This window comes from Dermacentor andersoni, chromosome 6, assembly GCF_023375885.2.
Source record: "Dermacentor andersoni chromosome 6, qqDerAnde1_hic_scaffold, whole genome shotgun sequence".
NCBI lineage: Eukaryota > Metazoa > Arthropoda > Arachnida > Ixodida > Ixodidae > Dermacentor > Dermacentor andersoni.
In genome coordinates, this window is record NC_092819.1 from 70,235,903 (window position 1) to 70,290,602 (window position 54,700).

General features: G+C 45.9%; 1 protein-coding gene across 1 annotated transcript; it reads left to right on the forward strand.

The window, feature by feature from the left end:
- The first annotated feature begins 3,083 nt into the window (after positions 1 to 3,083).
- On the forward strand, positions 3,084 to 40,368 carry LOC129382364 (uncharacterized). Its single transcript, XM_055066247.2, has 5 exons — positions 3,084 to 3,336; positions 21,793 to 21,932; positions 23,566 to 23,633; positions 28,290 to 28,370; positions 39,992 to 40,368. Exons 1-5 carry the CDS (start codon positions 3,220 to 3,222, stop codon positions 40,126 to 40,128), a joined length of 543 nt encoding a protein of 180 aa, XP_054922222.1. The 5' UTR covers positions 3,084 to 3,219; the 3' UTR covers positions 40,129 to 40,368.
- The last annotated feature ends 14,332 nt before the right edge of the window (positions 40,369 to 54,700 follow it).

The window sequence follows — 54,700 nt, forward strand, 5'->3', positions numbered from 1 at the left end:
CACAGCAATTTCAACCCCTTGACAGGTTGGACAAAGCCACTGTTTTCGAGCAGATTCCCCCTTTGATTTGTAGGTTCTGTCTGAGATACCTGAACAAGAACCCCAATGATACGAGCAAAAACACTCATTACACACAATGCAGTCATTATTAGGTTCAGCAGATTTGCCACACTCAAAGCATCTATTGTCCTGCTCACTACCCATCTTTGCAAGCTACAGGGCAGTGCTACAGCAGCACAAGGTAACGAATGTATGATAGGTTCAGAGTGTTCAGCGAAAAACCTGCAACTACATGAGCAGTCAGAGATGCACCTTTTCTGTGCCGCTACAGCTGCCCATGTGCCCAGGGAAGTCGATCGCAGCTTCGTTTATAGCGGCAGGGGCGGGGCGCAGAACTCTGGCCGTGGCCGATGCGCCCAGGTCCAGGTCGGCTGGGTGTGACGGAAGCAGCAGGAAAGCCCAGCTTATCTCAAACCGGCCAAGAAGTGCGATCTGCAAGTACACGAGCAGTCAGAGATGCGCCTTTTCTGTGCCGCTACAGCTGCCCATAACAGCTGTAGCGCTGTGCGTAACAAAAACAAGCGGCAACATTTGCTTAGACCACCGTTTTGGAAATATTTCTTTTTGTAAACGCGTCATCTGTATCTAGAATTAAAACAATGAAATTCATAAGCTTATGTTTGCTGGCACTTGATCGAACAATTAACTGGAGCGCTTAACACACACCACATTAACACATACTAAACACACAAACACACAATAAAATGTTCACGGGCTTATGGAAGTTTTCTTTGATTTCATAACACAATATTTTATAACGCCTATAGATTGATAATTTCGGAGTCGTTTCCGGTAGTCTGAAGATGCGTTCAACAGAAATAGTGTTAAGGTAACCCCCCCCCCCCCAAAAAAAAAAAAACAACATTTTTGCGTTTGAAAGTCCTAATGAGATTTATTTGCAAGAAAATAGTGTAAAGCACGCTTCACGATTCCGAAACGTGATAGAGCGCGCTGCAAGTAATGTTTGAGGTAAACTGCTTTTTCATAAAATTATATATTTCGACAGGAACTGTTTGGTATATGCTACACCATGTGAATAGAGTTATGAGCGAAATATAAAATATGTATTCAGCTGCATGCTTAGTCGACGCGAAATTTTACTAATGAGCCCTTCATTGTGCTTCATTCCCAAGTCGGTATAGGCTCTCATTTACTCTCTCGGCATGATGTTTTATGACTACGAAATTTTGTGACATTCCCTGCCCATATCATTATGAGCTTCGCGGTAGTGGAGGACAGCTCAATAATTTGGACCATTGGGGTTTTTCGTTACTGTGCATCTAAACCTAACTACTCACGAAGTTTTTTTGCATTTAGCGCCCATTGAAGTAGGAACAGAGTAGAATCAGTGACCTTGAATTTGGCAGCGCAACGTCAAAGCCAACTAGCTAACACACAGCGTGGTTACATGGACGATACATCACATACGTATTGTTTGTTGTCCTCCTAATGCTGGCATTTATGAATCTAACGCTAGCAAAAAATGCAGATAGCAATAGAACAGCGCCATGCTAAAGGAGCACGCACTGAGAGCGCGAGCAAATGCATGAAAATGAAGGTATTTTAGCCGGAGTGTAGCAGACGACAGATGAGGGTGCCCCGCCAGACGTCACTGGAGCGCCGTTCCTATAGCGCCGTCATCGGTCGCGCATGAGGCTAATACATAGCGGCGTCATAAATAAGGGCTCTCCCTTCACGGGTGATCAAAGTTTTTCTTTATTTATTTTATCGGAACCAATTGCAATTCTCGTTCTGTTTACTTTTGCCTGTTTCTTGCAGTATTATGACTTTATGATGCGCTATACAGGAAGCTGGAAAGTATTTCTTTCTCAGAGAAACAGCGCTCATCAGAATATGACATAAACGCGTCAAGTACCTTTTGGTGTGGACCGGGAAGCAATTACATCTGTGAGACAGATGGTATGGCATCTCACTCCGGTAAGTGTATACGACTGCGCCGTATTAGACGGAAAATAGGTTGATATGTTGTACGCTCAAAAACAAATGGTAAATGTCTTTCAGGAAAGACATCATTATACATAGGCTATTGTTGCTTCCCCAGTCTCCTAAATCACCACGTAACGTACGAAAGACCAAGAACTGTCAAAGAAGGTGAGCTTGGCTGCTCTGTTACCAAGCTGCCGTTCCTCGGTTTTTCATAGGTTCCCCTGATTGTTTATCAGTCAAAAAAGAAAGCTCTCACAATTTCGATGTTCCAACGCGACTAAGAAATTCAATGCCGCACCACTACTTGCTCATTCGACTGTGCTATCTCTGTTTGTCGACCATTTTGCTTACGCCATCCACATCAGTATGACCGGGTCATCGTCGCCTTGCATCGTCATTGTGGGGGACATCATACCTCATCGTAAATGCAGAAAACAAATACTATGCCTGAAGCTTGAAAAAAAGCCAGCCTCAATAAAATTGGAAGGTGATATTATTTATTTATTTAAATAAATCAATATAATTTATGATATTAATATTACTATATATTATATTATACTTTTGTGTAAATATAATGACTATAATAAATAAGTTTTAGGATAGTGCTGAAGCTTGTTCTGTCTCGCTTTTCTTATTTCTTTATGCATGTATATCTAAACTTCCTTCTATATGATGAGTCCCCTCAGTGAAATAGTGCCCACCTCTAAAGCCAAAACAGCAGTTGCTTGTAGCCACGGGGGGTCGTAATAAATGAATTTGTCACGATGAATTTATTAACTATGTTTGCTTATTCGTTTTTCAGAAGAGAACTAGGAGGTTCCTCTGCAATGAACTGCACGTCATGATGGAGAGATGAAGAGCTCAGTGAACCGCAGCTCTCCATTTCCTTATTCTAGCATATTACTCCAGCTGTGTCAGTAATTTAAAAAGCGCCACCTGCTAGGAACAAAATAGCTTCGTCATAGCGATGATATTGCCATACCGAGCGTACATATGTGTTTTTTTCGCCTTACTAAAGCAGCGCCGTTATTGAAGGTGCATTTTGCCTCAATCAGCGTTCGTAAATCAAATATTTGAAGCGCGAAATATGTAGTGAATTCACTTGGGAACAAAATTTGTTCACGTAATTTAGTGAAGGAAAATCTGACGCGATGAGTAATATATAAGGCCGAAAGAGTGTCACAAACTGTTAGACCTTTGCGCGCAGCAAAAATGAGCGTCCTCTGGGCGTGCATGATTGTCCTCCTAAGCTGCTCCACAGTCTCTGGGAAGCTTGGAAATCCGGGAGGTGTGCAAACGCTTCACTATGCTGTCGCCGACAGCTTCAAGGTAAGTTGCGACTGTGCAAGATTGCAGTGTAATGCTACATTGACCTACAGGGTGTTTTAGCGAACACTTTCAAAATTTTGTAAAGGTTTCCTGTGGCAGATAGCTCAATTCTACTTTAAGAGCTGGTCTACTCGAAGCGGCGGACACTACTTGCACAAAAAAATTGAAACTCAAAATTGACTAATAAAAATTCACTAATTAAGTGTTTAACTCATTATATTGTTACGTAGGAAGACACCGACGAAAAGCTATTTACAAGTATATTTACAAGGCAATACGCCGCAGTTGGCCAAGAGGCAACAGCCCGCATAAGCTCCCAATCGTCGTCGTCGTCTTCTTACTGTTCGGCTCTTCGTCATTGGAAATACTATCCCGTAGCACTACCCCCGGCGGCAAAAGTGCCGTCCCGGAGAGTCTAAAGGCCGGACTCTGAAGCAGTGTAGTAGGTCCTGAGCCTACTGACGTGCACGACATCACTAGATGCCAGAGTAGATGACGAGGTTGAGCTCACAGGAGCAATTTCGTACGTCACAGGCGTCACCTGGCGCAGCACGCGGTAGGGCCCTGTGTATCGCGAAAGGAGCTTTTCTGAAAGTCCGACGTGACGAGAGGGCGATCAAAGGAGAACGAGTGCACCTGGCGAAAGCTGTACGTCACGGTGGCGGGCGTTGTACTGACGCTGCTGCGTGGTTTGCGAGTCCGTCAGTCGAGCACGGGCAAGCTGGCGTGCATGGTCGGCGAGGGCGATGGCGTCGCGCGCATACTCGGTTGTTGAGATCGCAGCAGGAGGAAGTACCGTGTCAAGGGTCAAGGTCGGTTCGCGACCGTAGAGTAGATAAAATGGAGAAAATCCGGCGGTGTCGGGCCGGGAAGATTTATAAGCAAATGTGACGTAAGGAAGGGCAACCGTCCCAGTCGTGGTGATCCTTCGAAACGTACTTGGACAGCATGTCGGTAAGAGTATGGTTTAACTGCTCTGTCAGGCCATTGGTTTGAGGATGGTATGAGGTAGTCAGCTTGTGTTGAATAGAGCAGGAACGCGCAATGTCGGCGATAACTTTCGAGAGGAAGTTACGACCACGGTCAGTAAGCAGCTGTCGCGGGGCTCCATGCACTAAGATAATGTCACGCAAGAGAAAGTCCGCAACTGGTAGGGAGAGCCCACGTGATAGCGTATCGGGTGGCGTAATCAGTTGCGACGGCTACCCATTTGTTCCCAGAGGATGACGTGGGACAGGGAACGAGGAGGTCTAATCCAACACGAAAGACCGGTTCCACAGGGACGCTGATCGGCTGGAGGTGACCTGAAGGTAGCACCTGAGGTGCTTTCCGACGCTCGCAGGGATCACAGGCAGCAACATAGCGTCGGACGGAGCGAGCGAGACCAGACCAATAGAAGCGGCGGCGGACGCGGTCGTACGTGCGGGTTACCCCAAGATGTCCTGCAGTGGGTGCGTCATGCATCTCAAAGAGCACAGTCTGTCGTAGATGTTTTGGCACGACAAGAAGAAGATCAGGGCCATCAGGGACGAAGTTCGTTCGGTACAGAATGCCGCCCTGGAGGACATATCGGCGAACGGATGCGTGGGTAGGTGTAGAGCGCAGACGCTCGATGAGTACTCGCAGCGATAGGTCTCGGTACTGCTCATCGGCGATGTTAGCGAAGGCAGACACAGAGAAAATGCCGTCGGCGGTACTACTGTCGGCGTCGTCAGGCTCGTCTACCGGGTAGCTAGACAGGCAGTCAGCGTCCTTGTGTAGTCGGCCAGATTTGTAGGTGACAGAGAACGAATATTCTTGGAGGCGTAAGGCCCAGCGACCAAGTCTTCCTGTAGGGTCTTTCAATGAGCATAACCAGCAAAGCGCGTGATGGCCTGTGACAACGGAAAAGGGTCGGCCATATAGGTATGGGCGGAACTTCGCAACCGCCCAAACTAGGGCCAGACACTCATGCTCAGTGATGGAATAGTTGCGTTCCACGGGCGAGAGAAGCCTGCTGGCGTAAGCAATAACACGGTCGTGGCCACGCTGGCGTTGTGCCAGTACTGCGCCAATTCTGTGACCGCTGACATCAGTACGGACTTCGTTAGGCGCAGAAGGATCGAAATGGGCCCGAACGGGAGGCATTGTGAGAAGGTCAATTAGAAGCGAGAATGCAGAGGCCTCGTTATCGCCCCACTGGAAAGGGGCGTCTTTTTTCAAAAGCTCGGTTAGTGGTCGTGTTATGGCCGCGAAATTTTTCACGAAACGGCGGAAGTACGAGCAAAGGCCGATGAAGCTGCGCACATCCTTGACACACTTTGGAACAAGGAAGTGTGTAACAGCATGGATCTTACCTGGGTCCGGTTGCCCTCCGTTCGCGTCAACGAGATGTCCAAGGACGGTAATCTGGCGATGGCCGAATTGGCACTTCGATGCGTTGAGTTGCAGACCGGCTCGCCGAAAAACGTCCAGGACTGCTGAGAGGCGCTCGAGGTGCGTAGCGAATGTTGGGGAGAATACTATAACGTCGTCCAAGTAGCACAGGCACGTGGACCATTTGAAACCGTGAAAAAGGGAGTCCATCATGCGTTCAAAAGTGGCAGGAGCGTTACATAGACGGAACGGCATCACTTTGAATTGATAAAGACCGTCGGGTGTTACAAAGGCAGTCTTCTCGCGGTCGAGATCATCCACGGCAATCTGCCAATAGCCGGAGCGAAGGTCAATAGAGTAGAAATAGCGAGCACCGTGGAGGCAGTCAAGGGCGTCATCAATCCGAGGTAGGGGATACACGTCCTTTTTGGTAACCCTGTTAAGGTGCCGATAATCCACGCAAAAGCGCCATGAGCCATCCTTCTTTTTTACCAGCACAACATGTGACGCCCATGGACTACATGACGGTTCAATAATGTTCTTGGCAAGCATTTTGAGAACTTTAGTGTGAATAACTTGACGCTCAGCCAGTGATACTCGATACAGGCGGCGATGAATAGGAGGGGCATCGCCGGTATTAATGCGATGTTTAACAGCTGTTGTTTGGGCCAAAGGACGATCGTTAAAGTAAAAAATATCTTGGTACGAAATCAGAACGTGGTAGAGCGCACGAGCGGTGCTCGGACGGCCTGTCGGGTGCAATCATTTTCTGTAAGTTGCCGATGGTACAAGTTGCCGACTGCGATGGTAGAGGAGGATCGGCTGAATTGTCGTCTACTGAAATCGATGCTACAGAGTGATCCTCGAATGAGCAAAGTTGGGCCAGAGACATCCCACGTGGCAGCACTTGTGTCGTCAAGTCAAAATTGACCACTGGCAGGCAGACGCAATTCGCCGTAATAGATAAAACTGTATGAGGTACTGTGATCCCGTTTGTAAGGAGGACGTCTTGCATAGGAGCCGCGATGTAGTGACCGTCGGGGACTGGTGGGGATGACACGAAGTCAACGTAAGTCAGTGCCGAAGGTGGCAAGCGAACGAAGTCGACGGAACTGAGGCGAGTAGGGTGTTGTTCAGCGGGATCCAGAACAGGCAGGTCGAGGCGGAGAGTACTGGCGGAGCAATGGATGAGAGCAGAATGTGCGGAGAGGAAGTCTAAGCCGAGGATGATGTCGTGGGGACAGTGAGCGATTTCCGGCTGGGAGTAGCGCCCGAAGGGAGTCGGCGAATAGGAGCGACGGGGCTGGGGGGAGCGAGATTGTCGTCGTTGGGGCGAAGGCGAACGAGAATAGGGGCGGTTCGGCGGAAGAGAATCGGTGGTGGCATTATCTGAGCGGGCAGCATAGGGACGAGAAAGGCCACCTGGGGGGCGAGAGTTGGCAGTATATGTAGAGTGGTTCGGGGAACTCCAGCGACTGCGACAGTGCCGAGAAATGTGCCCAATTCGATGGCAGTGAAAACAAATTGGCTTGTCGTCTGCAGTGCGCCATTCAGAGGGGTTGCGGAAACGTGGTGGGTAAGAAGGTGCGGGACGGGGCGGAATCGAAGAAGCCGGGTGGGTATCATGGCAATGGGCCGAGCAGATGGTGTGAATACCCATGTTGGCGAACTCCTGGCGGACAACTGCCTGGATCAGGGAAACAGTGACTGCAGGTGCATTGGAGGGGCTGGAGTCGAAGGCAGCCGGATAGGCAGCCTCGATCTCACGCCGGACAATCCTGGTAACATCGCCAGTGTTGTTGGGACGAGGAGCGTCGGCACAGGACGATGTCGCTGGGTTGTTGGGCAGACGGGCAAACTGTTGGTCGATACGTCGGCTTTTAGCGAGTTCCAGGCGGTGGCACTCCTTTATAACTGCATCCACCGTCGCCACGTTGTTAAATACGAGCAAGTTGAAGGCGTCATCAGCAATGCCTTTGAGGATGTGGGAGACCTTGTCGGATTCAGTCATGTGTGTGTCAACTTTGCGGCACAGAGCCAAGACGTCCTGAATGTACGTGACGTAGGGCTCCGTTGACGTCTGCACACGACCGGAAAGCGCCTTCTGCGCGGCAAGTTGGTGACCGTAGGGGTTGCCGAACAAGTCTCGGAGCTTTTGCTTAAGCGAATCCCTACTGGTGAGCTCATCTTCGTGCGTCCGATACCAAACTCGCGTAGTGCCACCGAGGTAAAAGACTACGTTGGCGAGCATGATAGTACGGTGCCACCGGTTATTGCGGCTGACGTGACAATTACGTATGGCCAATACTGTAATTCACAAATTACAGCCGTGGAGTTCGCAAGGCAGATCCACTTGGAACGAATTTTCAAGATGACACCAGTTTCGAGATATAACTTCCCGAACGTTGCGGAGAAATGCATTGACGTTCCAGTTACTTGTGTGCTCAGTGCGAGCAACGATGTTTTGTTAACAAATTAACTGGAACGCCAATGCATTTCTCTGTAAAATTCGGTAATTTATATCTCGAAAGTGGTGTCACCTTGAAAATTCGTTCCAAGTGGATCCGCCTTGCCGACTCCACGGCTGTAATTTGTGAATTGCAGTATGGGCCATAATATATTGAGTTAAACACTTATTTAGTGAATTTTTATTAATTATTCAATTTTGCATCTGCATTTTTTGTGCAAGTATTGTCCACCGCTTCGAGTAGACCAGCTCATGAACTAGAATTGTAATATCTGCCACAGGCCACTCCTAAAGATTTTTGAAAGTGTTCGCTGAAACACCCTGCATATTTCAAAATTGGGCCTAATCCAGGGGTAAGACCTCCGGATGCATTCTCACGAACTTCTATTTGTGGAGAGTGCACAGTCCTTGATACTCCGTAGTGCTTTCAGAGTCATACTCCAATCGAATGTGGCTCGAAATTTTTTTGGCTCGACCGACGTGGGCATAAAATGACCCGGTGAGATTTACCGATCGCTTTACTATTAGTGGCAGAGCATAAACCACAAAAGAACAGCTTTTTCAGTGTTAAATCTATCCAAAGACGCAGGGTTCGACTAAGCGTCAATATGTTTGACATCAACGGGTCTTTTTATGCTTTTCTCTTTAGCCCTATAGATATACTTGGCTGTATGCCAAAAAATGGACTCGCATGCAACGCTCTCTTCCACATTGAATAATAACGTTCATGGAAGTTTCTTCAGCGCCTCAAATTCTTGAACTGATGTGAACGGAGAATGGACCGATAGATCTTCCGGTGGAAAAATTCTAGCAATTTTCACGTACTCTCTGTCAGAGTTATGCATACTCCATGCGGCGTTCTTCCAGAGCACATTTGAGGCAATCATTAAGCGCACCAGAAAGGGAAACACCGCGCCGGACCAAGTACTTTGTGTACCAGGTCTGAATTTTGCAGGCGGCTGCTTTCGCTCAGTTAATCGATTTATTAATTAAAGACAAAGTCTTTCTTGGCGAGTTACCACTTTTCCGTATCGGGTCTGTGTCTAGCCTCTTGCCGTGGGCCGATCGTGGATGTGGTGACACCTAAATATGCGTGCCAATATGTGCTACTGTGTATGTGGCCCTAGGGCCACAAGTAGCCGTGGAGTTAAGGACATAATTTACTTGATAAATCAACACCAGTAAAATTGTTCGACGGCAGTATTAGAACAGAAGACACCCAGCAGAGCAACCCGATGTTCTAACACGACGGGCGCATGACGCAGTGGGCGGAATAAAACACCCTTAAGCATTCCCCGCATGCGACCTAGCGCGTAGAAGCTCTGGTAGCGCTTTATTGCGTTGTCATTCAATATGATCACGACACGCGACATTTCTCGTCGTCGATGATTACATACGAAATATTGATTTCTTTAGTTTATATGGGTTTTCGCAAGAACATTGCTCACATTAACTGTACGTTGTTTTTTTTTTGCGTCAGAACGTGAAAGCTATGCGGCAAAATGTGTCGCTGCATGTGCCTACTCCAATCGCGCAGTCTGGTGCACAGAAGCAGCTGTATTATACGGCCTCACGTTACACAGTTTTGCTTGCTGAAACGAATTGTAGTACAGCTATGCATGCCCTACCAGCCTGTGTGTCATTGTTTCGCCACATGTTGTGTTTGGGGTAGTACCTGTCGGTGCACCGTCTCTGCAGCGAGGCACCGCTTCCCTCACACTCTGCAAATCATGAATCCGCGTGTTAATTGTCACAGCACCAGCTTAGAAGTTCCTTCGAAACTTTTATACCCCTACGCCAAGGAGGGCCTACATAAGCGTCAAGACCACTCAGTGACCCCGACGCAGCAAAAAAGTGCTGCTGTGTGTTCGACGCTCGCTGCAGCTCCACGCAGGGGGAGCCCAGACGTGACGTTACGCAAATAGGAGCCCGAGGCTAAGCGACAACACCGACATTACCCTGCACGTCAAAAGCACGAAGCGGATGCACATTGTGGCCGCGGTGATCATGCCGTGGTTCATCAACGAGAGGCCCACACAAGACAAGACTCTGTAGCTGTCGCCAATGCTCCTCGTGCTCATTGAGTTCTTTCGGCCCACGTTTTTCAGCGCACGTCACGCTACGGGTGTTTACACCATCATCATCATCATCATCATCATCATAATCATCATCAGCTTCATTTTTATCTCCACTGCAGTTCGAAGGCCTCTCTCTGCAGCCTCCAATTACTCCTGTCTAGCACTCCACCTAGTCTTCCGCCGTCCTCTACTGTGCTTCCATTCCCTTGGCGTCCATTCCGTAATGATAATGGCCCAGCGGTTATCTACACTACGCAATATATTGTCCACCCAACCTCATTTGTTTCTCTTAATGTCAACTAGAGTATCGGCTATCCCCATTTATTTGCTGATCCACACCACTCTCTTCCGGTTCCATAACTTTACGGCTAACATTTTTCGTTCCATCGCTCTTCGCGCGGCCCTTAAGTTGTTCTCGAGCTTCTTTGTTAACCTTCAAGTTTTTGCCCCATAGGCTAGCGTCGGTAGAATGTACTAATTTTGCAGTTTTCTTTTCAACGACACTTGTAAGCTACCATTCAGGACTTGCTAATGCCTGCCATACGGACTCGAACCCATTTTAATTCTTTTGTAAATTTATTTATCATGATCAGGGACCCCTGTGAGTAAGTTACCTAGATAAACGCGCTCCTCTAGACTAGACACTGACTGCGGATCCTGAATTCTTGTTTCCTTGCCAAGCTATTCGACATTATCTTTGTCATCTGTATAATATTTCCACCGCACTTTTACACTTTCGCGGTTAAGCTCCTAAGTCATTTGTTGGAATTTATTTCCAGTGAGAGGTAGAACACCCGCCTCGCGTGCAAGAGGTCCGTGGTTCGAATCCCGGTGCCGCGCAATTTTCCACCGGATTAAAAAAAAAAAAAAATCCGCGTGTTGATAAAATTGCCTAAACAGGCCTGGAGTGTGGCCTGATGCCGGTGACCAGAACCGGTAACACACTCCCTCACCAGAGCAGGATTGGCCACCCTGGTGCAGTACTTGGCCACAACCTCCTATATGAACACAACAATCAAACCCCGGCCCTCAGTCCCCAGCAGCTGCGAAGCAACTGACCACGGCGGCGGTCAGACCTGCGACGCTGCAGAGGGTGCTAAGAATCCCTGGCTCCGGACAGGCCGCCATTGGAATATGAACCTGGCAACGTTTAACGCAAGAACATTATCTAGTGAGGCGAGTCTAGCAGGGCTATTGGAAGAATTAGAGGGCAGTAAATGGGATATAATAGGGCTCAGTGAAGTTAGGAGGCCAAATGAAGCATATACAGTGTTAAGGAGCGGGCACGTCCTGTGCTACCGGGGCTTAGCGGAGAGACGAGAACTAGGAGTCGGATTCCTGATTAATAAGAATATAGCTGGTAACATACAGGAATTCTATAGCATTAACGAGAGGGTGGCATGTCTTGTTGTGAAACTTAATAAGAGGTACAAAATGAAGGTTGTACAGGTCTACGCCCCTACATCCAGTCATGATGACCAGGAAGTCGAAAGCTTCTACGAAGACGTGGAATCGGCGATGGGTAGAGTGAAAACAAAATACACTATACTGATGGGCGATTTCAATGCCAAGGTAGGCAAGAAGCATGCTGGAGACAAGGCAGTGGGGGAATATGGCATAGGCACTAGGAATAGCAGGGGGGAGGTATTAGTAGAGTTTGCAGAACAGAATAATATGAGGATAATGAATACCTTCTTCCGCAAGCGGAATAACCGAAAGTGGACATGGAGGAGCCCGAACGGCGAGACTAGAAATGAAATAGATTTCATACTCTGCGCTAGCCCTGGCATCATACAAGATGTGGACGTACTCGGTAAGGTGCGCTGCAGTGACCACAGGATGGTAAGAACTCGAATTAGCCTAGACCTGAGGAGGGAACGGAGGAAACTGGTACATAAGAAGCCGATCAATGAGTTAGCGCTAAGAGGGAAAATAGAGGAATTCCATATCAAGCTACAGAACAGGTATTCGGCTTTAAGTCACGAAGAGGACCTTAGTGTTGAAGCAATGAACGACAATCTTGTGGGCATCATTAAGGAGTGTGCAATAGAAGTCGGTGGTAACTCCGTTAGACAGGATACCAGTAAGCTATCGCAGGAGACGAAAGATCTGATCAAGAAACGCCAATGTATGAAAGCCTCTAACCCTACAGCTAGAATAGAACTGGCAGAACTTTCGAAGTTAATCAACAAGCGTAAGACAGCTGACATAAGGAAGTATAACATGGATAGAATTGAACAAGCTCTCAGGAACGGAGGAAGCCTAAAAGCAGTGAAGAAGAAACTAGGAATTGGCAAGAATCAGATGTATGCGCTAAGAGACAAAGCCGGCAATATCATTACTAATATGGATGAGATAGTTCAAGTGGCTGAGGAGTTCTATAGAGATTTATACAGTACGAGTGGCACCCATGATGATAATGGAAGAGAGAATAATCTAGAGGAATTCGATATCCCAGAAGTAACGCCGGAAGAAGTAAAGAAAGCCTTGGGAGCTATACAAAGGGGGAAGGCAGCTGGGGAGGATCAGGTAACAGGAGATTTGCTGAAGGATGGTGGGCAGATTGTTCTAGAAAAACTGGCCACCCTGTATACACAATGCCTCAAGACCTCGAGCGTACCGGAATCTTGGAAGAACGCTAACATAATCCTAATCCATAAGAAAGGCGACGCCAAAGACTTGAAAAATTATAGACCGATCAGCTTACTGTCCGTTGCCTACAAAGTATTTACTAAGGTAATTGCAAATAGAATCCGGAACACCTTAGACTTCCGTCAACCAAAGGACCAGGCAGGATTCCGTAAAGGCTACTCAACAATAGATCATATTCACACTATCAATCAGGTGATAGAGAAATGTGCGGAATATAACCAACCATTATATATAGCTTTCATTGATTACGAGAAAGCGTTTGATTCAGTCGAAACCTCAGCAGTCATGGAGGCATTGCGGAATCAGGGTGTAGACGAGCCGTATGTAAAAATACTGAAAGATATCTATAGCGGCTCCACAGCCACTGTACTCCTCCATAAAGAAAGCAACAAAATCCCAATAAAGAAAGGCGTCAGGCAGGGAGATACGATCTCTCCAATGCTATTCACAGCGTGTTTACAGGAGGTATTCAGAGACCTGGATTGGGAAGAATTGGGGATAAGAGTAAATGGAGAATACCTTAGTAACTTGCGCTTCGCTGATGATATTGCCTTGCTTAGTAACTCAGGGGACCAACTGCAATGCATGCTCACTGATCTGGAGAGGCAGAGCAGAAGGGTGGGACTAAAAATGAATCTGCAGAAAACTAAAGTAATGTTTAACAGTCTCGGAAGGGAACAGCAGTTTACGATAGGTAGCAAGGCACTGGAAGTGGTAAGAGAATACATCTACTTAGGACAGGTAGTGACTGCTGATCCAGATCATGAGAGTGAAGTAATCAGAAGAATAAGAATGGGCTGGGGTGCGTTTGGCAGGCATTCGCAGATCATGAACAGCAGGTTGCCATTATCCCTCAAGAGAAAAGTGTACAACAGCTGTGTCTTACCAGTACTCACATACGGGGCAGAAACCTGGAGGCTTACGAAAAGGGTTCTACTTAAATTGAGGACGACGCAACGAGCTATGGAAAGAAGAATGATAGGTGTAACGTTAAGGGATAAGAAAAGAGCAGATTGGGTGAGGGAACAAACGCGCGTTAATGACATCTTAGTTGAAATCAAGAAAAAGAAATGGGCATGGGCAGGACATGTAATGAGGAGGGAAGATAACCGATGGTCATTAAGGGTTACGGACTGGATTCCGAGGGAAGGGAAGCGTAGCAGGGGGAGACAGAAAGTTAGGTGGGCAGATGAGATTAGGAAGTTTGGAGGGTGAACATGGCCACAATTAGTACATGACCGGGGTAGTTGGAGAAGTATGGGAGAGGCCTTTGCCCTGCAGTGGGCGTAATCAGGCTGATGATGATGATGATTTCCAGTGTTGGGGGGGGGGCAGAATAGGAAAATGTCAGCTGCTAACAGACGGCTGCTGAGATATTGGCCGTTCGTTTTCATTCATAAACCTTCCCCGTCTAATAGCTTGAATGCTTCTTCTAAGCATGCAGTGAATACTACAGGAGAGATTGTGTCTCCTTTCCTCGCCCCTTGCTTCGTAAGTAACTTTCTACTTTTCTTATGAGTAAACAAAGTAGGTATGGAATCTTTGTAGATTTTCCCCAAGATATTCATGTATGCCTCCAGTTCTCTTTGATTACGAAATCCCACTATGACTGCTGGCATCCCAATTGAACCAAACGCTTTTTAGAATCTATGGAAGCCATATAGAGAGGTTGATTGTAGTCCGCAATGTAGTATTGGTGACATGGATGTGACCGATTGTAGAATATCCTTTCCTGAAGCCAGCCTGTTCTCTTGGTTTATTGAAGGCTTGTGTTGCCCTGACTCTAGGAGAAATTATTTTGTGAGTGATACAACACTTAAACCAAGATAAACGGTCTATAATTATTCAATTTTTTAGTGTCTATCTTCTAATGAATTAGTATAATATAAGCATTCGTCCTGTTCTCTGGTAAACTTTAAGTCATGAAGCACCGCTTAAAAGGGCCGCACGCTTTTCAAGTATCATTTCACCTCCATCTTTGATTAAATCGTCCTTTATTCCATCTCTTCCTCTCGCTTTCCCCCGGGGGGATATCTTGCGATGCCCTTGTAACTTCATCGACAGTTATATAAGGAGCCTATGTGTCCTGTTCATAACTACTTCGTATGTAAGTAGCATGGCTCCTGTGGCCACTGTAAAGCTCTGTACAGAATACTTTTGCTGCTGTTACACTGTCATCAAAATTGCTGAGGACATTACCCTGCTCACCTTTCAGTGCATGCATCTTCCCTTGCCCTACGCCAAATTTTATTCCCACTGATTTCATGCTCTGGTAATCTTTTTACAGCTTCCTCGATCTTTGCCATGCTGTAATTTGAAAACCCTTACATAGTGTAAGGGTGTAAGGAAGAGTGTGAGGGCTACAGCGTTTACATAGTGAGTTTATGTTTACTGCAATTGAAAGTGCCAGAAAAGCTTGAAACGTTGGTGCCTGTAATTTTCTAACATTTTGCTCTCTAGTATAATTATTATGAATTGTGACTCTTTTGAAGAAAGAAGTCAATAAAGATGTTCAACAGCCGGATTCCCACAGATGACATTTAGCACGGAAGGCTGATACTGTAATCGTTACGCCACGGACGCTTTTCTCCTGCAACAGCGTGCCTCATAGTCGGATCGTAGTTGTGACATATTGAATGGCGGTCATTATTCAAAACCATGTAATCAAAATGTGAGCCGAGCACAAAGATAACGAAGTAAACAAAATTCAGTCCGACGCTGCGCCTACTCCCCTCACGCGAGGAATGGCGCGATAAAGTGTGGTGAACAGTGTTGTCCCTCTTATCTACCCCGCCAACGGTCGCTCAGGAAGGCATTGTCTTTCATTGATTTCAAATGGAGGTTCAATCACCCACCTGCGATTTTCATTTATAAACCATGAGGCCCCGAAGGGCATTGCATATAAGGGGCAGGGGGGCAGGTAGCAAAGAACAATCATTTGATGAGGGATACATTTTTGGAAGAAACGCTTGACTGGTTTGAAGAAAAGGAGCGCTGCAAAGATGTGGACTGAAAGAGCTTCTTTTTATCCAAGTCTTTGTAGCGCTGTTTCTCTTCAAATATGTTAAGCCAACTAGCCCACATCGAGCTGATGCCGCTTGACTGGTGTCATTGTTTGCTTCTCTGCTCTGTCTAGGAAAGGCATTGTGAGCATAGTCTGTAACATATTTCTATCAGTTCACACCGAAATCACCGCTGCCTTACTTCCTCTTACCACGCAAAACCATCGTTGCCCTGATCTAGTATTACACTAGATTATTTTAGCTGACCCACAACGCTTATTTTCACATTGAATTATTTCCTTTCCACGGTACATGTGGCATAGAAGAAATGGGATAAAATCAGTTAAGGCGTACAAATTTGGAGTATCGCCAACAACTGACCCCCCAAAACCTGGTCTTATTTTGTCACAACCAATATGCACATGTCAAGCAATTGTTACACGTTTATTTAATGACATAATCATCTTTGCTCGTACGCCTTCGCAGGGTATGCCCGATGTAGAGAAACCATTCATTTAGCGATCAATACACATTACAATTCGCGCTATTTGAGTAATTAGCGTGTGCCTCTCCACACGCCCCTGTTTTTTTTTATTAAGCGCAAAATTATATATTTTTGGCAGTAGTTGTTACTAGGGCAGTGTATCCTAATGTATCTTTCTGTAATGTATCCTAATGCTATAACTTCTAATGTATACGCCGAATTAGTGGCTATGCATTAAAAAATGTGTATTTACGAATATGAGCTTCTAGAATAGACCTTACTTGAACAATGTCTAACACGTAAAAAAAGCAGAATTAGGCTATTCGCCGCACTGTGTAGTAATTTGTCCATGCTGTGAAGGTAATCCTCGTAGTGTAGTTTTTCGGAAGCTAAAAAACAAATGGCGCATATTTCATTCACTGTAGATTCAATGTTGTGCGAAGCATTTGGTAGGCTGTTGGCTATCCGGCGTCACTTGAGGTTCTGCCGATTGTGAACACATGGAGCAACGCCTTTGTGAAAGGCTGGCGGTGTGGGCGCGACGACACCATGAAGGTGTCGTTGATCGTGTTGCGTGCACTGCAATCTCCAGCGAACCAATGTCACGACCTGTTATTTTTTTTGTCATTGCCAATCTATAAAGCGGTGCAATATCAAAGAGTCTCAAAGTGTCAGCTGCCAATAGTGAAGAAAGGAGAAACATCTCAGATTGTCGCTTTCAATGAAAAAAAAAGAAAAAAAATGTTGCAATGGGGTGTGCACGTAAAAGGCCGTGGTAAAATTGACTATTATTAGCGTATATTACTTCTGCACCTAGGCTAAAACCTGGCAGGCCCACAGATGATCTCGCTTTTTTGCAAAAGTTGTACCTATGCGACTTGACGCCGTGCTGATAATCTTAAAGCACTGGTAGGGGTTTGCATAAGAGAAACAGTCAATAATTTTAACAATATGCTCAAGCTTGCATAAAACCTTGTGATTGGTGAAAGGTACTGTCTTTTTTACTTGAACTTGTTAGGAGAAAAATACGTCTCACGGCTTAACGGGCACAGCAACCGTGAACTTGTGCTTGATGACCTAGAGTCGCAGTGCAACATTGGACACATACTTCAGCAAAGGTGTATATGTCTACTCCAAACGCATGCGCGAAAAATGAAGAGAAACAGGCGCGTGATTGGCTGCTCCAGTTGTGACATCGTTACTCTACGAAATGGGTAGGCCCCGCGTCATACGTACTCCTGAGGAGCGGGCACCTTTCGATCAGCAATGCTGCTAGCAAAACGGGGACCGAGCTCGTCTAAACCGTGCCGGTACTGCAGCCCAGGAACAAGAACAGAGTCGCGCAGCATAGCGCAAGCAGCAACTGCGTACCGAGGATTGGATAGCCTACAAAGCCACCGTTTAATGAACCATTGGGAATAACATAGTGATAAGCATCGGGGCCGCACGTTTCAGCTTCGCTGGTTAATCATCTATAGGGAGCGTTAGGGTGGTGATATTATATTATTTTTAATGATAGCTTCTGCTGAGCCATCGCTCCAAGAATGTGATCCAACAAGATCGCCTAGATCGCACACACCCAAGCTACGTAGAATATAGTGGCGTATGACAGAAGGGAACGCATGCGACGTCACAGGGAAACTCCCACTCACGACATTAGAGCATTCAGCGCGACGGCTGCTCTGAGGATCTATAACACACACACACAAAATTCAGGTAGTACCTAAAGAATGCTTCGCATTCGAAGAGCGCCATAATGATTGGGACATGAAGGATACAAAAATAGAACTTGATTGCTTACCTCTATTGATGTGTGCTCCCATTAACCAATCTAATATATGACATCTTACCCGCCGTGGTTGCTCAGTGGCTATGGTGTTAGGCTGCTGAGCACGAGGTCGCGGGATCGAATCCTGGCCACGGCGGCCGCATTTCGATGGGGGCGAAATGCGAAAACACCCGTGTACTTAGATTTAGGTGCACGTTAACGAACCCCAGGTGGTCAAAATTTCCGGAGTCCCCCACTACGGCGTGCCTCATAATCAGAAAGTGGTTTTGGCACGTAAAACCCCATATATTATTATTATATGACATCTTACTAAAAAACACACTTCGCTAACGTGGATATTTCGTTTCGCGTGACCTCCTTTACCACGTGAACACAAAAGTGTATAATTTACTCGCGGTAAACCAGATAGTCTGTACAAAGAACTTCAAGCGTATCTTGTATGCATTCCGTTGCAATGAACATAAATGCTGTTATTGTTCCGTGAATTTCATCATATATGGCTGATAGCGTTGCAGTGTGAGCGGCGCCATGCTAAACGAAGGCTGCTCGCATGGTAATAATACCTCACTTCGTAGCAGTACACCGAGTAAAGTTGCGACAGACTACGGGTTTGACTCGTGCGATGAAAATATTTCTTCAGTTGTACCAAGCTCAATTTTGGATTTATAAGATACACGTTATAAAAAAGCTCATTTCATAAGTCACAGATATATCATTTAGTTAAGAGAGTGTTTCTGCACTTTCAAATAAGTAAACACTGACGGAACTGCGACACAATTCTCGACTCCTCTTTTGGACGCTGGCAATGCCAGCAAGTTAACCGACTGTTTCATTTGTGTTCACCGGGACTTAGAACTAAGCTTCCTGATATCCTCGATACAAGATCCTCAACGTACATGGCGACCACTTCCAGTTAAATGACCATGACAAAATGTTAGTTGAACTCACCCGCGATTGCAGCGGAATAGTTGCAGTGCGCTGCGCTGCAGCTTCAAACAGCATTATAGCAATGGTAACTGGCAATTAGAATTCTTCACAGTCAAGGACGGTTCAGTAGTGAAATATGCCTCGGGAAAAATGACTTACCGTTTTGCGAGGCGAAATCGAGATGTCGCGACGTAGTCGCATGGTCCTCCGCACTCTGCTGAGGAACACTGTCGGCTTTCGCAGCTCTGCGAAGATGGAACGAACGCCACATCTACGCTCTGCGCCTATTCCTGCATAGCAGCGTCGCTTACCTAAGTTTCATTACTCAAGTCAGCATTTACTCTTTTTTTTTCTGGGGCGAGGGGGGGCACTACAGGTTCGCGCCTGTTTTAGCAGTATCTTTCGACCTTGCTCGATCCAATTTTAACCTCTCTGCTCACTACAAGAGTAAAGCGTCAGCTGTGACTTCTAATGTCTCAAAAAAGCACGTGCCATTGCCTATCACTCTCACCAATTCGTCCCGGTAACATCGTCCATTTGAAACAAACAATTTGCTCCGTTGCATTGAGATCAGATATATTCTGTGGAATTCGTTATGTCCCTTTATAGAAAATTTTTTTTATACGGCATGTATGATACAATAAAGAGAGCTACACAACGTCAATTAGGATAAAAAACATATAAACAGGCAAGTGTTTATACATCAGACAAAACGTGATAAACGCCTGGAGTAGCTATATAAATGTACAGTAACATGATTATATTATTGGTACGTGTAGTCGCCTGTGCAATTCCGAGAGCTCGCGTTGGAATCTTACGGGAAAATATCTTTCCATTGTTGAGGCCTCCTAGTGCGTCTTTTTGCAAAGGCGATTGAAAAGTGTGTTCAAGTGTTCTGACAGAGACATTCCCCATACAAACAATGCAGACTTTAGTATTGCAAATACCAACTGATAACACTTGTTACAAGCTCACCTCAGAATGGTGAAATGTTCAGGGAACTAAAGATAAATACATTTCGCCAACGTCGCATGAAATTTGAGTATATTACTATATTTAAAAAAAATTGCACCGCTTCTATGTATGTAAATGTATCATAGAGCACCGACGATTGCAGAGGTATTACGTCTTTATTGTGCGATGCTGCTGCTGTTGCACTAAATTAGTCCAGAGCCACAGGAATCGCTGAGGTCTACCATCTTATTTTGGTTAAAATGAAACAATGAAAAGCACTTACCGGATGGTTACAATTGTAACACAAACGCTTAAGCCCTAACTGTAGTGCGGGCCTTAAAGAAGTTTTTCCCCGATATTTACGTCGCACAATCCCCTGCGGTCGCTCCTTCGTCGTCACTCAGTCTTAGTTATCCCGTTGTATACTCATGTCGCTCTTCTACCGCTGTCGTACCGTCATAATTATTTCCAAAATGCAACCAATTTTATCGTGCCGCATCGTCATACCATTTTTGCAACTTCATTATATCTCAGTCATGATGTCGTCATTAAACAGTGATTATTCCGTCATTCCCCTGTTGTCATTTAGAAGTGAGCATGCCGCGGTTGCATGAGATCGTTAACATTGTGTCGTCGTCAGACAGATGGTGTCTTGCATTCGTTGTCGCGCTGTCGCCGCCATGCTGCCGTGGTCATATCATCGTCGTCATTTCAGCTAAATAATTATCGTCGTACTGCTGTCCTCATATCAGTGACATGGTATCATTGTCGTCCGGCTGTTGTCACTCCACTGTCATAATTTAAGGAAGGCTATTCATTGCAGTCAAGCCAGCGTCGTTATGCCACCGTTGTCTTTGCATTGGTCTAGTCCCTTGGTCATTCCACCGCCACTGTATCGGTGTCATACAGTCGTCGCAATGAGGCCATGCTCGTGGGCGACCTCGGCAAGCGAGTACGATAAAAACTGGGACGATATCGGAGTATGTGGCACATAGCCGAAGCAACGACGCCCTGAGAATTATGACTATACGTGTTAAATACACGTGACTTTAGGAATGCGGTCTGTCGCTACATCGCTCGAATGCTGTTTGCATTACCGTTGACCGTCATTATCAGCTCAGTTCTGCCGTAATTTTTTTCTAGTGGGTAGCGATGTCCCCGGCACTGGTGCTCGTCTTCTTGTGGGGGTTCTCATCTCGAAAGGGCGCTCAATAGAAATTTAATGTGAGAGACGTCATCTCTGGGCGCCTCTTGTCCAACCACAGACGGCCTTGTTGAAGAGCATCCGCTGCGGCTGTGGGAGGCAAGTGCTGCCGCTGGTACCTACCAGTAAATTGGTAGAAGCGCGCTCACGGCTTAGTGTTTGGCCATTATGGATCCTTTGTGCTTGGAAACTGATGTCCTTGTAATTACGTTTTCCATGTCTATTTGTTTGTTCGGTCAGTTTTCTTTGTAAATAATTAGGATACAGCAAACACAGGTCCTTTAACTCTGCAAATAACATCGGTGTTAGTTTAAAAAAATTAAATTATGGGGTTTTACGTGCCAAAACCACTTTCTGATTATGAGGCACGCCATAGTGGAGGACTCCGGAAATTTCGACGACCTGGGGATCATTAACGTGCACTTAATCTAACTACACGGGTGTTTTCGCATTTCGCCCTCATCGATATGCGGCCGCCGTGACCGGCGTTAGTTTTGTGGATATGTAACATACGTACGTCATATTTATTTCCCCAATATTTCAGGTAATGGAAAGCTTCGCTTATGCTGTGGCTATTATTGACTTCAGTCACGACAGTACACTTCAATGCTGGTCAGCGAAGCGAACAGAAATTGACCGAGAAGCACGAACAGCAACATATGCTCTCGCTTTTCCATCAACTGGGTACGTCTTTCTTTTGTGCAAGGCATTAACAAAACTGGGCACGTTAGTAGTGAGGAGTCTTGCAGTCCAGAGAAAAAGAGCTAAACACAATGTGAGGGTGCTTTAACTGCACCGCTGCGCTCTGTGATGGTGACGCGTTGGGGATCAATACCTCTCATAGCACACGCACGACATTCGTTACCTGGCAGCTTGCCCTTTTGCGAGGTTAGATGGTGCATGCGGAAAAAGTTGTGACTAATAGTTGCAGCTTCCGAAGTCGCCAAGAACAGCATTGCAAGCCATCTAAGAATGGCTATGTTCACGTTGTCAGTCAATGAGAGCAGAAAAATAGCCATAGAGAGACACAGAGAAAATCGCCAAAAAAGAGACATACACCAGCAAAACTGGTGTATGTCTCTTGCTACCCCGTCAATGTGACGTCAGGGAAAAGGCTCATACTTTTAAACAAAACAGTAACCAGGGTGAATGCTTACTGGTTCAAGTTTTAAGAATAGCACTGTGCCTGACATGGCGCGAATGAAAGAGACAATACGATGGACGAAACAACGACATTATTATGGCATTTATTAGGTGAACGCTTATACATGTCACGTGGTATCCGCACCAGTCACTGTCAAAGGAAGTAAAAAGAGAAAAATGAACAAAAACAATAAACATGATTCTTGTAGCACGCACTGCGACAGCCGCACGCTTCTGTTTCCTTTTTTTTTTCTCTTCTCACTGCAATGACACGTACGGTTAGCATGTGACATATGTAAACGGTCATCTACTAAAATTTCTGACTGCAATGTCAGCGCTTTGTGCGTCGTTTTGTTTCTCTGTTCCTCAACATTTACAGCGCTACTCTTAAGACATGAAGCAGTAAAAACTCGCCAAGCTTACAATTTCGTAGTACGTGTTGCTGGACTAGTCGGTTCATAATAAACAATTTGAGACGATAAGACCTATCGCCATTTAGCGCTAAATGAAAGTAAACACGTACATGGAATTCACGCAACGTGGGAATAGACCTACGCAAACCCTTTTTTGATGTTTGAGTAGATAGACGACGCTTAGCGGGGAGGTTGGCGCTACCCTTAAAGCATGAGCCCGTGCATTTGTGGAAGGCGGCATCCTCATGGCCATGCTGTCTGTACAAAAGCAAGTCGATGCATTTACACTAATCAAATCTGGCGACTTCATATAGCCCCGACAGTAATCTCGAACACTTACATATGGCAGAACTTTGGAAAAAGAAGTTGAAAACGTTGCCTAATTATCCACAGCTACTGTGATAACATTTGTGTGAGCAGAGTGTGAATTTCAGAAGGATAGCTATAGTAAATTATGTCTGTTTGTTTGTCTAAAGCAGCAATGGCAAATATAACATCAAATCTTTGGAATTAAAGTTCGCTTTCGATATTTACCCGTGTTTTTACGTTTACAAAAGGCCACAGCAGAAAGAGTGTTTGCAAGACGAATACATCTTCAACAGTGACAACATCGTGTGGATGAACAATGTAAGGCTAGGTGCTTCAACAGTTCAGTGTTGTGATTCATAAATAACTGTTTCTGCATGACGCGAGACAACTAAAAATTGTAGTTGTGATTGTGTTCTGTTCTGGCCGTCTGTAATTTTTTTTTTCATTTGCAGAGAAACCATACCATTTCATGTTAAAGCTGAAGAAAATTCTCCAGCGTTCACATACACACTCCATAACGGTGAGTTGTGCCAAATTTCTGCACACGTAATAATGCGGACTTGTCTACAAAATTTCTTATATTTGGGCACCTAATTTCATAGGTTTCTATAGGGCTCCAATTTCTTTTCAAACAGAGTAGAGGAGATGGACGTGATCTTCTGAGGGGTGGTCTTAGTATTCATTAAATCGCAGAGCACATTAGGTATCAAATAATTCAATAAACATATTCAAATGACTGCTCAAATATAATACTAGTGTGTGACATATTGTAGTCGGACACTAAATACTGCTCATTGCTCGAAATGCGTCACATTAGGATTCTTAAGATAGGAAAATTCCTTCAGCTTCTCTCAACAAACTCTGAGAGTTTTCTAGAGCTCATCGGTGAAGATACTGAAGGCCCTTGCAATTTCTTTTGTTACCTGTGGTTACCTCGCTAACCTTACTCAGCCAGACATCTTGTACTAGGATGGAGAGGTGGGATTGTTTGATATGTTATTCCGGAAAAAAGAACTTAGATTACAGGGAAGACGAGGGACAAAGGAAGTGACGCATAGAACCAAACGCTTGGGTTGTGTGTTGCTTTTTTTCGTCCCTCTAGTATGTCATCATCAGCCTAGTTACGCCCACTGCAGGGCAAAGGCCTCTCCCATACTTCTCCAACTACCCCGGTCATGTACTAATTGTGGCCATGTTGCCCTGCAAACGTCTTAATGTCATCTGCCCACCTAACTTTCTGCCGCCCCCTGCTACGCTTCCCTTCCCTTGGAATCCAGTCCGTAGCTCTTAGTGACCATCGGTTATCTTCCCTCCTCATTACATGTCCGGCCCATGCCCATTTCTTTTTCTTGATTTCAACTAAGATGTCGTTTACCCGCGTTTGTTGCCTCACCCAATCTGCTCTTTTCTTATCCCTTAGCGTTACACCCATCATTCTTCTTTCCATAGCTCGTTGCGTCGTCCTCAATTTCAGCAGAACCCTTTTCGTAAGCCTCCAGGTTTCTGCCCCATATGTGAGTACTGGTAACACACAGCTGTTGTACACTTTCCTTTTGAGGGATAGTGGCAACCTACTGTTCATGATTTGAGAATGCCTGCCAAACGCACCCCAACCCATTCTTATTCTTCTGGTTATTTCAGTCTCATGATCCGGATCCGTGGTCACTACCTGCCCTAAGTAGATGTATTCCCTTACCACTTCCAGTGTTTCGCTACCTATCGTACACTGCTGTTCTCTTCCGAGACTGTTAAACAGTACTTTAGTTTTCTGCAGATTAATTTTCAGACCCACCCTTCTGCTTTGCCTCTCCAGGTCAGTGAGCATGCATTGCAATTGGTCTCCTGAGTTACTAAGCAAGGCAATATCATCAGCGAATCGCAAGTTGCTAAGGTATTCTCCATCAACTTTTATCCCCAATTCTTCCCACTCCAGGCCTCTGAATACCTCCTGTAAACATGCTGTGAATAGCATTGGAGATATCGTATCTCCCTGTCTGACGCCTTTCTTTATAGGGATTTTGTTGCTTTCTTTGTGGAGGACTATGGTGGCTGTGGAGCCGCTATAGATATCTTCCAGTATCTTTACATATGCCTCATCTACACCCTGATTCCGTAATGCCTCCATGACTGCTGAGGTTTCGACTGAATCAAACGCTTTCTCGTAATCAATGAAAGCTATATATAAGGGTTGGTTATATTCTGCACATTTCTCTATCACTTGATTGATAGTGTGAATATGGTCTATTGTTGAGTAGCCTTTACGGAATCCTGCCTGGTCCTTTGGTTGACAGAAGTCTAAGGTGTTCCTGATTCTATTTGCGATTACCTTAGTAAATACTTTGTAGGCAACGGATAGTAAGCTGATCGGTCTATAATTTTTCAAGTCTTTGGCGTCCCCTTTCTTATGGATTAGGATTATGTTAGCGTTCTTCCAAGATTCCGGTACGCTCGAGGTTATGAGGCATTGCGTATACAGGGTGGCCAGTTTCTCTAGAACAATCTGACCACCATCCTTCAACAAATCTGCTGTTACCTGATCCTCCCCAGCTGCCTTCGCCCTTTGCATAGCTCCTAAGGCTTTCTTTACTTCTTCTGGCGTTACCTGTGGGATTTCGAATTCCTCTAGGCTATTCTCTCTTCCACTATCGTCGTGGGTGCCACTGGTACTGTATAAATCTCTATAGAACTCCTCAGCCACTTGGACTATCTCATCCATATTAGTAACGATATTGCCGGCTTTGTCTCTTAACGCACACATCTGATTCTTGCCTATTCCTAGTTTCTTCTTTACTGCTTTTAGGCTTCTTCCGTTCCTGAGAGCCTGTTCAATTCTATCCATATTATAGTTCCTTATGTCCGCTGTCTTACGCTTGTTGATTAACTTGTTGATTAACGCTTGTTAATTAAGTTCTGCCAGTTCTATTCTAGCTGTAGGGTTAGAGGCTTTCATACATTGGCGTTTCTTGATCAGATCTTTCGTCTCCTGCGATAGCTTACTGGTTTCCTGTTTAACGGCGTTACCACCGACTTCTATTGCGCACTCTTTAATGATGCCCATGAGGTTGTCGTTCATTGCTTCAACACTAAGGTCCTCTTCCTGAGTTAAAGCCGAATACCTGTTCTGTAGTTTGATCCGGAATTCCTCTAGTTTCCCTCTTACCGCTAACTCATTGATTGGCTTCTTGTGTACCAGTTTCTTTCGTTCCCTCCTCAAGTCTAGGCTAATTCGAGTTCTTACCATCCTGTGGTCACTGCAGCGTACCTTGCCGAGCACGTCTACATCTTGAATGATGCCAGGGTTCGCGCGAACCCTGGCTAGTATGTACTGCTCCCTAAATCATGTACTCTTGTGCATTCGCCGATTCATGGTGGATTGCTTTGTCATGTGTGGAGATACTTTCTCTTAAAATTTTTACAGCTGCAGTATAACGAATGCTTTAGCTTCTATTAAAAATCAGCTTACAACTAATCTGCATCGAATTAAATACTGCTACACTATTATAGATAAATCTGTTTTAGATAATGCTTCGAGATTACGGTTTTATGCATCGTGTAAAATAATATTGGAATGTTTTATGCTTGGTATTGGATGTGCTTCCTCTTTAATCAGGTCTATAGTATATTTAGTACTGCAACCAATTTGACGCTGTTTTTCGCGACGTTCTATTTTTTACCTTCATGTTTGTAATTAACCCCCTCCCCCTTACGATAATGGTCGATTCGGGCGCTGTAGGTATTGGTATTTAGCAAATAAATAAATAAGGTGCGAAACAAACACAATTTGATGTGTTTTTTTGTTTTCAAACACGGGATTAAAGAAAGTGGTGCCTCCATCATTTGGAGATCTTTTGAGACGGTAATGTGAATAACAGTATTTCTTACGACGGGTGCGTATTTGATGATGATTTGTTTTATATGTTGTGACGATTATTTTGTTATGTTTGTTTGTTGTAGTGATGATTATATTCATGCACTGGCGATACAGAGTTGGATATCTACATGTTCAGACTGTGCAATAAAGAGCTTGACAAAGAACGGGCCGTGGCACTCGCAATCGCTGCTACCGCAAAGCCCACGCGTGGCTGCCAAGATGCGTGGCGCACGGGTTCATGTGAACGCTGAGAACTGCTTCATTGTTGGCCGCTAAAAGCAACGCAGGTCGCTAAATTTAGGGCTGTTGTGCTTGAGAATCCCATGCGTCACGCATTTGATTCCGAACAGCGCCAGGTAACTTTTTAGGGCATTGGATGATGTCCATATCTACCGTCTTCCAAACCATCTTTGGGCTCAGGGTATGTGCTGCATCATGTGGTACAAGCTGGCTATAAAGAAGTCAGATACCAAGATTATGCCGCAAATTATGGGATATTACTGAAGAGTGCTAGTCGCACTAAACAAAAAATCCGAGGATACCTAAGCACTCATGAGTTGCGAACGCGAGAGCATTTATGTCCAACTGAACGCCACTGAGCGTTCATACGAGTTACAACCTCCTCACGGACAAGCGAGCGCGTTGGGTCGTTTAGCCACATGGCGAGTGTACTTGGATCTGTGACATTATGCCACCTTGCCCGACTGCCATAGAATCTAATGCGGACACTGCAGAGTGATCCGTGAGGAGTTTTGACGTCACCGCTTTGACGCTACCGGCGAGCTTGAAAACGGCAATTTCGGTCCGAGTAGCATGGTGTAATAAAGCAGAGTGCACAGGCGTGCTCCCTTGGGCGCACTGTTTTAGTCCAGCGGGTAAGACACTCGTCTTTTGAGCGTGGGGTCGTAGTCTCGACGGTCACTACCGCCAACGTTTTGCTTTCGAAATTATTGCGCCTTTTCTTGTGCATTAACTTCTTCACAGCTATTGACGAGGATAAGTGAGAACGCAGGTGAGAGCTTGCGAACAAGGAACGCGTGGACAACACCGGCCTCAGGGAGCGAGGATGATGTCGCGGTGATGCCCTCTCCCCTTGCCCGCCACATTTTGCACCAGCGCGGTGTTCCCTTTCTTCCACTCTGCTCCGTCGAGGCGCGCACGTGAAGTGGTGTCGCAGTCAATGGGAACTTAGGAGACGCTCTTCTGCCATAGAGGCCGTGTTTTTAGCTCAACCGGCCAGCTGATGCTTTCGCATCAATAAAGGGAATGCACATTTTAACGAACACATTGCCTCTCTGTCTACAGATTCCACCCCGAAAGAAGGCAGGTTCTACTACACCGACTACAAAAATTGTGTTATCGAGGATCTGGAGTATCGTGGGCATCGTAAGTACAAAAAAAAAAGAAGTAAGATTGCAGCAGATTGAACTAGTTGGAATCTGTATAAACTGAATGATTGTGTAAGTGCATAACGAGTTGAAACACGAAAACACGCTCGTACGTACACACGCGCGAGCACACACACGTACATGCGCGCCTGCAAGCGCACGCGCACACAATTTAAACACCGCGTTTACTGACTATTAGCAAGTAAAACAGACTCCTCGAAGGCATCATGGTTCGAGACGCAACTTGCGCAGACGTACTCCCGTGAGCAAAAGTACACGGACCACAGGGCCGCCGGAAGAACATAATTTTTCGTAATTAACATGCATAAACTTAAAATGATGAGTGCACCTGAAAATTCGTAATGTCAAGCTTTATCTGCAGTCTTTAATTTCAAGTTCCATACTCTGACAGAGCAGAAAATGAGTTTCATCGCGCAATCGCTGGTCCGCATACTTTTGCTCACGAGTGTTCGTAGCGCCGTTCGAATCCGCTCTGTCGGCAAGACGAGTTTACTTCCTTATTACCGTTCAGCCGCGGATGCGCGAACGCGAGCTTCCTGGTTCTCATTTTTCCTTTTCTCCACACGGCCGGCGCTGTCGCTGGCACGGATGCGCGGAACTGAGTGCCACCTGGTGGTGCTGCAAGGAACCTGCCGGCGCGCACATGGTGCTTGCTCTGCTCTGATTGGTTCGCGTATTCGCCATGGCAACAGCCTTCGCGATACCCGGCGACGTTCGCAAAGAAAAGCATCGCGTTTAAAAGAAGCGTGACCTGATTCCTAAATATTTTGTTTTGATAAACATTTCTGTGGGACTACTTGACATATCACAAGAGGACCATGGCCCTAGGGGACGCCAAGAATATGGCTATTCTCCCTTCAAGTCCTGCGTTCACAGTTGTGCAGACCATAGTACCAAAAGCACAATTATGCTTCGATGAAATTGTATTATATAAAATGTGCCGTAAGCATATTCGATTGGTCCTGTATAGAAATATGCGTAAAGCGTTTTAGCGACTCATGTCGGAATTCCGTCGTTAGGGCTTTTGCTCTTGTTATCAGCATGTCGTCTTCTAGCGCGTTTACTTCTTTCAAAGTTTCTGCCAGTGTGTTGTATCCAGCATATGAGTAAGTGGATTGATGGATGTTTTTTATGTGTGTTTGGCACGAAAAAGTATGCTAGATACGAAATAGTTGATGTTCTCACACCTGCCTCCCCTTGGGAGAGCCTATCGCATGACGTTCTGTCTTTTTATTATTTTCAGATTTTGTACATTGCGGCACAGTATGTCGAAATACGTACGCAGTGCCCTATCTTTAAAGTTGACAAAACTATGGCTTTAACGATTTTGATTATGGGAAGTTGCGCAGAAGGGGAATTTGTACGGTAGAATTAAAAAAAAATTAATTATGGGGTTTTACGTGCCAAAACCACTTTCTGATTATGAGGCACGCCGTAGTGGAGGACTCCGGAAATTTCGACCACCTGGGGTTCTTTAACGTGCACCTAAATCTAAGTACACGGGTACGGTAAAATTTAATAGGCGCTTGATGAAGATAGAAACATTCGGTACAGACTAACCTGGTTGCGTCAGCGGACGATGCAAAGCAGAGGATGTTGTACGCTGCAGAGCGCGGCGAGAATTGGTGTTTAGAAAAGCGGAAGCGAACGGAAGGCTAATGCTGCGCTGCGGCTGATTGCTACGACTCCACGTAGATCTAAATGTTGACAAAGTGGAAGGAAAAGCGCGCCAATGATCACCCAAACTCTACGCTCTATAGCTCTATCCGAATGGCACTAACCACAATGGCAAGGGCCAAACTTAGGTTTACGGGAAATGATTACGATCCCCAAATTCTGGCGGTAGTGCCGTCTAAACAAGCAGCCAGTATTTGCAGCCTACTACCTCAGAGATATCGTAGTGCGGAGGGCTTGCAGCCCTCGTTACCAACTCTAGAAGTCGATATACGAAGACGCAAGCTTTTGCCGGCACATCGCCCCCCAAAATAATTTTGCGTTGGCCATATTGGTCTCATTTGGTAAAAAGATCGAATTTTATGGCCGAAATCTTTCAATACAACACTTGGCACTGCTACGTGCCTTCCTTTAAAGAACAAGAGGTGAATTAGCAGTCGTCTTACTCATTGATGATGATGATGATGACGATGATGATGATAATTTAGTCACATCTCCTTCGAAATGCGGCGGTGAATGATTTTTACCTAGCCTGCAGGAGGTAATAAGGCAGGCCATGCATGCTTTACAATCTAGCATTCTGCCTCGATCTCATTTATCTTTGTTTTTCTGTTCCTGAAAACTTATATATCTACCATTCCCCGTTACCAATGTCCGTAACTATCTGCTCCTATCAATCTCTTCCCTTCCTTTATTTGCCCACCAATACCTTAAATATATGTCTGATAAAGCGAAAGGAGAGAAGGAAGCTGGTGTCATTCTTCATCCGATCCGAACCCAGTAGGGTTACTGTATAGGATCCCTTTAGGGAGCCAGAGTTGCGCGAAGGTACCTGATGTTGGGTTTCGAACTTATGCGAGAAATCCCCTCTTCGTACACGTAGGATAGGATAGCTAAACTTTGTTGAAAGAATAATAAGAATGATAGCTAATGGTCGGGGCCCCTACTCCAGGGCTCCGCTGGCTCTTACCATCTTCTAAGCTCTCTGTGTCAGCTTGAGCGGGTCGTCAGTGGCCTTCATCCCTGTAGGATGTGACGTGTGTGCGATGTAACATGTGTAGGTTCGTGTAAGTGCCTGTCTGGAGCCTACGCCAGGCAGCGACATCCTCTGTATTTAGATGTTGATTGTGTGGTGGATATCGAAAGCGACTTCCTCTATGGTAGTTCACAATGGCTGAATATTCGAGGTCGACAGGATCCATGTCATCTGTAGCCGGTGTGATGAGTGCTCGCTTATGCACGAATACTCGAGCTGCTCTGCCGGCACGCAGGTTACCCATGATGCCAGTGTGGCCCGTTATCAAGATGATGGTTTTGGTGGTGATGTGCTCAGTGTCCTCCTTGAGTATTTGGGCTCGGACTTGTGCAGCAGGTCTTCCAATTCTCCCCTGTAGGAAGTTGCGGCAGGTCTGTTGGGAATCCCTGAGGATCGTCAGTGGCTTGTTTGCGTGTTGGCCTTCACGGATGGCTAACGCGATGGCCAGCTCTTCGGCTTCTGTGATCATGCAGGGGCCTGTCGATGCTCGGTAGCTGCGCTGGGCTACGGGTGGGCGTGCTGGCGGCGGCGGCGGTGGTGGACGGAATTGCGGCGTTACAGGGCCCTGGCGCGGTCGTGGAGGGGGACCTTGACTGCGGGCGACGGCGGCGTAGGTCATCGCTTCTGGCTGGGGCTGCGATGATTCTGGTTGTACCTCGGGAACTCCGAGCGATCGCTGGATTTCTTCTTTGACAATTTCGGCGATTAAGGCCGCTTGAGCTTGCAATGAAGGGAAGATTCTTTGAAGCTCCTCTCGTACGACTGCCCGGATGGTCTCGCGCAGGTCGTCGGTGGCTATTGATTGAACTCCAGCGTAGCTTGTTGGCTTGGTGCGTCGGTCGAATTGCCGGTTCCGCGATTCCAGTGTCGTCTCGATGCTCATCGCCTCACGAAGAAACTCGTCGGCGGACTTCGGTGGGCTTCTTACCATTCCGGCGAAAAGTTCTTCCTTTACACCACGCATCAGTAGGCGCACTTTCTTCTCCTCGGACATTTCCGGGTCGGCGTGGCGGAACAGACTGCTCATTTCGTCAGTGAAGATCATGATCGTCTCATTCGGCAGCTGCACCCTGGTCTCCAGTAGAGCTTGCGCTCGCTCTTTTCGCACGACGCTTGTAAATGTTCGCAGGAAGCCGCTTGGGAACAGGTCCCACGTCGTCAAGGTGGCTTCTCGATTCTCGAACCACGTCCTGGCGGCGTCTTGCAATGCGAAATAGACATGTCGCAGCTTGTCGTCACTTGCCCAGCTGTTAAACGTAGCGACCCTCTCATAGGTTTCCAGCCAGCTTTCCGGGTCCTCAAATGTGGAACCGCGGAACGTCGGTGGTTCTCTGGGCTGCTGTAGCACGATGGGGGACGCTGGGGCTGCCATTGGGGTTGCCTTGGCCACAATCTTCTTGGTCTTCTCAGGTAGAAGTCCGTGCTCCGGGGGCAGCTGTTGAAGACGGCGGCTTGCTCCATGGTCCGGGATTACAGTGGTGTTCTCTTTGCGGTCCGGGCTTGGATCACGGCTTGTCGGGGGCGTCCGGTACATGGACGAAAAACACCTCCACCAGATGTCACGTGGCAGAGGCGTTGAAGAACACAGTAGGAACACTGTGAAAAACAAAACTAGCTTTTATTGGGCTAACCTGTGCCCACGAAGACAGGCTACACTTAAAGCACAACGATAGCGGCGAACACAGTCGGCGATCGTCGGAAATCTGATCAACGGGTCAAGCGCGTCGGCTTTTATACATCAATCGTCGAATGTTCCAGCCTAATCGTTGGGACCCGCGTGCCTTCCACAAAGTTCTACACCATTTGCGTCAGGCGATGAAATCAGATAACATAAGGTTCGGCGATAACAGACAGCGGATAGAAGCATCGAAAACTTTCTAGAAACTTCGGATACATGCAGGTGCGTCCCGCGCTGTGCGATAACATTTGTTAGGCGGTGAAACGTGGTCGGCCGATAAAGATAAGTACACGTGTCATTATTGCTGCTCTACATATGACACTAGGGAAGATAACCGATGGTGAATAATTGTTACGGACTGGATTCCAAGGGAGGGAAAGCGTAGCGGGGGGCGGCAGAAAGTTAGGCTAACCGGGCGCCATTGAAAGACCTGTCTAACCCAGACGACGCACCGACAGAACCACTGAACTACACTGAAACTCTACAATATTACAGAGATACCAGGAGACACTTCCCTCCACCACATAATTCCCTTAATCGAGAAGATGCCATCGCGTGGCGACAGCTTCAAGCTAATTCATTTCCCTGCCTCTTTTATCGTCACCTCTTCCACCCCACACAATATCCCTCATCTGTCCCTATTGTGGAGCAAAGCCCACAGTATATCATTGCACCTGGGAGTGCCCGCAACCTCCGGGCTACTCCCCTATTCCTTCACCTTCCCCTTCCTCCTGGGAGACTGCGCTGACCAGCTCCGACCCGCAAGAGCAGCGACGGCTGATCCGGCGGGCACGCGGAGTGGCGCGAGCCAATGGAGCCCTGAACTAAGAACTCCACCCCGCGAGGAAGTCGCCCAAACTCATGATAAATAAATGTTTTCTCTCTCTCTCTCTTTAGGTGGGAGGATGAGATTAAGCAGTTTGCAGGGACGACATGGCCACAGTTAGTGTATGACCGAGGTAGTTGGAGAAGTATGGGAGAGGCCTTTGACCTGCCGTGGACGTAGCCAGGCTGATGATGATGACGATGATGATGATGATGACATATGAGACTAGATCGATGACACTGTCAATATATGTGCTATCTCCTGAAAATACTGCCATAAAGTGAGGGTAAATTTTCTGGTGTTCAATGTACCATTCGAGACATGAGGATAAGTGCCGTGAGCTTCCCGACGCAGCTGGTGAGTGCTATAAACCGATATGTTGCCAGTTCCAGCGGTGACTTCCCTGCTTTTAGCATCGGTAACAGGCGGCTGCGTTTCCATTCCTGTAGAACGACGCTATCTTGCCATGAACAATTACAAAGGTTGAGAAGTTCTCGTCGTGCTTTTCGACCTAGGTGGCGCAACGCAGTATATGTTATTCGATCGGGCCCTGGTTAAGACGAGCAGCTGCATAGCGCCATAGCAGCTTCTAACTCTTCCATAGGGAATGGAGCGTCCATACTTGTATCTCGTGGACCTATAATGTTGCCTAAAACAATGTGAGCGAGTAAAACTGTCTCACCGACGACTTTCACACACAATTTCTCTGCAACGTCTATCTAAGGGCGGTTTTGATAAGGAGCAACGGCGTTAGAAGGCAGGGCATCGTTGGTGGGGACATGAACGAAGACCCGGTAGGGTACGCCACGCACGAGACTGTGGGTTACATGGGTGAAGTGATTCGCAAAAGGATTTGCATTTTGGATCCGCTAGCTTATCCATTCAATGCTACGCCTTCTTTTGCATGGGATGAGCTACTCTGAGATGAAGATTTGACTTCGTGCGCCTGTACCTCCTTTCAGCTTGGCGACATAGTGCACAAAGCCTTTCCAAAACAATGTCGTACTCTGAACACCTCGGTTGAATGTGTGAAGCAACCCATACAGTCTTGTATTTCCTTCGAAATTATGTCTTCTAACCTGCTTGCGAAATATCTCGTGCATGTGTATTCTGCAATATCGTAAAAGGCTGATCAGTTGATTTGGCGAGGTACAAACGGTAATGAGTCATCGAATGAGCCATCGGTAAGTAGCCATCGGTATTTGTCCATCGATTCTCACATAGGTTGGAATATGATCACTTGCATGGGTTTCAATATCAGATGTTGCTGCTTGTCGGTGAGACGAGCGGTCCCTAACCATTTTCTTCCATACTGCAGTGTCCTTACTAATGAAAGGGCATTCCATTTAGAAGGCATCGTGAGGGCCGCTGGAGTTAGTGCACTTCAGCAGGGTGCCTTCGAACGTGTTAGTGGTGCGAGTCTAGTGCATCGAGAACACACACTAGTGCTTCTGCATACACTACTCACATGAACTCATTTCATGAGCTTCTAGCACTGAAGCGGGTTTGGTATAAAGGGGCGAACTGCGTGTGGGAAGTGGCCCAACTTTACATGTGATGGGACGGATTCGCCCTTAAATATGATCTTTACGCACCGTGACGCGCCCAGACGAAACGCGTTTGTGATAGTGTTTTCTGTAGCTGGCTTGATTAAGACTGATAGATCGGAGTTGGCAGTGGTCTTCTAAAGATGGTAAATTACGCCAGTACTGGCTCCTTTGCCGAGCGGAATATGAGGGCAGGCTTCCATTCCGCCAAGTTCCATGACCTCGCCCAAAGAACACAACGCAGCTGTATGCTCTATGTCAATCGCTAGGACGTTCTGACAAGTGTTTACTCTGATGCCTTTGGTTTCATCAGGAACCAGCGCCCCTAGATGTGCAGACAGGGTTTTCCTGTTGAGGCGTCTCAGGTTGTCAATAGCGAAACTCGGAGCGACAAGCATGGTGAGTAGCTGGGTATCCCGCGATCTCATTGTGGACGCACTTGAATTCGGTGATGTGCTGAGAAACTTTCTCTCTGCTTAAGATTCTTCACTGCTGACATAGTACTGGTGTCGGCGCTATCAGTGTCGCTCTCAGCGCCGTTGCACTTCCTGGAGGCAGCTGGCGAGGGAACTGCCAAGTCCGGTGGACGCGCGTGAGACTCCATCTCCATCGCAACTAAGCAGGAAACGGCAATTCACCGGCAAACCCTAAGAAATTCACAAAACGAGTAGAACTGGAAGATTGGGCCTTCTACCTGAAAAGCACTTCGTTTAGTTCCAGTTTTCATTCAATCGAACATAAATATGCTCATGACTTTTGCAAATGTCTGCTTATTGCATGTTTAGTTTATTGCTTTAATATATGTATTTCTGAATACCTCACGTGCTATCAGGAGAGCATTGGGTAAGGGAGAATGTAGTTACATCAGCGTAAATCAAAAGCAATCAACGCGGCAAAACAAAAAGCATCGCGTGACAAAAGCGCTATCGCACAACGCAATGAACCGCAGCTTCGAACTACAGCCAGAAAAAAATACGCACGGGAAGATGTTAGTAAATATTACACGAACGTCGCTGCACCATGGAGTAAGAATACACACGTGGAAATGGCGATGTCAATTTGCTGAATTACCACAGCGTCCAGTGGAAGGAAAAAAGGACAGACAGGAATCAAAACTTAGCGGTCAACAAATCAACTCAGCCATCTACAATAAGCCGCTGGTCGACAGACAATGGATGGTGTGGGAAGTCCACAAATGATTTGTCTATGCAAACTAATTAATAAACTTGCGATAAGTCTAGAATGTATATCTTACAAATCAACGGATGAAGATATTCAAAGTAGAGGAAAATATGTTCGATGCAGAGCTGAAAAGTTGCCTAAGATACAGCTTGTGAAAATCATCCGCAGCAAATGCAACGAGACGCAGCGCCCATGTTGGCATCTTGCTCGGTGTGCCTTCTACGGCCGCCTCTACGGGCACCAGAGCACTCGGCTATCAGAGCCTCCTTGGGTTAGCGGGGAGCGTCCACTGGATAAAACTTTGTTGCTGGGGAGTGGGCCGAAGGGGACGGCCGGAGCAAAACCTGGCGACCTGCGTCACCTCGGAAGCCATGGAAAGCATAATTTCACATAGCAATTACTAGAGGGAACTGTGGCGCTGCGATCGTTCAGCCGCCATGAGAATGATGGTTAGTCCTGGATTTGTCTGATCTTCGTACTTGTGGCTTCAGGCGTTTCTGTGGCGTCGTTTATTATGCGTTATCTCGTTCATTGACCCAAATTTTGAAGCAATCAATATCGTTTTTTAATGCAAAAGGCGATAAAAGTCTGCGAACGCGCACAATCACTGCTAATTGCAGCGGTTCCCCTTGTCTATGGATCCGTGGCACGTTGGGTTCAGTATCAGGTTTTCGTCCTAGAAGTCTTTGTTTGAATCCTAGCGTCAGACTATTTCTATCATGTTTATTTAATTATGAAGTCGTTTAAAGCCAAGAGGAGAAAGTTTAGACAAATTCCTGTGCTGTCCAGCAATCTCATCCTGGCATAACCGCCCTGCTTGCATTAGCGCTAAAGTTGCCTCTGTTACTTGTGTGAAACTCTACAAGGGGGCACCGCTGTGCGCCGTGGGCATAGAACAGGAATACTGTGCCGCACTGTTAGCGTCGGCAGTATCAATGAACGACCAATCGATTAAAGGTACAACGGCTCAGCGATTAATGGTCATCGATGTCAAAATTTCATTTATTTCACTGCTTCGAGTACCCATGTTCGATTAATCGTTTTCTAGAGTTCGACAGGAGTGGCTCGAAAATTTTGCAATCGCACTAGAATGGTGGCGCACGCGCAGTGACTGTGCAGCTGTGGTAGAGCGATTGTCGACTGTTTTTGCGAGACCCGACAGAAGCCGAGTCAAGCGCTTCCCCTCTCTTCCCCCACACGTCACCACGCCGTCCGAAGCCGGATGCCAAAAATGTCCTCGCAATTCGTGGCGTAGTATAGAAACCCCGTCGGTGATCGTCGTGTGCCTCCCAGTCAACCAAAGACGTGGCACACCATTCGCACTGGTTTGGAGCATGCAGTCAACATAGCGATAGAGTTTATGTCGATTCAGACAAATCTATCTCGGGAATCCGCTCAAGAATCCCTAAGGCATCAATACTAACCCAAAAAACAGATGAAATATTCGATGAATTGAGGTAAAAGTAGGACAGAGTTAGACTCCTTCAGGAGATTCAAGCACTAGTCAGATGACGAAGGCACTCATTACAAGTTTGTCACTTACTTGTACTCAACCTCTTCTAATAAATAAGTAAACTCATTGAATTAGAAGACCCCAGAAAATTCTGCTTACACAGTTCTATCTTATTTTTAGCAAGAACTCGATGACGTTACCTTTGACAACGACGCCGGCAGTCACAAGGCTTCCTTTTTTTCCCCTCTGCGCCGCTCGCGCTGTCGCGCTTCCGTAGTTTCATTATATCGTAGTGCTGGGCTGGTTTTTCTGGCTCGTGAAGCTCACACAAGCTGCAAGTAGCGGAGAATGCCACATCCATGCGACATCGCGGAAGAACCCAGCGGTACACTTCACCGAGAGCAGTTTTCACTCGTTTGCGTTATCGCTAACAAGGTTTGTGAAATAGTATTTTAGCAGTATACATCGACTTAGCATCTACCATTAGTGTCCCTTTAAATGTGTATTTGAAGCAGTGTATATTACATCAAATTTGTACGCACTATAAGTATTATTAGCTGCAGTATACAAAGCTGTCATGTCGCTTTCTATTGCTGAGTTGAGGAGCTGTAAAATTTTCGGAAACAAAAGATTTTGTAAGCGTGTAAACATTTTGCAATATTCAAGAATTTGCATTGAAGACTCACGACAAAAACTGAAAATTCGCTTGTGCAGTTACTAGACTCTAGCTTTCATTCTTAAACGCAACACACTTTATCAAAATTAGAGCAATTATTGGTGAAAAAACGAAACTCACTGACGCTTACGATACTTGCAAATCCTGAAATACCAGTGCGGCTATATATGTGTTTTCATTTCGTAATATATTGAGGCAAAATTTTAAAGAGTCAGGCAGCAGAATCGGCAATCATGAAAAAATCTGGTCTGCGGGTCAGGCGCGTCGGCTTTTACAGTAACATTACTCGTTGAAGGTTCCAGTGTAATCGCTAGTGCCGCTTGGCTGACAGAAAGTACTGCATAATTCGTGTTGCGCATACAATCATATTGCAAAAGAATCACAAACCGTGACCACGCAAACAAGTACGAACGAGAGCTGACGCGAGCGGGCGATAGTACGAAACGAACGGTCTAGCTTAGACAAGCTTCAACTACGCATCGAGCAGTCGGGTGGGTCTGCATAAAGCCAGTTTCACGCGCGCATGTCGTCTAAGGGGCTGTTTTCATTGGTCTACGCCGTTCGCTGCTCGTGTCTTTCATCTGCCGCTCCGCGTTCGCTATTTCATCTTTCGCTTTTGTGGTCGTTCGCTTAGTTATGCCACCGCCGGTGTAGACACTCGCTGCAGGAACGGGCCATCAAGAGCTGCGCTATGAAAAATGATTGATCCGTCCCCACGTATTCATATACGGGGTCACCAGCTAAAGCAACCTCCTAAGAAACGCCGTCGCACATTGCGGACTCTCTCAATAATATCGCAAATTCCCCTTCGATTTGCTGATAAGTTGCCGTAATAAGGTCCAGGAAAACATTCCCAGTTAACCTTCAGAGCTTCCTGGCCTTCGTCTAGCTTTTACATGAGCGTTTCGGAATATTTTAGTACAGGGAAGCCACGAAGCTCCACATCGAGATATTGTATGTTCCGGTAGAGGACTTTCTAATATAAAAATGACGAAGTGAGTGCGATTCACCTAAGCTCATTCCAGCCTCACTGCCAGCCTATGGCAAGTGATTTCAGTGCTCGAAACCTTCACTTCTCTTTCTTTTTGATTTTTTTTATTTGGAATGATACCAATCTGCACAGCTAGTACGCATATACTAAGTGCACCTTCTGTGGACGGTATTAAATGCTCACCTTGTGCAAAGTGCAATTTGCTTTACACGTGCCTTAATATGCCAAAGTAAAGGTTTGAGGGAGCTTTTTTGTTGTGTTGTGACACGTGTGAGTGTAGCTGGTTTCCTGCCTTGATCACTGTTGCGGTGCATGTACTTTCCAGGAAGTCTCAAAAGAGAGTTACTGATGAACGCGAAATTGCCTGCAGCTGTTCTCGCACATTACAGAATTTTTCGGCAACATTTAATTCTGTGTATCTTTCAGTAGCGAAAATGTCATGTTTTTATTTTCTTTGTATCTATTGAGAACTTTGGCTTTCGACAGATTGTATTGTATCTAATCGCACTTGCTTTGATCATGTCTTTCTTGCAAGAGTGCGTGCTTTGGACAAGAATGGCGCTGAAGGATTCTGTTCCACAACATTGCATTGACCAATTTGTGGACACTTGCGGCGCTGAGGTTCCCGAGCACAGCAGAGCCCTTTGCAACGATAATGAAGGCGACTACTAGGTGTTAGTACTGATAAGCTATTTCAGGATTAAATCATAATACAAATCTGTCCTGCGGAACTTCACAATGTGGTGGAAGTGTCGTGAAAGAAAGGAAAGATGGCCATCCACTCGAATACAGCACGACGAAGCTTCGTGCCACGTTCGGATGAATGACAATTTTCCCTTTCTTAATAATATAGGAAGTGACAACCAGCAATTATCATACGCTTCATCGAATAAATGTATGTTTTATGACCAGTTTGCCGTCGTATTATTTATGGCTTTGCCCACTGTATATTTCCACAAACTTACAGTTTCCAGTTTTCTTGATTTTTATGTGGTGAGCTTTTTATGCGTATTGCTTACCCTTTCTTGAAACAACTGTGGCTGGTAAGGCAATTATATGTCTCTAGTTTCTGTGTAAGTCTATCGTAAGAAATAACCGGCACATCCATACTTAGAAGGTGATTGAGATTGTTGATGCGATTTGGAAAATATATTATAATGGATGTGTAATTAGTAATTTTATTATTGTTATGATAAATATTATGAAGAGGGGAACATACCACGTGGTGCAGATATGGTCGCCCAAACTGGCGCCAAAGAGTTTTGGAAGTTCGGCATATACGCACTGACCCATATCCAGTGACCCAAGTTGGTGTCAAAATGTTTAGTGAAAAGGAGTACATACCCAGGGGCGTATACCTAGTGGTACGTACCATTGGGTAGGGAGGGTGCACGTCCTCCGTGACACGCAACCAGGTGGGCTTCATCAGTGCTTACGCAAGAAGACACCTTCTAAATTAAAAACGTTTAATTACTGAGTGGCATAGATCACGAGAAGCGTCTTGCTTCGTGCTCGCCGCAACCCCTACTGCTCTAACGAGAGTGCAGGAAGACGCTTGAAAAAGAAGCATCGCTGCTGGTGATGATCTAATGGCATCCCGTTTGTAACAGGGCGGTGACGAACAATCACTCAGCATCCCTGATGTAATCAGTTATGCTATACATGTTTTTTTATCTAGCTTTTTCTATGCGTCTCTGTCACCTTTTTTGCATTCAAAATCTACATTGTATCGCTAACTGTGACTGTAAGAGATCCGGTCCTATCAACTTTTTCCCAGCTTTTTTGCCACCGATACTCTAAACGTCTCTTGCTTATCTCGACTGTTGACCGGTTGATGCGTCCGTCCAATTTAAGCCCGAGCGCTTCTGCAAGGTGTACGTTACCTACGGTTCACACTGGGCAATCCATTCGAATTTCATTAGGATTTGTTGATTGGCCTCCGGATTGTTGCTGCAACATACACATGCCTCATCTAGTTCCGACTATTTGCTCCGGTACGTTTTTTCTCAGGCAACCTTCTGGAGCCTGAAATACCAAGACACTATCCTTTGGGTTATCGTACAGATTTTCCCTTCTAATTTCTTTCTTTTCATTCTTGTAAATCTCCATAGTCCTTTTTTGCTTCCATTCATTGCAACCAATTGACTGTATCTATTTCTCTGACTTTACTTCTGATGACTCTTTGCTCTCTATTTCCAGTTTCAATTACCCTGTGCTCCGGTGCTAACTTTATTTACCTCTTCCTCAATTATGTGTCCATGCTCTTCAAGTACAGATACTTGTGCACTGTAGCCGTCCATTTATTTTGACACATGTTCCCAATTCTTTCTTCAAAAGTAGCTGTGCTCTGCGCTTCTCTAACTTCAAAAGAGGCCCAACACATTTCACCCTGCTCCGCCTCATTTGTTGCTTTACCGTGGGTGCTGTAAGCCAACCGATGGCATTTAATGGCATCTCCGAACGTTACCGTTGGCACCATTACTCATTTTCAGATTCCACGCACCACCTCGTACTTATTGTGGCGCCACAGTGCTCTGAGTTTCAATATAGCTGCATTCCGCTTCCCATTTATTTTGAGGCTTCCTTAGTCGGTGCTTAAGTAAGCATTTCCTTCGTTTATGCATATGTCATGGTACTTATATTGCTCGAGTAAGGGAAAGACTTGCAGTTGAATTTAACCAAGTAATTACTCGTCTCTTTAGCGAAGATCATAATTCCTGATTTATGTGCGCTAAATTTGTTGCTTTGATTTGTCGCAGCGTAGGTACGGATATTTGCTAGTATTTGTAGATCTCTTGCATTGTGCACTAGTAGCACTATATCGTCCACATACATCACTCCCGCGACCTTCTGTCGCCCCATTTGTCCGTTTCACAAGTAGGAATAATCAAAGGCGAATTCTCTGTTTTGCAGTCGTCTTTCTATACGCTTGCAAAAATATGAGTAGCAATGGAGACAGAGGACATCCTTGCTTCAGTCTTTGGTGAATTTCCATCACTTCATTATATTTTAGATTTTCCATACAACCACTACTCGGTTGTGTCTACATATCTCCCTCAGAAGCTCTACGAAATAGTCATCTGTGTCTTCATGCTTAAGGGTATCTCATAACAATTTTCTGCCTACGTTGTCATATGCTTCTTTAATATCTAGAAATGCCATCGATAAATGTCTATACTGAGCTACTGAAATGTATATGCACTGAGCTAGGGCAAACATATAATCCTCAGAGTTCTTGCCTGACCGTACCCATTTTGTAGTTTCTCCAATACATTATGTTTTCCCACCCACTTCGACAGTTCTAATTTTATGGTTTGCATTGCCATTCCATCTATCACCGACGTTATTGTAAGTGGCCTGTACGAGGTTGTCTTATCCTTACCACCTTTGACTTTGTAGATGAGGTTCATCTTGCTTTCATGCCATCCAACCAGAATTTTCTTCGTTCTAATAACTTGTTCTATGCACTTAGTCAGCAATGCCTTGCTCTTTGGACCGGTGTTTTTGATTAACTGTATTGGTATTTCATCTAAGTCTTATTGCGGACGTTTTCTTCTATTTTTGTTAAAAATAAAAGCTATCTATGCTCAATTTTAATCTCTCGGGCTTCTCTATTGTTCGTGGATCTGCCATCTTAACTACGCTTTCTTTATGTACGACAGCGCATTCTTTCCGGCGCAAACATTGCGGTGTTCACGCCTTGGTTTTAGTTGTAACTCCATTTGCTCTTATATGGTTCCGGAATATCTTTTGGGCGCTTTTGTCTCTTTTGCGAATGTTACGCACCGAACGTTCCCTTACACATTAAATTTTTTCTTGCACGCGATCACTCGCCACCCTTTTCTTTTCCCGGTATTTATTGCATCCAAGGAGCACCTCTTGGTGTAATACCAACTTTTTGGCTTCTCGATAATCCTTAGGTGCCCGCTTACAATCATCAATAGCTTGCTTTATTTCCTTATTCCACCCCTTACCTGGTTTCATCGTAGCAATCTGAAAATTTTTTTCCGGCTTTGTCTCATTTCCTACTGCGTAAGGTATACCACTTCCGTATATTGCTGTAGAGAAAGTCTCAGCTTCGTTCTCTATGTTTTTTTTTTCAAATCCTGTTATTTGCTCTTCATTCATTTTTAGAAATTCTGATGCTATTGGTGCGTGTTTTGCGCTAGCATCTTTCGCAAACTTTACTGCCAAAGGTCTACGACCAATACCCTGGCTGTTTTTTAATTTCGTCTATTATCATTTCGTCTACTTGTTCGTAGACCATTTCTGAGACTAAGATGTAGTCAATAGATGACTGCCTGTTTCCGAATGGCCACGTTACCTATCCATGACACCTAATAAGATTCTGTGTATGACGCCGACTCAGCATTATATAACTCTTGTAAGTAGTATATCCGTCTGAATCGTTGATGTGTGCATTCATATCTCCTCACTAACATCACCTGTCCCGATTTCCTGAACTCATTAGTATAACTTGCAATGCAATCAATTCCTTATTCTTATCTCTGCTATCACTACATGTGCATAGGTAAACTACTCCCAGCCATGTACTTTTGTCTTGCCCTGTGCCACTTTTCCATAAATGCTCCTTGCATGTCTCTTTTACCCTTTGCTACCTCAGACTTGGCCTAATTAGAATGCCTATGCTTCCATGTTTCCTTGGCACAATCATTCTGTTGCACCCTTCCCAAACAAAATTTTCAGTAACAGGCTGCTGGTCCAAATTTCGTAAATGCCATTTGGTCGAGACATATACGGTAATCTCTTCGTCATTCAGGTGTAAATTTCCAGCCATTCTTCCCGCTTGCCAGCAACTGGCATCTTTACGTAATGAATTTTACCGACCTTATTCTTTTCCTTCGAACGTACATTCCTAATTCGTCATGGTCTACTTCTCTCCTTTAGTTGGTGTGTCGCTATATTCAATACCTAACCTTCTTTCCTGATTGCTTGGGGTCCGCCTAAAGCAGCTGCAGCCCACGCAGCGAATGGACGTCCAGGCGGTGTTTCTACACCTTCGCAAAACTATATCCCGTCAGGCACAAAAATGCCTTCGCAGCTCGCTCGTTGCACTTTACGTTAAATGTCAAGGGCCATAAACTTCGTCTCCTTAGCTAGGGTGCAAATTTCCGTTTAGTGTAATCCCTGCCTTTCAATTCAAGACCCCTGCCTTGCAACGTCTGGCATCGTGCACACTGTGATTGGTACGTCCTTTGAAACATTTCATTGGTCGGTGAACCCTTTGGCTATTTGCTTCGCGATCCTGGCCCCTCGTCCTTGTAGCTCGTCAATCATTCCGCCCATTAACACAAAGTGCCTGTCCTCCAATGTGCCACACATGCGTTCTTTGGCTTTCGTTCTCACTTCTTTAATCGGATTTCCCTGAAGCGCACTAACGTGGACTTGTCAGCCTGCACTTACTCTGTCTGCTATCGCGTGTTCTACTTTACGTATGTTGGAATGCCCAACAAAAAAAACTTCGTGCTTTTGCTCCTACTTGTTACCGAAAGCTGTACCTGAGGCGGCGATGACCTCCCCTCCTCCCTCAGCCTTGTCTTTTGCTTTGTTGTCTTGTACCACAGATGGCACGTCAGTGGTAGCCCTTTGGTGACCATGATTGATGTTTGCGCCGCTGCTTACCGGCATGGTGATTTCGGCTTCACTGGCTTTTTTAGCTTGAGGGCCAGCTCCCTAACCAATGATGTGGCCCAATGATGCGGGGCTTCTACACCGCAGGAAGACGCGCGCGAAGCTCGGTGTCATGAAAGACGTTGAAGTGCGTTGGTTCTGGGCTCGTCTGGCACGCTATTAAAGCGACATCGTCGGTCCCTCTTCAACCTGCGTTAAAATATTGTTACGAGCCACCTCCTTCGACAAACGAAGGCAACAACGGCCGGGACGTTCCGAGTGTTGAGCCATCTTGGCCATCCCTGTAACTATTCTGTGTATAAAGCGCGCTTAGCTTTCATCTATATGACGCCCCGTCAAACACCGATGGAGGTGCGGGGTACCCTCGCCACATGAGAGAGCTCCGAAGCGGTCGGTTCTGCGGTGCAACCACCATGCCAAACCAGCCGGAATCTGCGTCTGTGCCACGGACAATTGTTTTAGCCCACCCTCGAGGCCCTGTAACGTTCAAAGTGATCATTGGAACCTGATGGTCACGCGGGCCAATGTGATCTGTTACCTGAGTGGAACGGCGAAGTTGTATGACAATCATGAGGCCGAACATGGGCGCGGGGAGAGATTTAAGCAAATGCTACGCGACCTGTTCGGTAAGGCTTCCACTCGCAGAATTGCTGCGAAGAGATAACCCTGGCAGCATAGCAGCGATGGTCCAAGCATGGCCGCACTATGGCAGAAATTTGTACCAGTCTTGAATATACGCTGGCATATCGGCAGAATGTAATCCAATCCAATGCTGGGCCAGAGTAAAAAACCAAGTTTGGACGAATATTAGGCCAATGCAGCAGCCATTGTGTTGAAAGCGTAATACTAGCACTGAGCCATATTGCTCCCAATATTATTGCTAGCTTTGATGCAATGCACTTTGCATTACGAATATTGTAAGTACGCTGGCTTATTACTGCTAATCTTTTGCAAGTGAAACTTGTATAACCATTATTCCGATACGGTCTACATCAATTGTAGCTAGGAAAACGTGACGGGAATGTACTATGTCAAGAAGCAAAAGTCCTTTACGCAAGTAAATAATAAAATAAATAAAGAAGCACATACAGGCATATTCCCCGGACGTAAATGGATTACGCTAGCTGATGTTCAAACGGTTTATTTATTAGCAAGTGCCAACGAGCCATCTCTTGTCAAGCTAGGTGAATGACGGTAGATTAGGCAGGTCCATAACAATAGAAATTAGGCAAATTGCCGAGGACCGTGGCCTGGTCAGGTCTGTCAGGGCAGGGAGCGGACGCCGGTAGGCTGTTTGGTCAGTGCTCGGATGCAGCCGCCTAGTAAAGCCTATGAGGGCGGCGATATTGCACTGGTTTCGCTGTATTTGCGGGCACCTCCCAAGCGAATTCCCCATTATTTAACGAGAAGGGGGTTAACCGAGAAGCCCGATTTTTATTACTCATATCATAAGAAGCCAAGAAACACTGACACCAAGGACACCATAGGGGAAATTACTTGTGCTTAATGAATGAAATAAAGAAACGATAAATTAACAGAAATTAAAGTGGATGAAAAAACAACTTGCCGCAGGTGGAAACCGAACCCACAACCTTCGCATTTCGCGTGCGACGCTCTACCCTTATTTGGAAGACATGAGTGTTCTGCCAAAGTAAAAGCAAATATCAGACATGTGGGAATGACAAAGGCATGTGGAAATATTTTCATGTTGAAACGTCGCCATAGTGCAACGAAGAAGTTTGAGCATAGAGTTCGAATAGATGAACCAATAAATTTTACTGCAAGAGAGTTGTGAGGCAATACTCTTTAATATTTCAGCATATATGGCATATTTTGCAGAAGGCGTTGCAGAGAACATTTGGAAAACATGCACAATATGCGCCGGATGCTTCCGTTCTGTTTACATCCCACACCTAGGCGAAGTGGCACCAATAAATTAAATAATTACAACAAAACTTATGACAGCCTAAAAACCTAATTTGAAATAGTGTAGATACAATCCGGCCTTCGTGCAAAATTTGACATGTGTAATCAGAGAAGTTGCGTCAGGAAGTATTAGTACAAAATGGACGGAAAGTTATGCAGTAAAAACGCAAAAAACGCGGGCACTAGCGCCAGATACATCGAAATGCTCACCATCCTAGTTCAATTGTGAAAACCTGAATCTAGGATGGCTTGATGAAAATGCCGTCGTACGCTCCTTTCACGTCAAGAAAGAGTGCTACAGATCATCACTTGCAATACTTTAGCTGCTCTTCAGCTGACACTAGATCGATGCTGCTGTCAATAGATTTATTACCTTGACGAAATTCCCGCCTAGAGTTAGGGTAAATATTGTGGCGTTCAGTGTACCATTCGAGACACATGAGGATCACACGTTCCATGAGCTTCCCGGTGCAGCTGGCGAGTGCTATAGACCGATATGATGCCAGTTCTAGCAGCGACTTTCCTGCTTTTAGCAGCGCTTCCAGGCTCCTGCGTTTCCATTCTAGTAGTACGACTCTGTCTTCCGATGAACTATTAAAAACGTCTTCAAGAATCACCAGCTGATTTGGTGAAATACAAACGGTAATGAGGCTTCTAGTCCATCGACTCTCGCATAGGTCGGAATATCATCATTTTCGTGGGTTTCAATATCAGTGAACCATTGCACACTCAAAGTCAGGCACTGAGGCACCAATGTCGAGTCAAGGCAGCGGCTGTACGCTGCTCTTTGCAGAAATGTCGGGCTTCCCTTATTTACAAGAGGCTGGGTGTGGCCAGATGCACAGGATACGAGCGACCTGCCCTTTGAATTTATCCTGGAGCTTCCCCATATCTGGTGGTGAGCGTTGAAGTCCACCGTTATTATACAAGGACCGGGAGTCGCAACCATTATGTCTTTCAGTCTTTCGCAATCAAACTGATTTGTTGGGAAAAGGTAGACGCCAATAAATCTAAAAGACACAGCCTCTTCGGCTACATGACTTTGCACAAAGAACCCAACGCAGCCGCGTGTTCCGTAAATCGCTAGGATGCTCTTACGGGCGTTTAATCTCATGTCTTTGATTTAATTAAAAACCTCCACTTCTAGATGTGACGACAAGCTTGCTTGTTGAGCCGTATCAGGTTGTAAATAGCGAGAACTGGAGCGAGAAGGATGGCGAGTATTTCTCTATTCCTCGAAGATCTCATGGTGGGCGCACTTGAATTTGGTGATGTGCTGAGAAACGTTCTCTGCTTCACGGCTCCGTACCAGCTCGGAGGTGTCGTCAAAAGTTTCTTCCCTGCTTACATAGTACTGCGTGGTGTCGGCGCTATTAGTGTCGCTCTCAGTGCCGTTGCGCTTCCTGGAGGCCACTGCCGAGGGCACTCCCAAATCTGGCGGGCGTGCGTGAGACTCCATCTGCATCACAATTAGGCAGTAAACAGCAATTCACCGACAAATCCTACGAAATTCACAAAACGAGTAGAGCTGCAAGACTCGGCCTTCTGCCTGAAAGGAACTTTGTTTCAGTTTTCCTTACATCGAACATAAAAAGGCTAATCACATTTCCACACGTCTGCTTATGGCATGTTTATTTTATTGTTTTAATGTATGCATTTCTGAACACCTTACATGCTATCCGGACAGCATTGGGTAAGGGAGAATGTGGTTACGTCACCGTAAAACCACAGTAATCAATGAGACAAAAGATAAAGCCTCGCGTGACAAAAGCGTTATCGCACAACGCAATGACACACAGCTTCGAACTACAAGTAGAAAAAAGTACGCACGGGAAGATATTAGTAAGTATTACACGAACCTCACTGCGCTATGGAATGCGCGTACACACGCTAGAATTGCCAGATCAATTTGCGGAATGTCCGTAATGTGGAGTGGAAACAAAAAAGAAAAGGCAGGAATGAAAACTTCGCGGACAACAAATCAAATCAGCCATCTGCGATAAGCCACCAGTTCACAATAGTTGGTTTTGGAAGTCCACAAATGATATGTCGAGACAGAACTAATTATTACATTAACGGTAAGTATAGAATATAGATTTTACAAATCAAGGGATGAAGATATCCAAAGTAGAGAAATAAATAAACGTACAAAAGGGCTAAGGCCCAAACAATGAAACGCTTTTTTCCTTCGACCGCTTCCTAATCTTACGTGAAGCCACCTTACAGTGAAGGACCGACGAAGGAAGCAAGCGTACTCTGAAAGCTCGTTTCGCCTGTCCTCTCGTAAGGAACTGTTGCCGCATGCCTGGGTTCGAGAGGATCTCTTGAAGGCTTGGCGCAAAGACCATTTTTCCATAAAAAGGTGTTCTTTCGTCGCTATAGTTTCTAAACTGAAGTGATAATACAGAGACGCGTGCACGCTTTCTTCTAGTTTTGTTTAATAAATGCAGAAAGGTACCACATTATAGCGCAACGCTTGATGTGCTCCAGCAACGCTGGCACGCTGGGCGTCGTGCAACGCCTAGCAACATGGAGGAAGGAAAAATACGAGGAGGGAGCGTAACGTGACAATCATTTAGCCTAGTCATAAAAAAAGCTAGAGGAATGGGATGATGAGAAATAGGCCTTCACGTGTTATGCAAATGGTAGATTTACTAGGCTCGTGTCGGTTGCGTCTGTTGCGGGTGTTTCGGAATACGCGCACATAGTAGGCGAGGCAGACGCATGCAGAGGTTAGTGAATTCAAGTGTGTGAAGCAGTGGAGTCTTTGTTATGCCAATGAGGCAACGCGCCGATGGCCACGTGAATGTTGTACGGTGTTGTTGTTGATACGGAGACCGTTCTTCGTACACTACTGGGAATTGGGATGTGAAAGTTCTGGAGGACTGTACGACCAATGGGGGTAAATTCCAGTCATTATTAGTGGTTGGTCAGGTTTGCGTGTACGGTCGGTTAAAGCGTGGTGTGTGCGCGCATGGCTGCGAGTTTAGCTGTGGTGCATTGGAGTGGTAGGCCCGGGGCTATATTGAAGGCTTTGCAGATGAGAGTATAAAGTTTTTTTCTTCTCATCCTGGTTGAGGCTGAGGTATGTGGTGTAGAAGGTGATGCGGCTGGTGGTGAGACCGGCGGAGCCGGATCGCGTTAGACTGCTTAAGCCCGTGTTTGAAATGCATGATGCGTCCAACTATGCATATGATTAGGTAATTACGATTTGGATGGTTTGAATGCTGTAGTTTCGTTTTCCATGAGCCTGTCTCGGTGTGAATGGGTGTCCAGATCTCTTTGAAGCATTAGTGATGTTGTCGAGGCAGCCAGGACCAATGTTGAGTTTCAGGACGTTCTGGATGACACCTCTGACAAAGGCTGTATTTGTTGGGAGGGCATGCATGACTTTGACGATTTCTGTTGTTGTCGTAACAGGTGCGTCCAACTTGGGATACGTGTTGTCGTAACAGGTGCGTACAACTTGGGATACGTGGACTTCCTGTAGCTGGCGGTGTTCACGGGGCCGATGCACTGTTCACGGGGGCGAGCATTATTCACGGGGCCGATGTATCTGCCAGTAACTACACGAGGAATATAATCGTATGTGCCCGGCTAATCATGGAATATGTTACGAAACATCTTGCTTGAATACCGCCTGCTGCTGGTAAGTAGCTGTCGTTGGAAACACTACACACGTCCGAGGACGGTGACTAACCTGTCCTGATGCGTGTTACACACGTGGTGTCAGCTATACTGAGCTAGTTGAGAGGCATCTCCTCTGCGAGTTTTGAAACTGTAAATCCCGCTGGTGGGAGCTTCGGCTAGTAGGTTATCTATGCTTAAAAGTGTTAATGTTCGAATCAAGATGAAATGATGAGAAAAAGACGCGGAGAAGCGCTTATTACCAACTGAAAGTGACTGGTTGAAACGGGAATTAATTCCTTGAAAAATTATTAGACCGATGAAAATGCTCATCAGAACTACTAAAAACAATACACTGATGAAGCGTCTCTTTCTCGTCCTTGCGTCTTCTTTCTCTCTGTACCACTTTAAGGTCAGCATTTGAGTTAGCGATTAAATGCTTGGCCGCGCCATCGCTTAAGGAGACTTCTCGCGGATCCCCAGAGGTAGATAAGGTGAGGGTGTATTTATGGGGTATCTGGAATGTAGGCAAGAGTTTCGCTTATTTTTTGGCCTTCGGATGTAATAGCTTGAGCCAATATTTCAAGTCTGGAGAAGAAAGGGAGTCTGCGCTGCTGCACCTTTCGGAATACGTCTAAGTCAGTAAACGCAAACTGCGAAGGGCTTTTCTTCCCGAATTTCGAAAAAATTCAATTTGAACGATGGTATGATCACTTCCGAGGGGTTCATTGGTGTAGGTCCGGTGGGGCCTGTGTGTAGAACGCGTTCCAGCCCCACTCGACATCTCTTTCGAGACTATGCCTCCTCAACACTCAGCTGATACTTCGACCCCATTTCACTTATGTTAAAGCTCCCGTCGGCACTCAATCTATAATCTTTCTGTTTGTCCAGGCAGGCCGCGATGTTTTCCCAATCACTGAACCGGCATATATTACTAATTAGCTGTCAGCAACCACGCTCTTGAGGCAAAGGAAAGGAATTGCTATAAAAGTACAACTGCTTTAGAACGATACCAAGGGCCAACCCCAAATATCACGTGACCTCTCACTATAGTAGAGTCCTGAACCGTTGCAATCCACAAGATCAGGACACCAACAGTACGTAGTACCCACAACGTGGGTGAGAGAAGAAGGTCAAAGGGAAGTTTTACAGTGAAGTTGTCTATGGCTTGTATCTGGCAGATCGCGTCCGCGGGTAGACCAACAATGTGTCGTAGGTGAACCAATCCCGTAGATAATCCAATACCGGGCCGACCAGCGGCGAGGTGAAGCAGGGGTTTAACGCTGCCCATACATGGGCCGATACCGAAGGTTCTGCCATACCGGGCCTACCAGCGGCGAGGTAAAGCAAGCGTTAAACACTCCCCATACGTGGGCCGGTCCCAAAGGTAGTGCAATGCAAGGCCTACCCGCGGGGAAGGTGATGCAGGCGTCAAGCAGGCCGATGTAGGCCGATCCCCTAGCTGTAGGCCGATCCCCTAGCTGGTGCCATAACGGGCCTAGTCGCGGTGGAAGTGCAGTTCGCCATTAAGGGGCCCAGATAAACAGCTTCGCTGTCCGTCCTTCTTCACAGAGTGGAAGGGCAGTGCGTTATTTCATTATTAATCATAGGGCACAATCTATTAGCTAGCTTTAAAATGCGAGTAATAACCCGCAAGAGGCCTTTATTACAGTAAATAATAATGCTTAGGTTGAAGTTTATGCTTCCTGGAAATATAATTGCGGTGAACTGATATATAGAAAACATGCGACACAAGTAGAAATCATTACTGCTTATGTTCTTAACAAGACATGCTAGACTACATGCTAGTCCCTAAAATAAAACATTTCGTGTGCAACGTAGGCTTATTACAAGGTTGAAGTTAAATTTGCACAATGCACAATCATATTACTATCATTATTATTTAGATAGCAATTATACGGACACCCCAAACGCATTTTTGCGCTTATTGCATTTTTAACCGTCGGCGTCGGCATCGCCGTGATGTTCCGTGTAAAGTTCAAAGGTGATAACACCGTCGCGGCGCCTCTTATGCTATATGGGCGAATAAATTAGGCAAGGGAAGCCGAAGATCGCGGCGCAATCTGGAGCGCGCCAACGAAGAAAGCGGAGTGCAAACGCGCCGTGTTCCATCGCGCGAACGGCCGTGGAGAGATGGGGGGGAAGCGGGGGGCGGCGTTGTGCTCCGACACCAACTGAGCATTTCATGACCGGGCGAAAAGGGCACTGACGATTGAGGCTCATTCTCGCGTGCCATATATGCAGGAAAACGGGTAGGCACCACGGGAGAGGGGGGGGGGGGGAGTGGTTTCGCTTCCGTAAATAAGTGCTTAATTCGCACGGCTGCGCGTGCCTTATCTTGAACGGGATCTGCACACGGCTCATATCTTAGTGCGCGCTATTTTCTCGCTGCTCTTCGCTTGCTGCTGCTGCCACGCTTGCTCACGGCAGCGTTTTTCAGCGATGTCCGCCTCTTCTAGAGCGATGTGTTCATGTTGGCTTGCTCGGGCTGATACCGTGCTTGTTATTTCAGTTAGCAAGCGAATGTCTCCATGTTTATAGAGCCGATAAAACTACTACCCTTATTTCGTATAGCTGCTGATTAATTAGCTAGCGCAATCGATGCTTGGGCTTTCGCACGAAACTGAGACTCTTTATTATTACCTTTCTTTTCTCATCTTTATTCATGGAAATATTCATGAACAACACCAAGAGAGAAGGAAAAGCAGGCTAGGAATTTTCTTCTGAAAGGTATACCATGCCTACCCGGTTGAAGAGGATAGATAAAAAGAAAGCAAGAGGCAAAGAAGGAGAAAGAGAATAGAAAATGGAAGAGGAGGGCACAACCTAAATCATCACATGACCGGGTGCGAGCATTAAATACCCGTGGTTGAGAACATTATTAGCACAGCGTTGCAAGCTTCACATCTAACTGAAGCACCACCTTTTGGAAATGGAAAAACAATGTTGCACAGTTCCATTATTATCGTTACTGGAACCTTGCTCCGCAGCGCCCAGCTGCAAGTGCAGAAAGATCGGCATTTCAATAGCAAGTGTCCAAGGGTCTTCACTGTAGTGTGGAAAAGGCGGGCAAGAAAGGCTCCACCCACCTCTCTGTCGTTTACGCACACAATGCATTCATTGAACATTACAAGACCCACAGTGGCGGGTTAAACCATTCAGAGAGACTTATGTTGGGCACGATCTCTTGAGGAAACTTTTATGCAGGTTGAGCACTCTAGGTGGTAGCCTATATGCAGTCCATCGTTGTCGCAGTTGCATAAAGTGACACTATTTAATACAAATGTTTGTAGCAGAGCATTAGCTGTGTAGTTTCTAGAGATTCCAATACATGATAATAACCACCAAATATTTAACGTTAGTCCGCCATCAGTGTTGTCGCTTAGATTGCTAAATTAAATTTTACTTAAAAAGGTAGGTCAGCGCACATCAGTGTTAGTCCCTTCGATGGCTAACTAAGGTTTTACTTAGGAAGGTGGGTGAGCGCTGGCGCTGGCCAGCCGGCTGTGTGCGCCACCACAATTTCGGATTGCAGGTAATATGTCGGCTGTCGTGAAATGGTTCAGCCGCCGCCCTACGATAAAAAAATGAGCATTTAAAACTAATGTTTGCATTGCCTCCACATGATAACAGGGAGTTCCAGCGTGTCACGTATTCCGGCAAACGCTGGTTGTTCAGAATTATTACCGTTTGAGTGGGGCGTACGCTGGAGCGGCCAGCTAATGGTCGCCATCTGGTGGGTGAAAGCTCCACCAGAACAATAAGCAAAGTGTTCATTATTTAGTTAACTCCAAAAGTGAACACTAACAACTTTTCTTGTCGCTCTTCAAGCGCCAGCCCTGTCCAAAGGAATAAAGGATATTACGAGACAAAGAGAGAGCTAATATTGTATTTAACAAATGTGTTTTGCTTCATTTATAGGGTAAAATTTGGACAGCAACACGGTTGTGCTACCGCAGAGTATTTACACCGGCAGCGAACTAGAAGACACCCGCTGACTGCAGCATTAGTTGCCCTA

Coding starts and splice junctions, on each gene's coding strand:
- LOC129382364 (XM_055066247.2), top strand. CDS start 3,220: ATGAGCGTCCTCTGGGCGTGCATGATTGTCCTCCTAAGCTGCTCCACA. Junction 21,933..23,565: donor CTCGCTTTTCCATCAACTGG/GTACGTCTTTCT, acceptor TTTCATTTGCAG/AGAAACCATACCATTTCATG. Junction 28,371..39,991: donor TCTGGAGTATCGTGGGCATC/GTAAGTACAAAA, acceptor CTTTCTTGCAAG/AGTGCGTGCTTTGGACAAGA.